Below are 72,089 nucleotides of genomic sequence, written 5' to 3'. Positions count from 1 at the left end.
TGTAATTATATTACATAGATGTTGTATCCGCGAAATCCATTTTCTTCACAATCATTGTATTTATTAACAATTCTTTTATAAGAGAATCCAAAACAGAAAATGGTTGATAATGCTGGCATCGCGTGTTGAACGAATCGCAACTGATGCCTAATGTAACGGATTCATCACATTCAGTCTGCCTTTTACTTATACGGCTATCCTTAATAATATTCGCACGTAAACTATCTATTTTTTACTAGCACTCCGCCCGCGGCTTCGTCCGCTTTGTCAATAACAAATTATTCTAAATTATTCAATAACAAACCTCGAGAGCCCCGTTGCGTTTTAAAAATCTAAGCATATATTTTAGGAACAGTCATACAGTGGAAAGCGACTTTGTTTTATATTTCTGTGCCTGCTATGTAAATCTTTTTCTGTACAATATTCCGATAGATAATATACTAGCAAAGTCAGGGTAGTGGCTACCCTTTCAAGGTTTTTACATGTTAGAGCAATAAACGGCCACATATATCAAATTTCGCATTTACATTATTAGTAAGAGGTACTTTCCTCATGCTACGCTACTACTATAATGCTACGTTGTTCTATATGAAATATTAAAGTATTTTTTAAGAGAGGAAAAGTCGAATTCATGCAAGATTGCAATATCCAATATCCTCTTTTCGTGGTGCTATTTCATAAACTTTTTAGATTTTAATTTATCATTAAAACATCATGGTGTATTTTTATCTTATATATAAAAATGAATCGCAAAATGTGTTGGTAAGCGCATAACTCGAGAACGGCTGAACCGATTTCGATAATTCTTTTTTTATTATATTCCTTGAAGTACGAGGATGGTTCTTAGTATCTTAGGATGGTTCGTAGAGAAAACGTAAACATGTACCACGGGCGAAGCCGGGGCGGACCGCTAGTTCTGTTATATTTTAGTAAATCTTATATTCATTTCCATACTTGGCTCTACAAAAGTAATATATTTTTATACTTGAGTATCCATTACGAAACAACTAGCAGTGACAATATAACAATTCTAGTTTTATGTAAATAAGTGTAAAGCTTTAAAATTTAGGCCTTTGTTGAATATTCATTAGTTCATTTGCTTATAGTAGCAAACATAGCAAGAAATAGTAAGTCACGCGTGAAAATATGCGAATTATAAGCTGGCCTTTACAATACTACACTCGTGTTAGCAATACTTTATTCTGAATTACTGGTAACTCATTTCAATAATAATATTAGGCCGCGTTTCCATCTTAGCGTGGAAATTTCAATAATAAAAACCTCTTTGGACACAATCCATTTAAAAATTAACAAACTATAGTTTATAGAACCTGTTAAAATTTCATAAGGATTTATAGTCCAATGAAATTTCATCATCATCGAATAAAAACAAAACTTTAGTAGATTTTTCTCAACACAAAAATCATAAACACATTTGCATCACATTTACCACATCGATAATTAACCTCTGTATTGTATCTGTAGGTACTTTTCCAATAGTCCTAGCAAATCAGTTAATAAACAAACATTTTATCCATAGAAACATGATACCCTGCAGTGATTAGGCAGCTCTTTGATGTGACTAACAAAGGGAACATAACTTTTCAAGAGGCTAAACCAAACATATCAACGTATTGCCTGCAGCCTGATCGTTGTTATTAAACGCACGACCGTCAGTTGAAGCATTTTTCAAAGAGCTAATTGGCTTCACAATTTAGATGGCACAGTATTTTCATAACTGTATCATTTTGCTGCGTGAAACATTTTCTCGGTATCTACTTATACAGTAGCTTTGAGGTCTTTTTATTTGCGTTAATAGTTTAAATACGAAAGTATTGAACCGCAGGATGTCACTGCCTGTCCGTCGCTATGTATGCTTAATCTTTAAAGCTACGCAACGGATCTTCATGCGGTTTTTGTTTAATAGATAGACTCTAAGGAAGGTTTAAATATATAATTTATTAGGTATTAGACTAGAAAGCTAGTTTGATGTAAAGATAAAAGGAATAATAAAAAAGAATTTATGCGATTATTGTCTCTAAAACAAAGTTTAAAGGGCTGGCAATTGCCATATGAAATGAAAATTTATATTGGTAGCCATTACCCGAAAACGCAGTTGCAAATCGGAAACTAATTGTTGTTTAATTGTTTTTTCTATTGCCATTATATTATAATCTAGAGAATAAATATCGGTCTATCCTCTTAATAGCATATTTTTCTCCTAATAACTTTTAGTTACACTTTGAAAAATCAGCTTTGAGTGGCAGAAAATAAACTCCAATCCTAAATTAATATTATGTTAGGTTTCACGTAGCAGTATTTAGCTTGAATTTCTATAGGTAATATAGCCAACTATGAGGAGAAATAATATTTCTGCGATCATTTCATTGTATTTTCCGTGACTCAAATTATTCAACTATAGAGTACTAGCTTTCCACCCGCAGCTTCGCCCGCGCAGTCAAAGAAACACCCGCATAGTTCCCGTTCCCGTGGGATTTCCGGGATAAAACCTATCCTATTTACCGGGGTAAAAAGTAGCCTATGTCCTTTCTCGGGTATAAAAATATCTCTATACCAAATTTTATGCAAATTGGTTCAGTAGTTAAGGCGTGATTGAGTAACAGACAGACAGACAAAGTTACTTTCGCATTTATAATATTAGTATGGATTAGTTAAATAGTACCTATTAATTCGGAAACCGCATGAAAAATGAATTTGCATTGTATTGAAATTTCGGAATCTCCTTTTGGAATTTCGCAGAATCAATTATCTGTAAGATTTGATTTATCCCCTCATTTCTTGTAACATAACTGAATAATAATACCTAACTTGTAGACCTTTCTACAATAAGTACATGATGTTATATTAGGCTGAAAACCCTGAAATATGGTTAATAACTTATGTACGTATATGAATAAGATTTTTGTTTAATTCGATGGTAATTTTATTTAACCTCCAACTTCATTGAAAGAAATATTTTTCCAATAACAACGGAAATTTAAATTCGCTTTCCAAATCGAAAATATAGTGTTTCTTTTTTATTTTCAATTATTATTAGTACATTACGATTCACACTAACACAGAGTAAATAACTTTCCTCACCAAGGTGACATTATATTTATCAAGAAAGATTTAAATGCATAAATGAAATATGGTAACGCAAATACGGGGGTAACATTGTAACACGAAAGCTTACGTAGCCATTACCGAGTTAGCGATCGAATGTTACGGCTCATTATAGGGCTTGTTACCGGGACCGCATTCAACACAAACAAAGCAATGGCATTCATTAAAAACTATTCTAGCCTATTGTATCGCAATAAGTTGGAGTTATGTATTGAAATTGTTTATCGGAAATTATTAGTTTTGCGGGTGATTTATAAATTCTATTATTATTGTAGAGAGAGAGATCGTTGGATTAAAATTCCACGCTTCGAGGGCGTCGTCCGTCGCAATAATTGAAAGCACCGGAGGCTCTAGCTACTTTATTAGTTCTGTATATATTTATCCCTATGAATTTTATTTCATTAGAATTCGTATTAATACTTAGAGAACATAATTATTTTAGAAACAAACAACATACAACAAAATAGCAGTAAAAGAAAAACAAATTAGCTTTCTGCCGATATATACCTAAATCATATAATCAATACATATCACTTTAATATTTCGCTCATAAATGACTTGTCATTTTGGGTCTAGACCCAAAAACATGAAAACACTAATTAAACAATATATAAATTCAATCTATTGTTTCCAACATTCTTCTGCATTACACCGTTTGTTGGCGTTTGTGCGCTCAAGCATTTACCCTTGATTCGGTCTCGATAACCCCCAAAATGCCTACTCGGTCACTATAACAACCAAATTGGGTCATATAACCGTATAATGTCATTATACAATTAAAAAACGAACTGTAAGACGTTACGTATAGTATAGTAAATAAAATATCTACTTTTGACAAAATTGCTTTTGTAGTCTAGATATAGGGCATAGGCTACATATACATAGGTTAAGACATACTTATAATTTTTTAAAGAATATTTATAAAGCATTCGCCGGGATTCGGCATTCGAACCCGCGTCTTTCGGGCAAAATCAATAAAAAAGTATGCGTAAATATCTATTTCATTCTTTGCCTGACACAGTTTAATCAAGAAATACTATACAAAGAGTGAATGTTAAATTGCATTTCATCTATCAATTTCAATATTTAAGAATAGCATTATAACCTCGTGATTTATACCTAAATTAAAATTGAAACAATTTGAGTAACGAAATGATTTGAAAGGCTTTTAATTACAGGGACAAAAGCAAACCAGTAAACCACGGTTAAACCGTTTCAAATTACATCTTCCGCCTTTACACTGGCCAATTACATTATAAATTACTTTCATAATTTAAGAAATCTAATTAGAAACTATTTCCAATCCGGAATATCGTATCGTACACGCTTTTATTAATTTCACCTGTATCTTTGCATGTAATGTAAGTCGGCAACATAATATATGTAACCGACTCCTTAAGACTCAATTTTGACCCATTTTCAAGGAATCATTTAATCAAGGATCGTTGACATTTAATACAATACAATAATTTTATGACTTGTGTGCTGTTTAGTTCTTTTTTTTAACTTTATTATTTATTGTAATACAAGATATAAACGAGGATTATAACCTTAGCATGTGTCTTATGTATGTCTGATTCTGATATCACAAAAGCTCTTTTTATAAAAAGCATTGACTGTCGATATAGTGCTAGGTGCTCCCCATCTGTGATGAAATGAAAAAACAACAATTTTAACGCCATAATATAGAATTATATGTAATGTTGATGAACATATCGCATAGCTTTTTTAAATAAAAATAAATCCAATCAGAGTCGACCCCCCAATAAATTTTGTAAAAGCCTTCTCTCATTATATTAAAAGCGGTTACCGCACTGGTAAAGACTGTACTAACTAAGCATTCTCTAATTATTTTACGTATTAATGACACGCCCTCACTCCGCGGCCGTTCATACAAACGTAAAAATGCGATAGACCACGCACAAAGAAGGGTTCAGTAGGGGAGACTGGGGAAGAATGTTAAAATTTTATGGTTGTTATTTACGATATTTTGAAAGAAGTTTCATTAACATGATTAATTATATGAAACAATTGGACACCGATCAATACTTTTTTATTATTAATAATAATTAATCTGCGTATGAATGTGCCATACAAGCAAATAAACCGAGTTGTAATGATATAAATACCCAATTGTATGAAGTGGCATGACGTGTTTTGTAAAAATAATATGTTTGTTTTTAAACGTCGTCGTCGTAGTTCTGAGGTAATACAATTAAACATTTATCGATTTCGGGAGACTGCCTTTCATTTTTAAGGGCCGATTTTTCAATGCTTGGATAAAACTTATTCGTCGAATAATGTATAAAACTACCATTTTAAAAACGTATTCTAATTGCCCGTATTTGACAGTTTACGTGACATTTTAATATTATCGTGTAATACTTTATTGAACGGATAAGTTTTATCCAAGCATTGAAAAATCGGCCCTAAATCGATTAAATCTACCCATAATACATCTAATTATACTCATTCATTTAACATATTATTTATTTAACGTTCCATTAAATTATTATTAATTTAAAAGGTAAAAGGAAAGCAACTCTACAATTTAATAAACGCATACCTTTACAACAATTCACTTCTGTTTGTAAATAGCTCTACAACTATTTATTTAATTTCAACGCGCCTTTGATTCAGCATTTACTGCTTATGCTGTAAAAGTTACAAGACCAAGGTTTGATCATCATCACCATTTATAGTAGTTCTTAATATAGTTAAAAAACACGCTTACACTCATGAAATTATTCTATTGTCAAAACACCTTACACTGAAATTATTGGTCCGGTCCATAGTCGTAAATAACAAGACACCGGTCTTTAGACCAAATTACTTGCAAATCTTGGAAAATCTAGATACCCATTATATTATATTGTATCGTCACTTAAGTGTACAAAGTTTGATTAAGGGTCGGTCTGGCATCTACGCTCTTGAAAAAAATCTCTTTTTACGTACCTATATGCAACTACAACGAACAACTGGGACACAGAACTTCACTTTTTATTTATGTACTTCAAAAGCTGTGTCTTCCTTAAAAAATATTCAACATGTTAAGTATCGCAGAATGTACTCTTTTCGTATCTCAGTTACATTTGTGGAGTGCCACTCATAATTATTTTTTGACGTTATTTCACTACACATTTCCTCCACCTAACTGAATACTTTGCTCATATTATTTCCTTTCCGTATAATAGGACAAACAAATAATAAGCTTAAATCTTTCATCCAATCTTTATGCATGCTAAAAACATAGTTGTCTTGTATCGTACCTAATATCTATACTGTAATCAGTAGTTTCTTAAGAATATATGCAACTTCTACGTAAACAGAAGAAACACTAACTGAAACTAAATTAAATCAAAACTATTTATATATTTCTAAAGATTCAAAATCGATCGACGTATCGTCCAGAATCATATCTAGGTACCAACTAGAGATTACATTTATTTTTAACTATCCTTCCGCCCGCGGCTTCACCCGCTTTGTCTAAAAAATCACAAATTATATACTAAAACCTTCCTCTTGAATCACTCTATTAAAAAAAACCGCATCAACATCTCTTGTGTAGTTTTAAAGATTTAAGCATACAAAGGGACACGGAGACAGAGAAAGCGACTTTATTTTATACTATGTAGTGACTAAGTATAATTATGTTATGTTCGATAGAAACGGCCCTTTTGCAAAATTGTAAAGAAAATGAAATAAATCAGCCTGGTTATATAAACTAATTAAAATTGAGTTTATAATCAGTGTTGTATGAAAAATATTTTTTTGCTTTCTACATTGCATTATAGGAATACTTCCAGCGGGATGAAACGGTGGAAAAATTTAACGAATGCTTTAAAATGATAGAGTTGTGTACTATTCACATGTGTGCCATTTATTCGTGTTCACAATGAAATGTAAACTTTATTTCAATGTGGTATGTTTCAAAATGGGTTCTGACGGGAGTCCGGTATCATTGCTATAATACGACACTAGGTAACTACAATAAACCGACGGTATTGCTGATTATCATTGAATGGAAAGCCTTTATTTCATATACCTTTATTTATTTATCAGTTTTAATGTAATAAATTAAAATACAATGAGCACCCACCTATCAATTTCTAAAATTATACGACAATCCTTATAACAATAATTATTAGGCAAATTAGTTTTTAGATTACAATATTTATTAACTGATTTTAAGACTATACAGCGCTGAAAATCAATAAAAAATAGATCAATAACAAAAAATAAATTATCAAAAAAAGCTATTCATATTTATTATATCATTTTAACTTGAACGACAATCATAGACACAAAATAGTAGAGCCTAAATGTTTGACGAAGATCAAAGAATCAAGTGTTACGATCTGATATCGATGTTAATAAGTCAATAAAACGTCGTTGGAGTGGAAGCAATCTCTTTTTATGAGTCCCGGGACGATAACTGCTAGAATTCAGCCCTTGGAGTATCTACCTATACAACATTAACGTCCAGTTATAGACAGATCAAATAAGCTCCTTAAGTGGTCGCCAATAAGATAAAAAATGAGCTATTGTGTTACGATACAGAATTTACAGTTGCTTTTGAAGTATTGACGCAATAGGTGTATTTGTAGTGCATACTTGCAGTCAATTGCTATTGGAAATTAAAATGGTTTATAATAAATAAATAAAATAAATAAATAAATAAATAAAATCTTTATTTGAATTCATACATAAGTTTGACATATTGGATTGGGGTTCAGGCCCCCTTACTAGGTATAACCTGTATTAAGGGGACCTGTTCCTTCCCTAATATTGATCCCAAGTTTGCATGAATTAAAACATAAATTTAAGAAGTTAAGAAAAAGCTAATCCAAAGTCCAAATTAAACAGTGTGTGTATTGATGGGTGTATGAATATGAGTTCGGTTGTGCGTGAATGTGTGTGTGTGTGTGTACGTGTGTGTGTGTGTGTGAGTGTGTGAGTGTAAGTGTGTGTTTGTGTGTGTGTGTGTGTGCGTGAGTATTTGTAATAATGATCTAAATACGTAATATATTTTCAAGACTGTCATAGTCATAATTTTTAAGCCAGGTTAAAACCGTTTTTTTGAATATATTCCTATTGAGAGCTTTGACTTTATGTTTTTCACTTAACATATTGTAAAATCGAGGGGCAAGTCCCTCGAACGACCTTATTGCAAATTTACTTTTAAAAAAGGGAACAGGGCATCTCTCATAACGTGTATTGCCTTTCTGTAAGGTGGGAACAGTTCCTATGTGATATTTTTGTAACAGACACAAAATATACAACTTACGAACACTAAGCTCAGAGAGTCCTTCTTTATATATTTCAACCGAAGGGTGTCTAAATGGCAGTTTAAGCGCGACTTTAATTAAGCATCTTTGTGCTCTTTCGACTGGAAGGAGGTGTGATTTCGCCATACCTCCCCACGTGCAAATACAGTAACGAAGAACGCTTTCACATAAGGCTTTATATGTTAGTATAAGGATGTCCTTGTTAGCTACTGAGTTAAGGTTTTTAAAAATATGTACTAAACGACGAACTTTCGTAGCTAGATAGTTAGCATGAGGTAACCACCTTAGATGGTGATCAATTTGTATACCCAAATATTTGCATTGTTCAACACGTGTTAGGCTTTGGCAATTACAACTGTTACTCTCCAGACTCTGTCTATTGCATGGGTATGTATGAATTCTAATATTGAAGTCACTTTTTGGTAGTGTAATTTTGGTTTTGGCAAAACATATCAGATTCGATTTTTTAGTGTTTAGGGATAAAAGGTTGTCCTCTAGCCATTTTGATACAGCGGTTAGACCAGCTTCGGTCGATTTTTTGACTTCGGGCCATGTCTTGTGGTGGAATAGCAACACCGTGTCGTCTGCGAACATCGTAATATCTGCTTGCGGAATAGACAGATTGCAAAGTGGGTTTATGTAAATAAGAAATAAAATTGGAGCAATAGTACTTCCTTGCGGAATGCCATAACCTGAGTTTAACACCTCACCGCTTAATATATCATCAACCTTTACACACTGGATCTATTAGTCAGATAGCTCTGGAACCAATTTAAAGTTACTCCTCTTACGCCGATATTTTGTTACTTTTGTAATGAGAATGCTGGAAGACACCGTGTCAAATGCTTTCTGGAGATCAAGAAATACACCAAGGCATTTTTTTTATAATACGTTTGACCTATGTTTTACACCCAATGTTTTTAATTGACTGGAACAAGTAACAAAATATTATGAGTATGCAATAAGACTGGTGTAAAATGCCTAGGTATCTACTATATGTAATGTTTTTCAACTTTGCGATATCTGACCGATATATATTATATAACAAACATTGAAATTGTAAATCAGATCTGAATACTCTACTATGTACCTATTGAATATTCCAGCGATAAACTATAAATTGTGATAATATCGGCATTAAAAAAATATAAACCACACTAGCTGTATTCACCCACATGGTCAAAGGAAACTCCTATGGGAATAAAAAAATAAGATATGTCACTCTAGCTTCCATACCATAAAATCACTCCGATGCAACGTAAAAAAAAGAGAGCTTTCTCTTTTAAATAAATTATAATACAACTAAAGTATCAATCGAATTTATAGTCTTGTTCCGCTTTCAGATTTCTGTAGAAACTACGAAAACTTATAGCAAAAGGGCACAAAAGTGGGACTATACGTACACGTTTATACAATACAGTATCCTGTAGGCAGTTGTACGTAATCCACTGAGAAATTTTGGGTTTGATTTAGGTGCCCGATCAATCACCCCATTGATAAACCATTGATAAACTCATAATTGGAAAAGGTATAAATTAGTGCAACTCATATCCCGATATTTATACAAATTATATTCCCGATAGAATCCCCTATATAAATGGATATTTCTTTCAATATACTAAGTTCTTACGATTTTATTATAGCAGAGATGAAAGCAGTATTTAATTAATCAAGTATGGTATAATTTGTCTTCGTCAGGAAGGAAAGAGCTAATTTCCACACATTAGGGACACAAAGGGCCGATCGCCGGATTTTATTGATTACCATCTATTGTTCGCTTTCCAATCCCTAAGCGATACACTTGACGCGTGATTAGTACAACCACTTATAGCGTCCTTTGGATCTTAAGATTTCTTCAGTTTGATATTAAGAAGTAGCTTAACGCGGCTTTGTCTGCCTTAGCGTTGTCGCGCGATAACCATTCCTCCTTCAAACTCATTGCTTTGGAAACAAATAAAGACGGGTAAGGTTGTCTATATTGAAATAAAAAAATATTAAAAAAAATTGGACATTAAAAAAACGGGATTTTTTAAAAATATAACAGCGTATTTTCATATCGTATACAAACTTTTGTAAATATAATAATTTGTAGATATTATAAAACTTTAAAACACAGAAACAACAACAAGAAATTACTTTGCCCTAAAATCTATAATAATTTATACCTGATGCTTATGATCGTTGCTTTTATATCACACGCTTATATTGGTAAAATGGAAAAAGAAGAAAATACGCTATGGCTCTACGAATCACTGTATAAAATACGTGACCTTTGATCAACGATGCTATGTCAACCCACGTTATAGCAATACTCCATAGTCCATCTATATGTGTAAAATAAAAATCTTCAAGTATAATATGTATAGTGTTAGACGTAACTTTTGATTTAATATTTTTGTGGATGAATAGTTGTCAATATAGCTGTCACTGTCACCTGTCAGAACATGCTTAGCTGTCGCATACTATAAATTGCCGCTTTCCTTTGACTCGGCGCGCAATCGTACGGATCGTGCCTAGGGGCTCGGACGTTGTTTATACGACGTTTCACCCAACTACCTTCACTTTGCTAATAGTCGTTGACTTGCTGCGATTTGTTAATCAATTGGGTAGCTGTGTAGAATCGCAGTGCATTCTAGTTACATTTCAAACTAATGTTTGGCCCGGTCTCGCGTGTAATTTCTATCATCAGAATTGGGATAGAATTCAAGCCCACTATTTTTAAATGTGTTTATGTTTACGTAGTTTTGTAACTGGCATTTATGTTTTTTTTTTTCGTGCGTTGTGTAAAGTAAAAGTTTGTTACGTGGATTATTGTAACGGGAATGTAGTCCATCGAAGAAATTGTGTGTGCTATCTGGGCTGCGGTCCAGTGTTTGTAATAAAAACCTCTCAGTTCACAGGTAAATTAGATTCAGGGATGCGAGGGCCCTACGAAGTAGTGAACATCCTGCCTAGTGGTCGATACGAGTTAGAACTCGTTGTGGTGACTACGGAAAGAAGATTCAAGCCGCGGCACAGAATAATATGGTGCCCTGGCGTGGCGAGTGGTGTCCCGAAGCATGTGCCGAATTTTTTTGACGATGAGTGTTATTGGCTCGTAGTGATTCAAATCGCTAGTCGAACCCTGGCGTTGAGGTATTGTCTAGTCGCTGACGTATCGTAGTGATGTATTTCACTAGTCGTACGAGCGTAGATATACCGTCAAGTCGCCGTCTGTATGTCCGTAGTGAGTTGTCTCGCTAGTCGGATTTGAGCGTTGAGGTATTGTCTAGTCGCTGACGTATCGTAGTGATGTATTTCACTAGTCGTACGAGCGTAGATATACCGTCAAGTCGCCGTCTGTATGTCCGTAGTGAGTTGTCTCGCTAGTCGGATTTGAGCGTTGAGGTATTGTCTAGTCGCTGACGTATCGTAGTGATGTATTTCACTAGTCGTACGAGCGTAGATATACCGTCAAGTCGCCGTCTGTATGTCCGTAGTGAGTTGTCTCGCTAGTCGGATTTGAGCGTTGAGGTATTGTCTAGTCGCTGACGTATCGTAGTGATGTATTTCACTAGTCGTACGAGCGTAGATATACCGTCAAGTCGCCGTCTGTATGTCCGTAGTGAGTTGACTCGTTAGTCGAATTTGAGCGTTGAGGTACCTATTGTCTAGTCGCTGTTTTACTAACGAGTGCGTAGAAAGTAACGAGTGCGTGCGTAGTGCGTATGGTCAGTGTGGCCGAGGCAGTGTGTTTTTGAAATCCCGAGATGAACTACCGTTGTATTGTAATACGAAAAAAGGCGTACGAGGACGTACGTTTGTCAGTATGGCCGTGTTAGACGTAACTTTTGATTTAATATTTTTGTGGATGAATAGTTGTCAATATAGCTGTCACTGTCACCTGTCAGAACATGCTTAGCTGTCGCATACTATAAATTGCCGCTTTCCTTTGACTCGGCGCGCAATCGTACGGATCGTGCCTAGGGGCTCGGACGTTGTTTATACGACGTTTCACCCAACTACCTTCACTTTGCTAATAGTCGTTGACTTGCTGCGATTTGTTAATCAATTGGGTAGCTGTGTAGAATCGCAGTGCATTCTAGTTACATTTCAAACTAATGTTTGGCCCGGTCTCGCGTGTAATTTCTATCAATAGAATATAAGTACATATAATATGTATGAATAAAGCTGCTGATTATTAATCATAAAAAGCATAAGCGATCATAAAAAGCGAGAGCGTTAGCGAATAACAACATTATCTAAATCCGAAGCAAACAACCCTCGATATATTCGGTTTATTAGCGCTTAAGTATTGCACCCCAGCTCATTTGAAATAAACACCGGCAATTTAATGGTGCAACATGTAACCTTTATCCTCATATATAACGTGAAATCCCAAGTTTTTATGGTAACTGAAACACAGGAGGGTTAAAATGAACTTTTCATTGCTTTCGACATTATAATGTTCGGTCTCGCAATTTCAAGTTGATAATCCAGGGTCGGTTAATAATCCCAATGTTATCCATACGAATTAACTGGAGCTTACTTTTATTATGTTCTCCACGATTTTTGCCTGCTTTATGAGCTTTGATTGCGAGAAACATTTAATGAGTAAATATGGCTTCCATCGCGCCCATTCCTCTAGTGACTATCGTTATACTGGAGTCAAACTTTGTACTATTTAATAAGTAATACAATTCCTAATGCATGTGTGTACTTACTTAGTTAAAGAATATTATCAATTTTGATATAATTTATTTGTATTATGAGGTCCTTGTTATTAATATAAAATATTTTATTGGAAAATATAAATTGGTTTTCTTTTACGTAATTTATATCTCGACATTTTCGATAATTTAAACTATTCCTTACCTAGAACCGGATTAACATGCAATTCACACGTGAACATATTAAATGATGGTAAATATATGTTTGAAATTATACTCCCCAGTGGGATCAGATCTTAAAGTTTCGAACTTGACAAAACTAATTGAATGATAGTACCTCAGGGGTTACGGTACATGGAAATCACATTCTCATCAAACAACCTCATGCTAGTTAATATATTTTTGAAGTGAAACTTCTTTAGGCGCGTTGAGAGTAAAAATTTCAAGGTCGCGACATGACAATACCGTCACGTCATGGAGTAAGGCGACGATTTTGCTATCTTTGAATCTTGCCAAAGAAGTTTCACTTCTGACACGTGTGCTCACACACGCTCTTTTGTAAACAAAATCACTATGTTGAACCGCAGTTCATTTATATTTAAAATTGTAACACTCGTAATTTCGTTACTATTAATATTACTGGAAATATACAATTTCAGGTTTAATTTATTTAATTTATTCAATATTCTATGCTTTCATTTAACTCATTACGATTTTAAAAGCGTGTTTTAAAAAATATTTAGCTTTTAGATATTATGTTTAATTAATTGGAACACATGATTCTCTCAATTAACTTTAAAACTAAACGTTTATCTTATACTTAGATCTTATATATAAAATTCTCGTGTCACAATGTTAGTCTGCATACTCCTCCGAAACGGGTGGACCGATTCTCATGAAATTTTCTGTGCATATCGGGTAAGTCTGAGAATCGGCCAACATCTATTTTTCATATGTACCACGGGCGAAGCCGGGGCGGACCGCTAATCTTTCTTATATATAAAAATGAATCGCAAAATGTGTTGGTAAGCGCATAACTCGAGAACGGCTGAACCGATTTCGATAATTATTTTTTTATTATATTCCTTGAAGTACGAGGATGGTTTTTATGTAGAGAAAACGTACCACGGGCGAAGCCGGGGCGGACCGCTAGTACGCTATATATATACTTTACTCGTTATTTTTTTTTGTAAGGGTTTCCTTATATTAGTTTACACCAAGTAAGAAGCTTTTCAAAAGCTGTAAATCATAGATAACATTATCCCTTTATCATAACTTTACCCAAATACTTTATGTAAAGTATGTTACTATTAACTGAGCAAATATATATCTCCCTATAATATACATACATATACATACATAACTATATACATACATAACTAACCACATATCTACGAAGAATCTAAAATAATATACGTATAATTTTACATTTTTCGTACCGTCTTAAGCCTATAAATAATGAGTCACAGCGATTCCTTGTATAAATGCATAAACCATCAGGGCCTTGTGTGGTATGCCGCCTGCATACCGGGCAATGTGCCACATGTAACTTTGGAAAATTGTTTTCTTTATACATACTATAGTAGGTATTAGATTTAAACACGTATGAATATATTAGCAAATACGACGAAGTAGCAGAAATGACGTCATAGTTTAGTAGACGTAGTTCATCTTACGGTTCTGCTGATCAAATTAATGTTTTGCAAGTCAATTTTACACCCATATGATATTAATATATTGTTTTATGAATTAACGCAAGATTTTAAGAAATGATGTACGTGATCACGCTCTGTAAAATATTCGAAAATAAATTTATTTTAAAAACTGTTAAAGTTGTGAATATAAAGAGTTGAAAACGTAATTTTTAATAATATTGTTTATCTAGACGTTTCAATCAGTTTAAATGAGACTCAGATGTTACATGACTCATCTGTAAAGGTCGTCTTGTATTCCTATAGTATAACATGTTTTTCAGTATAAATTTATGCTTTACTAGCTGCGCCCCGCGGTTTCACCCGCATGGCTCGGCACCTGTTGGTCTTAGCGTGATGATATTATAGCCTTCCTCGATAAATGAGCGATCCAACACCGAAAGAATTTTTCAAATCGGACCAGTAGTTCTTGAGATTAGCGCGTTCAAACAAACAAACAAGCAAACTCTTCAGCTTTATAATAATAGTATAGATTTCGATCGTTATTAACTCTAAAACCTATAACGCAAACTTTACATTTAATTATACACTTATTAATATGCGTATTCACGTATTAAAATACATTGATTTATGAAGCGTAGATATATTTTAGTAAAAATCAAACTTAAAGCGCGTCACACACAGTGAAGATACTATAATATTTTATCTTAAGATACTGTTATATTTTATATAACAGTATCTTAAGGTATCCGGTATCAGCGTTCTGACCATCCTTTTTCTTTTTGTCATTGCGTACTAAGACCCCTGTAGAACCGCCATCCTGTTACAAATGACCCGAAATTTTGTGGGTCATTTGTAACAGGATACTGTAATATAAAATATTACAGTATCTTAAGATAAAATATTATAGTATCTTCACCGTGTGTGACGCGCTTAATAAATACTTTATATCGAAATCCGGATTTAATATTCCAATATTTTGGAAAGTGTTATACCAATAAACCATTTTACTCATACAAAAATAAATGTTTTCTCCAAATTCCATGTCATGGATTATAAAATGATATAGAATGAAATTATAATAAAATTAAAATAAAATTTGAAAATAAAAAAATGAAAATGAAAATAGTCTACGACTACTAATGAGTTAGAATTGATTCTACGGCCGACATAATAACAAATAATAAATCATAGTTTAGATGAAACATAAAAAACTTGTTTTATTGTAATTTTAAGTATATAAAATAAAATTTCAGTATACATTATAATCTCTAATGGGGTGATAACCTTCATGTGTCCCCGACAAGAGACGGCAAACTTAACATTCGTAGACGAAACATAATTAAAAGCGTATAATATTATATAAGAGCTTTACAAAACACTTGATGAATATTAAACATTGTACAAAGCTAACTGAAAAATAAATACGTAGAGAACATTGGCCAATACAAGAAAACAACAGTTTCTCTATACTTTTAAAACTTTTGCGGTCACCGTTGCATTGTTTCAGTACATTTTCAGTGACTTTGGTGCGGTATTATCGACCTTTCTTTTCCTCGTTTTAAATTGAAATGCATTGACAAAGTGTACACATATGTCTACGATATACTATTATCAAATGCGAAGACATGATTATCTTATTAGGTTCACTATACTACATGTAGTTGTCTTTAAATATCTATATATAAAATCTAAGTACCTACCTATAAAATATTTTGCAATGAAATTTCAACTAATCCAGCCTTTACAACTAAACCAACGTTATAATTTTACAAAATATCGTATTTGATTACATCAACATCCAACAATTTAACCGCTAGCTTATAAATTATTTTTACAGCAAAGAGTATTCTTAGAAACAGGTTCGAACTGTTGCTAATTGAAATGTTTACAGTAATAGAATTTGTTATTAGACTTTGAGAAATTAAACCTCAAAATTTACGAAACTTGTTTGTAAACGAAAGCTTTCTGATGCCAATTATATTTAGGTACTGGCTGTCCGCCCCGGTTTTGCCCGCGTAACGTATATATTATGGTCTACACTCTACCCTATAGTAAAAGTATGAAAAAAAATTGAATTGGTCCAATAGTTCCTGAGATTAGCGCGTTCAAACAAACAAACTCTTCAGCTTTATAGTATTAGTATACAAGAGATCGATATTTATATTGAGATACATGAACTGGCTTCTAATTGTATAAATTTCGATCGGAATTAGTTAACGACATTTGTACAAATTGAATCCCAAAATAACCTTTCGGGAAAACATTTGTGAATAAGGGTGTCGATCTCAATACGCATTTTTAACAATTACCACTTGGTAGTCTTGGTACTCGAATGTTCTCGAATTAACGTAGAAACCGCTTCAATTCATTTCATTTTCATTTTACTGTGTTTTAATTCAATTCATGCTACTACCTGAAAATATTGAGAACGTACAAGAAATTGTTTTAGGAACGTCCATTAACATTATATTATAGTGTAGAAATAAAGAAATTATTTTCTTTACTACTAAATTACAATACATACTATCAATGGCACGAGATTTTCCAAAATCTTTCCACTCCGTCTTGTTGTGTACAATAAAAACAGGTATAAAGACAGAATTCTAAGAATCCTTAGCCCTTTTTCTTACAATTACTTTTAGATTTACCCAGAACGATTGCCTTACGCAAAATATGGTTCCACAATCAACAAGTAGGCCGCACTTAATATAACCACATATAAATCTATGTTCATTACGAGTACAATGCATATTTGAATACAGCTTTGGGTATTTAATTGTGTAATTAACATTTACCAAACTCGTTGTTTAACCAATTTACCGGAAATTTTAAATCACAATTGACAAGTACGGTTCGGTAAACCGTATGTTTGCTCTGCCCACGCAACGTTCAACTTTACCTGTAATTTGTACTGGAGAGGATGTGACATTGCTAGAAAATGATTTTTAAATTCATTGAACGTTTTCATGATTATATCGATTGTTTTGGTTTAACCAAGAAATGTAATGTAATTACATTGCTAGAAAATGATTTTTAAATTCATTGAACGTTTTCATGATTATATCGATTGTTTTGGTTTAAACCAAGAAATGTAAGTACGACAAAATATATCAAAATAAAAATAAAAACCGATTGTCACTCTCACTACTAAGAGGAATTTATTGACACTCGAATAAAAATACAACAAGCCGTTTAGGCTCTAGTCGAGCGTGCCCCACACACATACCTGCCTTCTGTCACAGTCGGGTAAAAAATTGATTAAAACGTATTAACATATGCATTACCTTTGGTTTTATTGTTTAAAGTCTAACTGAGCGTACCTAGAGTAGCTACTGCCGAAGAAACACACACTCTATTTGAGTGCATTCAAAAACACTACGTGATATTAAAGTAAATATGTTTCCTTCTATGTGTTCAGTTCAAATATGAAATACCCTAATATTATAAACGACTTTGCGAGTGACAACTGATGAAAGGATAAGAAACAAAAACAAAACATACATTTACAAAGGATGACACAACAAAGAATGTTAGCCCCTTTTAGGTTAGCCATTTAATACTTATTACAAAATCGCCCTTGAAGGATAATCTCAGTTCCGTATATGATGTAAGTCCAAGGGAATGTTTCACTTTCTATCAATTTAACTATTTATAGCTATACCTTAAAACGTAATAAACAATTTTTGATACAGATCAAGTAATAAACTTTATAATAAATAAAGAAAATCTCAAATATTATAAAAGTTCATGTAAAAAGTTCATGTACTACAAATGTAGAGCAAATCCCTTTTGTTTGTATAATGTTTGTAAACATTTACGGAATGGAGTTACTGAGCTCAAATTTTTTATACAAACAAGTATGTTTAATAATTTCCATTAAAATATGTAGGTAAATAAATTGGAACTGGAACAGAGAGTGACTTTTTCTGCTAAAATTTCAGTAAATACCAAAAAATTTCCACTGCGAAGGTACAATAACATTTTGAAGCGTGGGTGTACCAACGTCCAACATACATAGCTACTTTTATATGATTGATTAAATGAGAACTTTTATATTCGGCTATGCTTTCTTTGTATTGTACCTTTTATGAATTAATAACTAAGAAAACAAACAAATATAATTTCACAAACAAATCCACTGTCGCCCTACATTACAAAAGGTAAATCTTTTCATTCTTTCAATCTGCTGAAATATAACGTTAATTTATTAATCCCATTATTTTATAACTACACCGTCACGTTGAAAGGCATTTAATGAAGTTAAAAAGTACAAAATATATCGACGACCAAAAGAGTACTTGATAATGAACGAAACGTAAATTCAAGTGAAAATTACTCAGTTAATTATTATCAAATAAAGATAAAAGAGGCATCGAAATACAAAGAGAAATTTTCTATTTGAATTCACAAATCATTTGAATGACAAGTTACATTTAAAATGAATAATTTATAGCAATTGTCACATCACTTTGATACGTGAAACCACTTCAAACAATAATGTCAAACCTTACATAGTTGCTTGCTCTCGTGAACGAACATTGAGGATTGTACAATTACAAAACACAATTTAACCACTTATCTAATGAGGTAGCGAATCGATATTAATTTTATTATATTAATGTAGTTGTTTTATGCAAATAAAATAAGTAGAACAAATAAAGTGAACTTGGTCAAATAACAAAAAAATATTTAATTTGTAAAATTGATTAAATGTTTAAATAACACGGTCTAGCCAATGGTACGTCTCCCTTATGAAGTAACATATAACCATATAACCGAGAAGTTCTGGATTCGATACCTTTTACAGACTAATAAAAGAAGCCTAGGTTTGATAGAACAGAAAATCGATGATGGAAACATAATATTATAATAGGCTCATCAGGGATAGACGTGTTTTTTGTGTTCATAAATTTAAAATAATAGTCTCACAGTATAATAGTCCTACATCTCTTGCAATAAGTCTCAAAATAGTGTAAAAGTGCCGATCTGTGTTACGTCATTCTACAATAACTTCAAAATTAAATTCAGTGAATTTCGCGGTGCGCAGCTCCACTTCACCTCACGAGGGAAAGAGACGGACTCTTATTTTTGAAAATATTCCGTCGCAGATTTGAAGCGACGCGACAAAAGTAAGGAATTTGCGTAACCGATATTCTATTTTTAGATTTAAAGCAAATTATATTTAAAAATGGCTTGCAACTGCGGAGCTTGTAATAAAATAATAAAAATTAACCAACACAATATGAAATGTTCTAAATGCTCACATTACTTTCACACAACATGTGCAAATATAACAGATTTTAAGAAGATATCTGAAGAGATTAAATTAAATTGGACCTGTTTTTTATGTCATCCGAAAAATCCGAATAACAATATAACAAATACTCAAACCAATACTCTCCGTGAACCTCTGCCTAGGTCTGCTTCGTCCAGTCCATCTGATACCACAAAGGACGTGTCTATCACTGATATCGTTCACGAAATGAGGCTTATCAGAGAAACCGTCGGTGAAATTAAATCACAAATGCTGTCCCTTACTGACCATATTTCAAAATGGAACCTACGTCTTGATGAGTTCGACACCAAGCTGGAACGTCAAGAAGTACGAATTATTATGTTGGAAAACACCATGGCTGAATATAAAGAGCGTTTGAACTCAAACGCACAAGCCCAACTCCGCAACGAAGTAGAGATTGTAGGCATTCCAGAGACCCCAAATGAGAACCCAGCTCATACATTCCGTATAATAACTCACAAGCTAGGTGTTCCCATCGAAGACTCTGATTTGGATTTCATTACCCGTGCAGGCCCCCCGCGTAAAGAAAATAACTTAAATCAATCATCTCGCCCTTTAATAGCCCGGTTTCTGAGCCGTATTAAACGAGACGAATTTTTGAAAATTGGCAAAATGAAGCAACATTCAATTAACGCATTGGATATGGGACTTAGTGCAACAGGACACAAAAACGTGAATATATACTTCAATGAACGATTAACTCAAGAAAACAGACATTTATTTCGTTCCGCTCGACAACAGACAAAGGTATGTGGTTATAAGTACTGTTGGGTTAAAAACGGCGTCGTTTACATACGCAAACAAGAAGGGAACCCTGCAATCGCCATTAAAAAATACGAGGATCTCAACCAACTACTCAATCCACTTAAATCCGCAACAAACCCTTAAATTCATTACCATAATACCATGTTTTGTTCTAAAATATAAGTTAAACTATAATATATTTTGTCCAGGCACGTTCACAAAATGTAACATAGTGCATTCTTTCCTATTAAGTATTATTCTTCAGTTTAAGTTCACTTTCTATATATTACATTACAAGCTGACTAATTGTATTATAGCTCATATAAATTCTTATATAAATAAGTGTGGTAATACAACATTAGGTCTATATAAAAATATGTTTAAAAATATCATTGTTTCAACTATTGTATTATGTTCAATAATTTTACGTAATAATTGTGTGAAAAAGCCTAAACTTATAATTTTTAAAGCATTTATTCCGTTTTTAATATCTTTGTATTTAATTTTGTTGAAAGTTAATTTAAGCTATTTTTCTATGTTCTTTATTGTCATTTTTAAGTTGATATGTGCCTTTGAGAAGAAAACATTCATTTCGTTTTTAATTTCTTTGTATTTAATTTTTTTGAATGTTAATTTAAGCTGTTTTTCCTTTTTATTTATTGTCATTTTTAAGTTGAAATGTGCTTTTGAGAAGGAAACATTCATTTCGTTTTTAATTTCTTTGTATTTAATTTTGTTGAAAGTTAATTTAAGCTATTTTTCTATGTTCTTTATTGTCATTTTTAAGTTGATGTGTGCCTTTGAGAAGAAAACATTCATTTCGTTTTTAATTTCTTTGTATTTAACTCTGTTAAATGTTAATTTAAGCTATTTTTCCGTGTTATTTATTGTCATTTTTAAGTTGATATGTGCCTTTGAGATGAAAACAAGATGTAAATACACTCAACACCATACACTCCAGCACAAAACACACTCACATACTCACTCACGCGTTCACTCACACACTCACATTTTAACACCAACAACCGCGCGATACAATCGTAATAACACCCAAAAGATCATTTTAAACCATAATAATTTATTCAAGCTCATTATAGGGATGACAAAATATTATTTCAGTAAAATCCAATATGTTATAAATTCATCTTTTCAATATGTCACTAATTAATGTAACTGATGAATTAGATGAATCTATTTCTATTGAATGTCATCCCTACCAGTCTATAGAAGAATATAATAACTTTAGCTTGAAACTTAACGCAAACGGATTTTCGGTATTATCATTAAATATTAGAAGCTTACAACGAAATTTTGATGACTTTGCTTCAAACTTAAGTAGGTTTCATAATAATTTCGATGCTATTATTTTAACTGAATGCTGGTTATGTGAAAATATCATAATTGATAGTTTACCTGGGTACAATTCATTCCGATCTTCAAACCAGATAAATAAATCCGGTGGCGTAGTTATTTTCGTTAAAGATTGCCACAATTCAGTTATCGAACATTCCTCACTTGCAAATGCAGATAGTTTAAAACTAAATATAAATCAAAATATTTCACTAGTTGGAATTTACCGTACCCCCTCCATTCCAGTTAACAATTCTTTCCTTTCTTCGTTAGATACTCTACTCCAAACCTTTAGCAATAAACCCATAGCTGTGGTGGCTGGAGATCTTAATATCGACATTTGCAACCCAACAACTCGGCAATCCATAGATTACTTATGTATCATGTCATCTCACTGTTTACTTCCTACTATTACTAAACCTACACGCGGCGAAACGTGTCTCGATCACATTTTTATCAAGGCGTCTGGAAAAATTTATGGCTCAATATGTCAATCCAGTATTACTGATCACGATATTGTTATAGCTCAAGTTGTGAAGACAAAGCAACTTCAAAAAGAACCTCGATGGCGAATGAAAATTGAAATTGACGCTCTTATAAACACACTTAAATCTATTAACTGGAAGGAAACTGTCTATTCCGCTCAAGTTAATGAGGCATCCTCGTCTTTTTATGAAATATTATCTAAAAGCATAGAAAAGTACTCGGTAAAAGTGGTAATAAGTCGCAAATTCACAAATCTTAAGCCTTGGATCACACCTGGCTTAATTCGTTGCATAAGACATCGAGATAAACTACACAAAGATTCCAAGCTTTTTCCTAACGATCTACTCCGTCAACACATATTTAAAAGATACAGAAACTTCTGCAATAAAGTCCTCCGAAATGTCAAAATACAGTACAATAGTAATCTTATAGAACAAAATAAATCTAACACAAAAATGCTATGGAAAACCATCAAAAATATAAGCCAAACTACAAATCAGTCGAACTCTCCGATCGAACTCCTCAAAATTAATAGTGACGTTAACAGCTCCCTTCACAATTGTAATAAATATTTTACTTCAGTCGGGAAAACTCTATCTGACAAAATCCTCAATAAACTAAACACATCTCAAGAAGCTTTAATAAAATCCTATGAAATAAGTAACTCTGCTTCGCAATCCTTCTTCCTCCCCCCAACCGACGAAACAGAAGTACGTAAAGTTATAATCAGTATGAATAATGATAGCTCTCCTGGTATAGATAATCTCACAGTCCAAACGATAAAAGCCATTCTTCCTGAAATCATCAATCCTCTTACATACATATACAATTTAAGCTTAGAATCGGGAGTGTTTCCAAACTGCTGGAAAACAGCAGTTGTAATACCAATTTATAAAAGTGGAATAAAAAATCACCCGGAAAACTACAGACCTATAGCCTTATTAAGTATTCTCGGAAAAGGTCTGGAAAAAATCGTGAACTACAGACTGACTTCATACCTAGATAAATTTCAACTCATTTCAGACAACCAATTTGGATTCAGAAAAAATAAATCTACTGAACATGCAATTTCTTTGCTTTCCAACACCATTTCTTCACACTTAGAAAACGGAAACTGTTGCATTGGCGTCTTCTTAGACCTAGCTAAAGCATTCGACACAATATCTCTCGGATTACTTGTAAAGAAACTAGAGTCAATTGGTATTAGAGACACTTCATTAAATTGGTTCAGGAGCTATTTAACTGACCGCAGGCAATGTATTAAAATTGACAAAAAGCTTAGCTCCGAACTAAAAATAGAATTCGGCGTTCCTCAGGGAAGCGTTCTCGGTCCAACCCTTTTTATTATTTACATCAATGACATACTAAAACTGTCAATAAAAAACTCCCACTTAATAGCTTACGCTGACGACACTGCCATTATCTTTCATGGTACAAATTGGGAAAACACACACAAGATCGCAGAATCTGGATTATTAACTATTGTAGAAGCTCTCAATAAAAACCTACTCACTTTAAATCTCCAAAAAACTAAATACTTGTCCTTTAAAAAATCTGCACACACCAAACTTTCGCCAACTCAGTCTATCAAAATTCATTCTTGCACTAGCGACAAAATCATCTATCCAACATGCAATTGTAATCATATTGAGGCCACTACCTCTATCAAGTATTTAGGAGTGACTTTAGACAGTAATTTAAACTATAAACAACATATAGCAGAGGTATCATTAAAAACTAGAAAACTCATCTTCATAATGAAGAAACTTCGTAACTGTACCCCTCTTAATATTTTAAGACAAGTATACACATCTCTGTGTCAATCGGTATTAAACTACAGCATCTCGGTCTGGGGATGTGCCGCCAAATCTCACATTCTGCAGTTGGAGAGAGCGCAACGTGCACTGATCAAAGTGACGCTAAAAAAACCTTATAGATTCCCTACTAACGAACTATATCGGGAGTTTAATGTACTACGTGTTCGTCAATTATACATATTATCAGCAGTCTGCCTAACCCATAAATCTGTAGCTTCGCGCCCCGATTACAAAGAACTAACAAGAAAAAGAACTTTCCGAATCCCACTCCCTGCATACAATTCAAAAATAGCCAGACGAAGCCCATCATATTCACTCATTCACACCTACAACAATGTCTGTAAGGCAAAATCACTGAAGAATTACACCACGCATAAATGTAAGAAAATAATTAAAACCTGGCTCCATGAATTGACGTACAGCGACACCGAAGATCTGGTCTAAAATGTACAATTAACTTATTGATCTCACTCACGTATCCGCCCAGAATCACAAATACTTTCTCACACAAACTTACTCACCCGCTTACATAACACTCACGTATCCGCACAGAATCACATCACTCACTCACGTATCCGCACAGAATCACAAATACTCTCACACCCAAACTTACTCACTCGCATACATAATACATTTACACACACACACAAATACACACACACACATAGTAATCCACTTAGACACATATCGCCAAATTTACTTATCTTTTATATTTTAAATTTTATTATAGTTAAGGTATAACTCGACATATCTAGAAACCTGTACACCGTTTTGATACCCAAGATACAGGCAACAGCCTAGTTTGGGTCTCCTGTAATGATGAAATGTTTAAATTTTTTTGGTAAATAAAGATTTTATTTTTATTTTTATTTATTTTTTTTTTTATAATATGAATCTGCTCTCAGGTAAGGCAGTTTCCATGTATTGTGACAATTGAAAAGCGCTACTAAAAGACTCTAGTTGAAAAAAGAAGTTTTTGAGCTTAAGTTTCAATGTACACTGGACTTGATATTAGCAAATAGTATATTAAAATATTGACTTATATTTTTTTTTTGTTTTTTAGGTACTAACGAAACAACTGGTAATGATTTCTTATGTAGATATTTAGTTTGGATAAAATGTAGAGATATTCAACGTTACTCAGTTTGACTCAATTTCAAGAACCCAAGTCTTGTATTCGTGGTTTTTAGATACTTATCTTGAGTAAAGCATACGTGTGCTATTTTGCCAACAACAATGTTTTTGAAATTTTTTAAGTCTGTGAGGCAAATTAAAAAAAAATGGATAGGAAGGTTAATAAAATAATAGACGTCATTTGTTGCTGCAAATTCTTTATTTTTCGATAGCCACAATGGTCCGCATACAAATCAATTGACAGGTTTTCTAAAACACTACCTTTCAGTACAATGAAATAAATATTTGCATCGAACAAAGATCTCTCAATATATACAAGTTTAACTAGGTCTAAATGCTAAAAAAAACTAAATAATAATCTATACTTTAACATATAACAACAAATTGTATCAAAATAATATTTAAAGCTGTTCCAAACATTAACAAACGTGAAAAGCAATCATTTGACGCTTACACAGGTGTCCCACTATTGGTATACTAAGCGCGAAGTAACTTGTAGTTTTGCATACACTTATCACGAAAAAAATACTTAAACAACAAAATAACGTCAAAAATTTTTTGCTAAATTTTTCGTGAAAATCCATGTTTTCTTCTCTAGTTTCGCGCAGCATGAGCATTTTGTCTATAAAAACATAACCGTAAACGATAGCTCACGCTGGTGATGCTGGTGGCAAAGTTGGGCGGGTTGCTCGTTATGGGTATACATACACATAGAGATTTAAGAATTCATCTATTTGAAAAAAAATTCGTCTGGAATTTTATAAGTATTTTTTACGAACTCAGCGTATGCAAAACTATAACCCCCTTTGAGCTTAGTATACCAACAGTGGGACACCCTGTATAATATCATAAAACAATAGCTGTATATAATACCTATACTATATTATATCTTGTTATGTACAGTCGATAAATCCTATTACAATGTAGTATCTTATTTCAAGCGCTAATTTCCTACATTTATCATACATACACGTTTCTTTTCAGTCTCTATTAATACTTTCTTTATATTTCTCATAATATAATTTCCTAAAGTGTAAGTCAATAACGTTATAACTAAACTTATACAAGAAGATATGTTATTATTTTATCAATTGCGCCTTGCCAGTCTACAAAGTTCACAGTATATAATTTATACATAAAATAAATGCATTTAACACTAATAAATAGTTGTTTCTAAGATTATATATAAGCCTTTGTACATTATTCAATACACAATCTTCTAATGAACTGAAGATAATAAGTCAATATTGATGAAACATACTCGTTGCAGGCTTTTAAGCATTTATATTTCCGTTTAAATTAATCCATATTAATATTATAAATGCGAAAGTAACTCTGTCTGTCTGTCTGTCTGTTACTCAATCACGCCCTAACTACTGAACCAATATGCATGAAATTTGGTATAGAGATATTTTGATACCCGAGAAAGGACATAGGATAGGTTTTATCCCGGAAATCCTCCGGGAACGGGAACTATGCGGGTTTTTCTTTGACTGCGCGGGCGAAGCCGCGGGTGGAAAGCTAGTTGGAAATATAACTTTTATTAGAAGGTTACCTTTCGTATGTATCTGTGATTAGTAGGATAAACACATTTTGTGTAATACTTTCTTTAGATAATACAATTAAATTTTAGTGGATCAAGATATTTTAATAATGCCAATATAAATTGGCCTCAATACCAGTTTTTATAAAGTACGACAGCGACTAAGAAGTTGGTAAATCATATTATAGGTAAATTCCTCTTGATCTTTTGATAATATTTCAAATACGTAAAAAATAAACATATACGAAGAGATACTTATTTGAACCTCTTATTTGAAAACGACTGAAGTTGTTCAAAACAGTTGAAATATTACTTGTTAACTAAACAGAACACGCATTATATAATCCAAATTCTTAACCAAAATATACAATTTCGCCTTCAATTTTATAACACAAAACATACTGTATAATTATTTCATATTTGTACTCAATCCTTGTAAAATCAAATACATGTGTTCATTAAAAACAACAACAACCACAAGATTAAAAAAATAAATACGCAAATATCAAAAAACCGAGCCAAGATTGTTTCAATGAGACTGCTCCGTTACCTTGTAACCTGAAATCTGAAAAACATCCTAATTAATATTCCTTATAAAAGCTTTTCAATACATTTTTACCTTATAAATTTTAAGCCCGAAGGTAAGTGGAATATCCGAAAAATTGCTAAGGTCTCTTGTTGAATAGCTTGTAATAATTTTTAGCGCCCGTTGTTAATTAGCAAAAATGTAATAGCGCTAATTACTAAAGAGCAATACACTTTTATTTTAATGAAAATATAATATACCTTGAGTTCCAAACGGCGTACTTTCCGATGACTTGTCCATCATTATATTAAGCCTTTGAATAACTTGAAAGAGAAAAAAATTACAAGATTATTATAAAATAAAGGTGAAGCGAAAGGAAATTTATACACAAGTTTCGACCTAGAACCTTCTTTTAAAGACGTACTTAGTACACAGTACTTTTATACAGTTTCATAACATAATAAATATTTATACGTCAATAGCTTTGAATAAGTATATATTTCGATATTAGAATATTGGAAATCTAAAGGAAAATTTGTCCATGAAAAAATCCTTTCATGTGATGTGAGGGCTGCCAAATGACAATAATCTTAATTTGATAGAGGTAAAGGAGACAAGATCGTGACAGAATCCAAGACTACCTACTTGTTTTTTTTTTTTTGTTTAAGTTTAATCGATAGAAACTCCAAAAATTAACTAAACTATGTTTTTTAATTCTATAATTTACTAAATGGAATAAACCCTTTTAGAATTTAATATTTATTTCCTTCGTAATATTTATTTCCTTTGACTATTTCCTTACAGTAATTTTGAATTCTGGTTACATAAATCAGGACTATAATATATGAGAGGAAAAAAATGGAGATTAGAGTATACAAAGTAATCTCTATAATATGTACCAGTTACTACTTAAACATTTACTGCTTTAAATCAACACAAAATTAACGACAAAATCGCATTAAGCACTGGGAAGGTCAAGTTTCTATAAGATTTGATTACCCACAGATATAAGGTAAATAAAATCTCGTAAAAAGGAAAACTAACTTACCATTTTTATTTTCCAACGCGGCGGGAGGCATCGCTGCGAAGTAAAATAATATCTTTAGCGTCTTAATATAAAAAGATTAGCACAGCTTGCTTGTTAGGAAAAGCTTTGTTGGCTTGCGTTGGAACTCGCATTTCTATGTTTATAATAAAAAAATAACTCAATATAATTAGTTTAATCCATGATAATGATATCAACACAGAATTGTAGTTTGATATTTTCAAGTATTTTTACAGGACAATGGTGATGTTATGTATGAGTTCTAATTAAGATTTGGAGCTATACCAAGATATTCAGTAGAGGACCGATATTTATTTTGTGGAGATGATCTAGGACTGTTATTATGAGAATGTAGGATATTTTACGAGGCACCTGCCTCAAAACCTTAAAGCTATAATCATACACTACTTTGAATTTAATTTAAAAACAAATATAGATGACATTGAAGGATAGTTAGAAAAATATGTAAGTTATTTTTAAAATTGTGCTATAATTATAGAATGACAACTATTTATAAATCTATGAAATTTAAAGTTCAGAAGCCAGATTAGTGGATGAGTATTAGTAGTTTGAACTATCGTCCTCCTACGTGAACAGCCTAAATAGTAAACATACCACATAAATTACCAACTTATAAAATTATGTCGCCGTAATACTGTAAAAAGCGTTAGATTAAAACACAATTTTTCAACAATTTGCCATCTCCCAAGATAGTTTATTTATCTAACAATCTTTACAATTTAGCGATGACATAATCACCGTACAATTGTTATTGTATATTTATTTAATGAATGTACATAAATAAATATAAACACATACAAATTATAGTTTATTTAATTATACATACGATATAATTTGATGGTGCCTTCAGTGTCACCCAGCGCGTTTTTGGAAACACACCTATAGGCGCCATAGTCGGAATTCTTTATTCTTCTTAAAGGCAGTCTAAGTACTGAACGGTAGGTACCAGCTATCCTTTGTGGCTCTAAGCTTCCACCTACAATAAGAATCATGAAATAAATAAAAAAAAACGTCCGCGAACTGTGGTTTTAAACCCAATTACCGACATATTGCACGCCTCATAAGCGAAGCGTTGAGGTGGGTACTACTGTCACTTCGCGCAAAACATCTGATTTTTCAAACTTAAAATGTCTTTATGTATCATACATTGCACTTGTAAGATAATACATACACACACATATTAAGAAAAAACACTATTTTTAACATTCATGATATTTTTGATGTCATTTTTGTTATTTAAACTAGCTAAAAAACAGTTTAAAAAAGTTCTGTCTTGGACGTCCGTGTGTCTGTATGTGCGGAGGATTTTCTTGTTAACACGATAGCGACCGAAATACTTTACTAATCGAGTCTTTTTTTTTCTCTTACGCTTGAGTATGCTCAGGAATAGAACCCTTTCATTTTTCAGGGTCTGATTCGATGTGGTTTAATTGTTATTAAATAAACAAAAATAATAATTTATAAATAATTATTAAAAAAAAATTATGAGGCGTGCACTTTTGGATTTTCCAAATTATTTTAAAAATTCAAACCCCACAAAAAATATTACAGCGCGTGATTTGTTTTCAGATTAAATTACTATCCCCAACTTTCATATTATAAAGGATGTGATAAAAAAGTAAAAATAAATAATTTTTAAATTTCAAGGCTGTTAATTTTATTAACCACTAAGTTTTTCGATTTATCACCATTTACCATCATTTCATATACCTACTTAAATTATTAGCAACTAGCGGTCCGCCCCGGCTTCGCCCGTGGTACATATTTCGCAATATAGGCTACCTGCCTATGTTCTTTCTCAGGGTCTAAAGATTGCCTGTGCCAAATTTCATCAAAATCGGTCCAATAGTTTATGCGTGAAAACCATACATACATACATACATACATACATACAAACCTTTCCTCTTTATATGTAATATTAAGTATAGATAAGTTAATCAATTTCCATACAATTCAGTAAACAGACGAGCATTAATAATTATCAACTGACTAGGTACATCAATTGGTCAGTTATGTAGAACCATTACATTTCTATTACGATCCTGTTTAATCTAATAGTCGCATATAATTAAATACAATACAATACAATTAAATGCAATAACAACACGTAAGGGCTGTTAAATAGTTTCTATTTACTATATCAATTTGTATTTGATTGAACTGGATTTGTTGCTGTTTTATTGTCTTCACAAATATTGAAATCTATTTTTAATATTTTTCTGTGTTTAATTATACCTTGTATGTAGATATTATATATTTAAAAATTAAAGACTTTTTAGGTAAATAAATTGTAGTGAAAATGAGTCTCCGCGTGACCACGCTTGCTGTAAAGTTCCAAATAATTGAATTTTGACACAACTTTCCACGAAACAATCGTCAAAATCCCACCCATCCGTAAGGGAAAGGAATTTTTCCAAAGGATAATACATAACTTCAATACATTATGACGTCATATAATCAAAAATTAAAAGTAAAGCGACCCAGTTTCAGTGTGTGCCCGCATCCCGTCGTATGCATTATCTTGATATGCATTTCAGTATTATGCTGGATTAATACTAGGGGTATACCTTTGAATGCTATAACTATTTCACTATGATATGCGTAGAAGAATAAAATTTTATGGAAAACAGAAATCCTTACGAACAATATACGGCACCTATGAACGCCGAGTCCATATTTTTCGTGATAATTATATAACTGCAAAAGTAAGACTATTATTTAGTATCGTCTAATAAACAAAAATATTAATTGCTGAATAATTGTAATGAAAATTAATACAAAAATAATTTGAATCTACTCTTGTTTACTTTAAGCCCCTATGGCGATCATTATTACATGAATGGTTGTTTAGATGAATTGCTGTAAATCCATACTTAATATTATAAATGCGAAAGTAACTCTGTCTGTCTGTCTGTTACTCAATCACGCCTTAACTACTGAACCAATTTGCGTGAAATTTGGTATAGAGATATTTTGATACCTGAGAAAGGACATAGGATAGGTTTTATCCCGGAAATCCTACGGGAACGGGTTTTTCTTTGAAAACGCGGGCGAAGCCGCGGGCGGAAAGCTAGTACGTTATAATATAAGATGTCTACCTATAATAATATTTTCATACATAACAGGTCAACACAATAGTTGCAATTGAAATTACAAATATTTCAATAGCATGTGGAGGAAGGAAGGTGGAATTACTTCATCGATAAAGGGAGGATCCTCTACCAGTCCACTCGACTGGCCAGCCGGTAAGGCCCCAATGGATGATGTCGTTGTATATATAATATGCTCTGTAGCGAAAATATTTCGCTTGCGCGATTCAGAGCGAAGTGTCACTACAAGCAAATATTTGTAGGACCACCACCCAATTCTAAGAATTATATTTTAAGTGCTATCTTACCTATAGGAACAATTTCACCATCCTCCCGGCTCCAGTAGCTGACTGGCTTGGGATACGCCTCCGTCTCACACTCCAGCACTAAGTCTGTACCCAGCGCTGCGCCAACCAGCTGATTCTTTATCGTTATCACCGGTGGAACTAGATAATCGAAGGAATTTATTATTACTGAGACTAGAACTAATAATGCATTAATAAATATAATAAAATCTAAGAATAAAACCTACTAAATTTGCTCATTTGACTTTATGGAATTTATTGAACCAGATTATATCAATAGACAACTTAAAAAATTGGTTGTCTGTAAAGTCGGTTTACTGACGATAGTTGAACGTGACAACGTCCGATTGTGCATCTTTGTCGCTCGTTTCGCGCTCTCGCTTGCACTGCAAGCCTTACTTGGAACGCCTCAGAGCGAGGTAACGCCGCATGAGTCATGTTTTTTCGTGCGTGCAGCCGGCTCTATCGAATTATAAGACGTTGTCACGTCAAAAGCTTATTGTACTACTATTAACTAAACAGTAAAAAGTAAGCAAAAAATATGAGGTAATATTGTTATATGCCAGATTCTTTAATACAAGTCATAGTAACTCTACCGCTATTACATTCATGACCCCTAACTCAATAGGCAAAACATAATATGTACCTCTCTTTAGTACTTCTTAGTAAAAAAAATTGAAATTTCCATTGCAGATTTACACGAATCATAACGATTATTCAATTCTCTTGATACTTTACTACCATAAAATGTTCCTTACATTCAACGATGAGCATAATCCTCTTGCTCACGGTAGGCGGGACTCCATTCGAGGCGATGCACAAATACGGCCCCGCGTGCTGCCTCGTGACTCTAGTAATATTTAATACGGGACCCTCCAGTGACGTCACTGCAATCACAATACAGCCTTCAAACTTACGTTACATTTTACAATTCTATTAACAGAAAACTTGACGGTATGGCATTGAAATGTGCATTTTTTAGGCATTAGGTACATCCATTTATAAAATATATGAAAATAGAAATAGTAATGTAATTAATAAAATTAAATCCAAAACAATGATTAAAATTTGTGACGAATTGTATTAATTTGGCATAACAAACTTTTAATCCTTAATCATTAATTTATTATAATTCTAACCTTGTTTTTTTCATAAAAACCATTACAGCCTACAAAGAACATGTATTATACCAAAAACAAAGCTAAATTCATCAGCGACTAACAATCACTCGTAAAAGAACTCAATTCTAAAATCTACCGTCAAATTCGTCAAACGATTATCGCCCACATTACCTTGTGACCCGTTGGACAAAGGGATCGGTTTCGTGTGCTCCCTTCGCCACGTGATCTGCGGGTCAGGGGAGCCGGTGGCAGCGCAAGTAAGGCTGACTGGCGACCCTTCCCGAACGGTTTGGTCGGTGCTAGTCCCTCGGTCCAGAATGTCCGGTGGTACTGGTAGAAATGTTATAGATGTACAAACAGATGAACAGAAAAAAAATGTTGGCTCCTATTATTCTGAATTCCTAACATACTAATAAAATTTAATTTAATTTACAGCTTGTTTCATACAATATGTATTATTCGTAATATTACATATAAAATGTATTCCGTACTTGTATCTATTATGAATGGAGATGATCGAAATTGCAAAAACATTTAACATAATTTTCACAACTCTATCGAAACTTATCTACAAAACAAGCATTCGCTTAATTAAACCAACCAAATGAAAAAAGACTATCAAATGTATACGAACCAAAAAGTTTAATTAAAATAAAACAAATATTTGCTTTAAATCATTATGTAAACAAGCGTCACTACCCCATACCATATAATGAGACCTACTTCAACACGTCTGCGTAAGTTACATGTGTGCTATTGTTTTATTGTTAATTATCCTTCACACAATCAAGGTTCTGTTACTACAAGAATTCTTATTGCTAATTGGACCTTAATTGGTTAAAAAGTTTATTGCTAATTACAACATTTTTATTAGGAACGTGCTCACGACTTAGATGACATTTAAGTTGCTACTTTTACAAAATAAAGTAGGAAAGGACAAATTTGTTTCCTTAACATTCGCTAAATACCTTTAAAGACCCATCTAATGGAAAGCCATTGCAATTAACAAACATTATATATAGCAACATTAGCATTTTATTTCAACTTACATCGACTACAATTATCTTTATCAACACGCATTTCCTAGCCTCTCCTGTATATTTGTATGAAACCGAATTCTTTAAATAGGGTTATTTAGAACCACTTTAAACGTACAGTTTCAATTCAAACTATGTACACTTATCAAGGATCGGTGACAATGCAAAAATTTCAAGAGATTATCATATCAAAGTTTGTTTTCAGACAACGGTTACCAATCCCTACCATATGATCAAACTTACCAACAATATCCAAATATCCAAGCTGACTCTTCATAGGGTCCGTATTTATCTGGCACATATACCACCCTCTATCCGTCTCGCGTAGTTCTCGTATATGCAGGAACCACGTTCGATGATCACTGTGGGTCACTCCGACACGCCGACTTCGGGATATCACGTGTGTGTGTATGGTCAGTATTGTTTGTGTGTCTACACGAAGCCAGGCAACCTGTGGAGAATTTTGTATGAAGATAACGCTGTCATGACGATATAAAGAAGATACATAAATTAGACGTTTTGGGAATTGTGTATGTAGATTAATTCGTAGTCAATACGAATTTTGTAAAGAGAAAGTCTTTCTCTTCGTTTGTACCAAATAAGCAACAACCCTTCATGCACATTGTAGTAAGAAATACTGTCATCGCTAGATAGCTCCTATAAGTAGAGCAGAGTTTCAGTTTCATAAATATGGCATAAACTATCCTTTTTAATGCTAAATATTTACCAGGTTTATACAGAATCATTTTACACATACGATCTCTTAAGAAACGTAGAGATTTTATTCATTATATTCACTATATAATTGACCAGCCTAGCACTGTCATTTTTAATAGAATGGAAAAGCGTTTAATTCAAATCGGGTATCAAAATATCTCCATATCAAATTTCATGCAAATTGGTTCAGTAGTTTAGGCGTGATTGAGTAACAGACAGACAGAGTTACTTTCGCATTTATAATATTAGTATGGATTAAAGGTAATATATATTAATAAGGGCAAAATAATAAATAAAATTGAGACCTTCATTTATATTAGTCATGAAAAAGCGTACAAAGCTATCTCCCGGCCTTGACTTTCTGCATATCGCATTATTCTTGAAACGTCAGGCTGATTAAACGCAAAATAAATCATGTAAGTTGAAACTGTAACCTTATTTTTATTATTTACCTACGTTTATAAAAATGACCGTTTTAACACAGTAAGTAGGTTAAGTGTGCAGACATTTATTCAATAAAAATAATTGATTACTCTCCTATATTAATAAATCTGATTGTAATCGTGTTTTTATATAAAAGTAACGTACTGATTTTATAGAAATTTGGTTTGCAGGTTGTTAAAGACAACTATTAATTATTTATTAAAAGAACATAGCAAGTAATCAATAGTAGTAGAAGAGGAATGTAGAGAATATATCATGAAATAAATTTTAGTCAATTGTTAAAAAATATTAATTATAGTTGATGACAAACGATATTTGTTGGATATTACGCTTTAATTCTTCCATAATTCATGAACCGTAACATCCTAACTTCTCAATTATATGTATAACTCTAGCTTTCCGCCCACGACTTTACCCGCGTTTTCAAAGAACCCGCATAGTTCCCGTTCCCGTGTCCTAAAACCTATCCTATATTAATCCTAGTTCAATGTAACAGGTATTTGTATATTATATTATATTTGCATATATAATTTACTATGTGGATATAAATTGTGATTGTAAATAAATAAAAAATGAAAATAACGTCTCTGGACAATATTCCAGAGGTGGCGCGAACACCCTGTGATGGCGGGTGCCTTTAAAAAAAAAACAGGTACTTGCATGAAATAGTAACAAACATACCTACACACACATTCACATACATCCATCTTCACAAACTTTCGCATTTATAATTTTGTAGGAAGGATAGGATAGGACTTATTAGCTCCCAAATATCAAGATAAATCAGTGACTATAGTAACACGATGCTTTAGCTTTGCAATCTTTCCAAAGTTAACAACTGCTCAAGTTTCAAGTAGTTTATATGCACATAATCTGTATACTTTAGCGTTCAACACGTTGTTTAAAACCTCGGCACGAGTGATTCCGGAGGGTGTAGTTAGAATACTTTAAGATGCAGAATCTTAAGTGCTTTTATTGGACAAAGATGCAGCTTTATACTTACTGTTTCCTTTATACTGTTCACGATTTTTCGTAATTTTATATTTTGATTTATGAATGTATTCATTGTTATTATAAATTACTGTTTGTGCAATTAATTTATGAAAGCAATGTCTATTTACCCTAGCGAAACTGGTTAATTAAGTCTTGTTATGTATTATACGCATATTATATACGCATACTTATGTTGTATATAATACAATGTACCTATACTTGTTTATTTGTGTATATGTTACTTATTACTTCGACAAGTTTATACAAATCTTCAAAGAGAAGATTAAAATGTCCACAATAAAAAAGTGCAAAAACAGTAAAACGTATCAACAATAATTTCTATGTACACAATAACATTAATTTGATAAAGAAACAATGTTTTATGCAGCGTAAATGAAACTAAAATTCAGCTGTACGTAAAATTCGATAAACTGCTTTAATATTTTCAAATGAAATATTTAACTATAATTTAAAGAATTTTATTTCGTTACATTTTACAGCGAGCGTGAATGCCAAGAATAAAAGAAATTTTAATGTTTATAACTTAAAATTTTGTTAAATTAATTATTAGGGAAAATTCTTTAATGTCACGTCGTTTATGTAAATAATAAGACTTAAAGCATACCAACTTTTGGAAAAAAATTAGATACCTATGTAGGTATATCTTAAAGCGTCGCAGTCTATATCTATTCTTAAAATTACTGCTTATAAGTGTGTCTAAAATACTTACCTATTTCTAAAACAAAATTTTATTTACGTTACTTTTAATTGAGAAGCAACTTATTTGCTTTAGTAATAAATAATAATAGTGATTCGGATGGCCCTCTTGGTCCTCTACCTCCCAGCTTTCGTTCATCACTACTTTTTGGGACACCCTGTATCTAATTTAATAAGTGTCCAGGAACTCTTGGCTGTATAGCCCGCGCTCTTAGCAAAAACCCCAGAAAATGAGAGAAATAAAACAAACAAAGAAATAATAATAAATTAAACGTAACCACATAAATAAAACAATGCACATGTCGGCTTCAGGCAGAAATAATTTTAATTCAATTCTTATTCATTGAATTGAGCAATATTTTAAATAGCGTGTGTTTCATATACTTAAATAAGTTCAACTATTTTTTTTTTGCCAAGAAAAACTAACATGTGGGTCATCTAATTAAGTAATCACCATAACACACATAAACACTGGCAATATTAGAAATACGAAATTTATAAATAAAGATTTTTTTTTATTTGACCAATACATGATCAAACTGACAAATTATAATATGAAAATTCATTAAATTGACTTTAACAAATAAAGAACACATATTGATAATAATAAAAGGGAGTGAAAAATATAAAAGAAAAAATAAATAAAAACCATAAATTCTTTTGAGATTGTAAAATGCAGTTTTCTTCAGCTTTAGAGACCTAATAACGTTATTCTCAGAAACTAGCTTTTATAGAAAATGGAAAAGATGCACACTTGACAACCAAAGGTAAAAATGACTGTGCTTTGTATTTCTAGCTTTTCCGTAAATCGTAAGTATTATAAAGAGTCTCCGTAATGTCTATTATCTATGCAACACATGAGCCTTACCTTTACCTAAGCTTTTTGAGGAATGTTACCATCAAATATCTAATAATATATGAAATATTTGGCAAATTTTCATTTCGCAAACAATGCGCATACTGACCATATTTGTGTAACATGTACGAATGTAACACTAGCTAATTTTAATGTCTGTTAAATTATTTTAGTATTCATCAGAATGCCAACTGCATTCATGGTAATATTAATGTGCATAACACATTTTTGTCAGTAGAATAATAATAGAATACGTTTCGGTTTTATGTTACATGAGTTATTAAACATATTTGATAATTTAGGCTACATTAGGTAAGCCTGATACTCTTCGTTGACTATCGATAATTATAGATCTTAAGAAAAGAAGAATGTTAATAATTTTTAGCCATAAATGCCCACATCAACATTACTACGCGAGACTGCTAGCTATGTGGGTCTTATTTAATTAACAGAGATTACAGCTTGCATTGATAGATTTATTTTTAAATTCGGGTTCTACGGGAAAATACGTATTTATTAACAATATATTAAATTTTATGTACAAACGTCTTATTCTAATTTTTTCCTACAAAAATCAGCAGATTAACAACAAAAGGCTGCTTACAATTATTTAACTGCATATCATCGAATCCAAATTTTATCATTAACGTAATTTAACCAGCATACATTATCTGTGAAAGCTACACGTTTTAAATCAAATAAGCGAGAATTCAATTATTTGTCATAAATATTCACATTTAATGGTTACAAACAAGTTAAATATTAAAACAAATTAATCAAATAAGCCAGTGCCATGTATATAATTATAATGCTTAAGTAACCAAAAAAGTAAGCAGTCATAGGATTGTCTATAGAATTGAAAACTTAGTACTATTTAAATTCTGAACTCTATAACATTTTTCCCCATCAGAAAGTGTTCAACTAAAGAAGCTTTTACTTCCAAACTACTTTGACTACCACATAGCAACTATCGTGGGGGTTTTCAGCCTAAACCAGTAGAAAGCTGACGATGTTTGACAAACATATTATGTAATTACCCTGTTAGGCAATCTAAAGCTTAAACGCATCTCACAAACAGTTTTCACTACCAACATTCTAACAGCGCATCTCGTGGCATCTCCAAAATACAAACAGTTACCAACATTCAGCAAATTGAAAACGGAATGCGATAGTTGAATTTGTAATGCTATAGATATGCCAGTCACAGTCTACCGGGAACAATACAAAGAATAATAGTACCTTGTACGTGGAGAGGTTATGCACGCTGCACGCTAAGATCGCCTCGCGACCCAGCGGTGCAGTCACGTTTTCTATCGGTCCGCTGAAACCAGGCTCGTCTGCAACAAATGTTCAAATATAGACCATTTTAAAGAGTACTGAACAGTTCTGCTTAGGAGCAAACGTCGTTGTGCATTGGAATTCTAAGCAGAAGCTAAAGAGTCTGTCGGATAATGATGCATGTTATTCAAGATTATCAATAATCATAGTCTTGTTGTAATTGATTATAAATAACTAGCTGTGCTCTGTGGTTTTACCCGCAGTGCTCCGCTCCTGTTGGTCTTAGCGTGATGATATATATAGCCTGCCTCGATAAATGAGCTATCTAACACCGAAAGAATTTTTCAAATCGGACCAGTACAAATCCCGAGATAAGCGCGTTCAAACAAACAAACAAACTCTTCAGCTTTACAATATTAAGTATATATTCAAAGACTTGTTATAAACAATATTTGTTACTTCTCTTATGTAAAACTACTGTTGAGATTTAGTTGGATTTATAAAATAAACATTTTTCTTATTTATAAAATAAAATGGAGAGATTTAAATAACCTTATATTAGAAAACATCAATAAGCCATAAATTCCAAACTGTATTGATTACAAACTTTAATATAATAAACAGAGAAGTAACAACAACAATTAAACTCAACCCCATCTTTGTTGTTATAACATAATTTTGAAAAAACAAATTCTGATTATGTTTAGGTTAAATAATAAATATACACTGTAAGCTAATATTATCGTTATAACATATTTAGTATTCATTTGTTTTAAATATAAAATACACAACTACATAGGTACTACTCATCCTATTTAGTTCAAATAAATCAGTCCATAAACATCAATTGATTTTTTTTATTTATTAAAATAATTAGCACCCAAATCTATACCTACAACACAATTTACAGTTTTCAAATTTTTGGCTCAATATTTCAAATTCCTTTCATTTATATAAGTGTGTTCTAAATCTGGCAAAAAATTGTATCCTAGGTTTGTATAAAACATATTTACAAAATATTTCAAATATCAACATACTATTTTTCCTAAGCAGTGATATATCAAGCCATGTATGTGGGTTTCAGACCATAATATACGAGATTGAAGTTTCCTAACTACAAAAGTTAGGGGTTAGGAAACCACTGAGTCCTAAGCGCTCTAAAAATGTATTGAAATCCATTCAAATCGATAAATTCATCGTATATTCTGTGTATCCCTAAAATATCTACATAATAAATACATAACGCCAGATCGCAAACTTAACTTTTGCCCTTTCTATGATTAATAAACATTCGCAATTTAATATTAAATAAGGATTCAGTTTCCCTTCCCACGGCATAAATAAATAGATATAATGAAAGGTTATTGAAAGGTCATGGAAATTAATAAATAAGAACTAACATAACATTTATTTACGGAATAATTCTCTACAAAGTAGAAATCACAAATATTTCTAACTACTACTAAACACCGATACCGAATAAAAATTAATATTAAAAACATAAATGAAGCTTTGATACCTCGTTTCATGTTAACCAGAATATTTGAAATAATAAATAACATGCTCTTGTCGGTACTTAACATCTATTGCATTTCAACAACAACAATTATTTATATAATAACGAAATAGAAATCGCAGCCATAATATTACAAATAACTTCCGATAAATTCCTGCTGTCAAAAATACATTCGCTTCCAAGAATTTGTATCAAATTAATGTAATTAAATTTATTTTTACTAAAATTCATTTGTTTTGTGTACGATCGTGTTCAGTGATATTTTATTTTTATTTGCTATTGTTTTGTTGATTTATGAAACTATAGCGTTTTGTTGGGCAAGTAAATTTAAAAGCTTTTTAATTATTAATTTATTTTAATATTTTTTAAAAAATATTTACCGTTTCTACTTAGTAGATATCATGGCTCTATGTATATACCCTCCACTTTACTCCCACATTTACATACTTCAAGATCAAAATCAGTCCAACCATTCTTGAGTTTGGGCGATACAAACGAACAGCATTTTTTATACGTACAGATTCAATCATTTTCTATAAATCGATATGACATCTGTGGCTATATCTGTCAAATGCAGGTTTGAGTAAAGAGAATATACCTAGATATTTTTTACTTCCGACTCTCTTCCGACTATATTCTGATTGTTTCAAAGTCTTTTCACGTATAATGAGAAAAATAAAATATATTATGTTTTTAAAATAATTTTTCATAGCATCATTACCGTTGGTTTTATAACATTTACTTAATGCTTTCATTCGAAATTTCTATAAACTACCGAAAGAAATGAAAATATAATTACATAACATTACAACAAATAATTTCATAACATTACCATGACGATGACGCAGAATTAAGCGCAGAACCCATAACCTACCAAAAACATACAAATCTTTGCCGTAGGAAAATAACAGTTGAAAACTGTTGGATTTGAAGTCGTTATTATTGAAGTAAAACTTCTTTAGGCGCGACTAGGGAGTAACTCAGATTTTTTTTCTGACGGAAGTAACGCTTACTGAAGTCTGTGTAGTTTCCGCCATTTAAAAATAATAATTCTGATTGGTTGTAAGTATATGTCATATACTACACGCTTCTTGACTTATACGCCAGCTAGTGGCAAATATCATAATCAATTACAGTGCCACAAACTTATCTGACCCGGTGGCAAAAACTGGAACTACGTGCCGCCATTTTGAAATGTCACATTTTCACAGACTTTTCATACGGAATATTTTGTTTATATAAAAGAAAGCGACATCAGTGACACTGTCACCGGGTCAGATAAGTTTGTGGCACTATAGGATTATTTATTTTCAAATTTTCAAACGGATCAATTGTGAATAGCAAAGTGAATAAAAAATTCAACAGTTTTAAAAACATTATTTTAAATTGCAAAATTTTTTGAAAATCTCTAAATATACTTGTTTATTTATTACTTTTAAAATAAGTAAATTAAAAATAAAAATAAACATGTTGCGGATTATAATCAATCTATTTTAAATATTGCTGAAGACAAAGTAGTATCCATAGCAACAGATATGTATATAGGTTGTCATTCAGTTGAACAAGAAGCATATGTACGCCAACAATTTCATAAAATGTCAGTTATTGATACAGGAGGATCGCCTTATGAAATCATATTAGTTCTTAACAAATTTTACATTATTACAACCAATATTGATGTATCTGATGGCTTAGCCAACGGTTGTGTTGGAAAGTTAGTGTATATTGAACGTGATGACAGTGATAACATCATACGCTTATGGCTTGAGTTTACTGGTAAGATAGGAGAGAAAATTAGGAAAAAAGCTGCCCATCATATTCAAACTCTAAACATTAGTAGAACAGCAGTCCCAATTTTACGAAGATCGTCATCTGTACCAATGAATAGAAATAAGACAATATTTGCAAAGAGAAATCACTTTCCATTAGTATATGCTTGTGCGCTTACAATACATAAGTCTCAAGGTGGTACTTTTGATCAAATCGTTTATGAATACAATAAAAGTCACAGTCAGCAGCTGTTATATCTGTGCCTCCAGTGAATAAGGGAGTAAGACGAGTTATTCCCTTTGGTTTTTATTGCACCATTGGATTCAGCTCGTCAAAATACACAACATATCAAAAGGTCATATCTCTAGCTGCGTCCTAACCCATTTTTTCGAATGACCCAAACGGTATAAGTAGGGTGTGATTAACGGTATAAGTTACCTTATCCATCATTTTAAGCAATCGCAAAGGAACTATTCGTCTCGAGTCAAAAGTACCCACGAACACAAAGACGTATGTGTAGTTATACTTTTTGAATAAAGACTTAATTCATTTTGTTCCATCAGTCCTAACACTATTTTTGGTATAAACGCATTTGTGTCATTTTTCTAACATGAGCATAAAGGAACAACTCTTTTAGTGTCATTGGTTCAAGTGACGACATGAGACAGTTTGGCATTAATGGCGTGTTGCTATGGGTCTATTAATTGAATACTGCACGGAAACAACACACACTATTCCTTATTATTTTTAAATCGTTTTTTCAATAAATCTGTAACAACAAATCTTTATATATTTTTTTAAAAAGGTATTTATCAGTTAACTTGGGATACTAATATATTTCTATGGAAATTAACTATTTTTTGCAATAGATATTAAAAATACAGTTAACTAACACATTAAGTGCATTTAATGATATTATACTCTTTGTTTATATACAGAACGATAATTGAATCATCTAAAAAAAGCCAACAAAAATATTAAACTTATATTTTCTTCTTTTAATTGGGTAAGTTATTAAAAAATAACTCGTTTTTAATCTTTTTTATAAAAAAATATCTAACTACAATAATCAAGACAATAATACTATAGTCTATAATAGTCGCATAAAAAAAAAGTATTTATAACCAGTCTTGACAATTATGAATATTGTTTTCTCCGCATATAGCGTTTTAGCCACTGTTCTTTGATAATTTGCCTTTTTTATAGGAAAAAAATCCGCAATATCGATACTTCTTTGGCCCTGCATTTTCGTAAACATTTTATGGATACTCTGGTACCACATATTTTGAAAAAATTGGGCTATTGTCACGTAAAGTCTCTTCAAAGTGCGTGCCACAAGTCGTATTTGCATCCAAGGCACCTTCAAATCTGTGCTTAATTTTTTCATAAAATCTTTTCGTCTCATTGTATTTTCTTTATTTATCTACATTATTTTGATATTATATGATATAGAAATTGTTAAAATTCTATATCATGCCGTAAAATATCGCCACTGACCACCTATAACTTTTCCTGTATTAACTGAACATACAGGAATATGGTTTTCGGGCTTCTCTTATCTCTTTATAGTGCTTGTTTCCTCAATGTATACCACCATGACATTGTGGCGTTGCCACTTTTATTATCTATATTTTATTATCTGTGGCGTTCCGAAACGGAACGCACTTGATCGAATTTTAAATTGATTCGACGATTCATTTTCACTAGGAAAATATATAGTTAATAAGCAAAACGCAATACGCAGTTGATACGTATTTAATACTAATACTCAATGATTGTCTCCTGCTAACCTGTACAGACTAGACTCATTGTGGTGACTGGTGAAACATTGTATAGCATTAACAACATAGTACTGTAGGTATTATTGAAAGATCGATTAAAGGTTTATTTTCCAATCTACGACTTTACTTATACATGGGCTTTACATGGGTAACAAAACCCCATAACATATTCGGTTTTACTCCGGACAACCACCTTCACTTCAGTCACCCAATCCCTTTGCTTGAAGTCCAAATCCAGCGGAGGACAATAATCGTCATTTACTTGAAGGTTTTTCGTCCTAGTATAAAAGTTGTCTGGATTCCATTTTATACTCAATCTATAGTATAATACTATAGATATCACGTGAAACGTGACTTGGAAAAAAATTATTCAAATAAATCACAAAATAAAAATTTGAAACAATTTTAAAAGTTACGAAAAGCCCAATTATACGTCAAAATGACGCACAACATCCTCTTTACAACCAAATGGCGGAATTTACCTGGACGAGCCAACTATGTACTGCTAGGTCTCGACGGCTAATAAGTTGGTTCTGGATTTTGCAGCGATTCGATGGTAAATATAGAAGAGTTCATACGTCAAATTTACGTAGATTGGACTTCTAGGGTTAAATGCATAAATACCTAAATGTTGTTTTGTTTTTATTATCTAATAACGATAAAAAACCCGTTGATTTCATTCGTTTTTCAAGCTACGTGCATAGTTTTTCCACCAAAATGCCTCAATTGAGTCATAAAGTACACAAATTTCAAGCATAATAAGTCACATCATTTCTATAAAACCAAAACTGGCAATAATATAAGTCGTGTTGTGCGGATATGAACATAGTGCATAAGGGCATAAGTCGTTATATTGCAAAGAGTAAAAAAAAAATTATGTGAATACATTGAGTTATTCCATGAAGTACTCGTTCATAAGGCCACAACTACAAAAAAACACGAAAAAAGTATATTTATGGGGTTGTTGCAATATGTGTTCATATGTAAAAATATAGTCTAACATCATATCTTACACATACAAGCTTAAAATTTTGAATTAATAAAGATTTAGTATTGATATATAGTTTTTTGTCTCTCCTGAAAAGTGCTGTTTTTGAGTTATTCCCTTATTCACTGGAGGCACAGATATGTAGCATTATCACGAGTAACTGATATAAATGGATTGTTCATTGACTCAAACACCGATGACAACAAATTTTATCATGGAAGAAAGCGTCCAGGGGGAATAGTTGATTTACAGTGTGAATTGTAAAGACTTTCAAATTCTCGCCTAATAACACAACAGGAAGAATTATATAACCTTATAAATGAGAGTAACATTACACTATTTTCCTTCAACTGCCAAAGTTTACGTGCTCATGTTTCTGATCTGAATGATAAAGTATTAAAAAGGTCCACATTGCTGTTATTTTCCGAAACTTGGATGAAAAATGACGAACAAATTCTTATTGAAAATTTTTATTGCGTTACCCAATAAAACGACCCAACTCAACTGCTGGTGGAGTAGCTGTATATCATTCATCTACAGATACACTGAACAATGTAACACCAATTCAAAATATTTCACCAACTATATTATCACAAATTTCAGATGAGGTTTCACAAATTGGTGACATCGCCTTGGTTCGATGTGTTAATACGAATGACCAACCTGTGATTATCGTTGTTATTTATATTTCTACAAATACTAGCCTGACAAATATCATAAAATTTATTCATCAGCAATTACTTCACTTCACAATTGAAGGTTCTCGACTTTTAAATAGTAATTATCATGAATTACCGATGATTCTAACTGGAGATTTTAATGTTAATTTTCGCTCTCAGGAATCTCAGCCGTTAATTGATTTTTTAGAAGAAAAATTTGATTTATCTATGAATACTTCTCGACTTCATTCAACAACGCGTTTCGGTACAACGATAGATGCTGTATTTTCAAGAAAAGTAGCAAATTTAGAGAGTAAAATTTATGTTTCACATTATAGTTACCACAAACCTATAATTTCGTACGTAAGAAATTATGATGACATTCAATTACCTGTTTCGAATGAATAATATTAATATAACATTTAAATAATCTTTGTAAAGCACATGAATAATAAATATAATTAAATTATAATATAATATTTATTTATTTAAGTTAATATTTAATCATTTCAGTGATATATGTCGTCAACGCCAAAGAAGTTTTACTTCAATCGCGCGTAAAGGTTACACGCACACACTTTTTCATCTGAGTATGTATACCTAAACCAAATCCTCGCAAAAAAGGTGTATTCCCTTCTTTATAAACGTAATTATCATTATAATATGTTCGTATAAAATAACGAAGCTTTCCACTTGTACCGCGGCTCCATAAACTCTCAAAAATATTAAATGCAAATAAACTCTGTATCACTACGCTTTTGTCAAACCGCACTCGTGGTCATACAACTGCCTGTGGTTTACGCTGCGTTTCAATTACGAAATCATGAAGTACTTTGAACGTATAGTATTAACTATTAATATTTAATTACAACATTTACATTATTTTTTATGTTTATAATTATTTATGGCTTTTCTTTTATCATTTTGGTTACATCAATTTTTATGTAGAATTATAAATAATTGAATAAATTGGTATTGTATATTTATGTTATTATATATTTATGTTAGTGTGATACTAAGTTCACTGGATCATCTAGTGCCAGACAAAATTACATTCGTGGAATAAAAAATCCTGTGATTATTCCAACCAGGGTCGAAAGATCTCAAAAATATCAAAGGTGTCAAAATAATCAAATAACATTCAGTTGTTCTTTTATATAAAATTTCTAATTGTATTAAATACTAAACACACATAAATAGCGTGTTTAATAAATAGGTATTAAATAAATAAATAGGTATTATAGGATCAATTTATTATTGTATTTAAATTTATCATAAGCTTGCTTTTTCAGGTGTACGTTCGAGTCTTTTACAATGTGTTAAGGCATAATAAATAATTTTGGGTACATAATTATAGCATGTTGACAATATAACAAACCGATTTTGTCATAGATATGTTAGGAGATTGTATGAAATATTTACATGAGTTTCGTTTTCAGAAAATACATTTCTTTTGGTTATAGAAATAATATTTTATGAAATTGGTTATCGGGACATTTTATTAATAAACGATTTATGATATTAAGTACATGAGATAAAGACCTTTTAAGAAAATATCCTTAAAAGGCTGACAGGAATGTTTTGATTGAAACGGTAACTGGTATCATTTATAACATTATATTTACATTTGTGTATTATAAAACTCATGTAGATTTTTCTTCTTACAAATATGTTAAAGCGTGGTTGTATTACGTAATTAAATACTGATATAATACTTTTTAGACATCTTGACTCGACCAAAGTCGGTACAAGAATGACTCGCAACTCTGCCCACCAGAGACTAAAGAGCAGTAACAGCCCTTTTGTGATTTTTCGTTTTATTAGTGATTCTGAAAGCGGGTTTCTTAAGCTTTCTATTGAATTAACTTACTTATTTCTAAGACTATAAGAATGGTTTTTATTTAACAGTTTTCACTTACTGCAAACGAAAAAAATTAACAATTTGGCGTGATTTCCCAACTAAAATACAGTATAAATTATACTGCAGATTAAATTTTAAGGCTTCATAACTAAAATGCAGTAAGCAATATAATTTTACAGTTCTTTAGATAGTTTTATATATCTGGAAAAAAATTAAAAAAAAAATTAATACGCAGTAAAATTTACCGCCATACAAGCTATTTTTACTGCAAATTAAGAAAATACAATTTATTGTCACGAACTCCCAACTAAAATGCAGTAAAATCAAAGCTTGTCGCATTTTAGTTGTGAATACTTAACATTCTTTTATCATTATAAACTGACTAACACGCAGTAAAATACAGCATTACTGCAGATTAGTTTGGATAGCATAATGACACAGATATGATTATTCCTAGCTAAAGTGCAGTTAATGTTTTAAATACTGCAACTGTGAACTAGCTATTTTTCTTACTGCACTAGTAAATTGAACACTTTTTTCTTAAAAAACTAACTAAAATGCAGTATTTTTTTGACCTTACTGCATGTTAGTTGGGTTTCTTGACAAAATAACTGATCCAAACGCAGTAATAGGGCTTTTTGCTGCATTTTACTAAGTTTAAAATGGTATTTTTTACAAAAAAGGCTATGCAGTAATAGGCACCAAAAAGAATAAATGGCCATAATAAATTCAGTTATTAAGATATATTTTTTTTATTGCTTTAACGTGTGAACCTATGCCTTTACAACCTTTCTGCATTCAAATTTTTTTGCTTATCATTCTGTTGATTTTTTAAAATCAATTCTTAACTTTAAATGCGTTTTACTCGAAATCGTGATTTTGCTGTTACTGCACTTTAGTGTATGGTGGGCAGAACTGCAGACAACCGTTATTTATAAGACGATTATTCGAGTGCCGTGACTGTGTGAGTCAGCGCAGGTGTTATTTGTGTTGTTTTGATCGTTATTTTGAATATGACATGTAATATTATTATTATTTGATAATTAAATGATTATTAATACTTTTATCCATTTGATTATTATTAAAATAATTAATAAAGTTCATCAATTGATTTACTTTTAAAATATAATTTTATCTTTAAATTAAACGCGCTAACACGGCCATTCTGAAAAAAGCTCGTGCTCTGAGCGGTAATTCAAAACTCGAATTAATATCAATGATATAAATTGACATTCAGACTTGTTTTAAGTATAATATTCAAATTATTTGTTTCTTTGTCCAGTTGTCAGGCTAAACCACTGTCTGGATCCATACTGACAAGTGACAATCAGGTTATTATTATTTTCCGCCCAGTTGTAAGACTAAGTCACAGAAAACCCGTACAGACAAGTGGCATTCAATTCTATTATTATCTGCCCAGTTGCCAGCCTAAGTCACAGAAGACCCGAACAGACAAGTGGCATTCGATTGTATTATTATCTGCCCAGTTGTCAGACTAAGTCACAGAAAACCCGTACAGACAAGTGGCATTCGATTGTATTATTATCTGCCCAGTTGTCAGACTAAGTCCTAGAAGACCCGTACAGACAAGTGGCAGTCGGTTACCATAATTAGTTTCCATTACCGCTAACACGGTCATCTAAATTTGGCTTTGGTACTGTACATATTCTTTTATCATTACATCGAGGGTAGGCGTGAAAAAGGCAACAGTTACAAATTTCGATCTGATAATTCTTTTATGTTTAAAAATATTTAAAAGCTATATTTCCACCTAATTCTATGGAATTCTGATTAATTACACCTACCAGCACTAAATTATTTAATTTGTCTCCTTTAACCACGCATAAATTTTAAAATTTCACATCAACTCTCTCTCACTATGGATTCACTTAAAGAAACTATGGCACAGATGACAGAAAACTTCAATACAAGGATGGAGGAGTTTCAAAAGGAATTGCAGAACAACACTTCTCCTGCTACCACAAACATATCCGCGGATTTTGAACTCTTCAGAAAGTTTGTTGTTTCATCGCTTAAAAACATCCAAGCCGAAATTGAACTACTTTACAAGCTTCATGACCTCCAGGAAACTCGTTCTCGACGTAAAATGCTCCTGATCCATGGTGTTGATGAAGATAAGAAGGAAGACACTCATGCATTAGTTTTGAAAACTTTATCCGACAAGCTGCCGGCCATAAAAATCTCTGCTGATTCCATCAGCCGTGTTCATAGAATGGGACGAGCTGAAGTCAACGGTTCAAACTCCAAGCCCCGTCCTATATTAGTTAAATTCAGTGATGTGCAAATAAAAGATAGCATTTGGTTCAAAAAATCTAACTTAAAAAACTCTGGCATTACACTTTCTGAATTTTTAACTAAGAGTCGCCATGAAACTTTCATAGCAGCTCGTAAGAGATTCGGCATAAACAAGTGTTGGACACGGGACGGGAACATTTTTATTATTGGACAGAGTGGTGATAAGTTTCGTGTAACCTCCTTAAATGAGTTGGACTTGATTCCGTGCACAACTTCGGGCGCAACGCAGGTGATTCCTAATGAACAATCTATTAATGATCCCAAAACTTCTAAATGTGTAGTAGCGTCCAGGTCACGAAGGCTAGTTAAACAAACTAAGTAACATATGTAAGTTTTGCTCATATCATATCCCTCTGTCATGTGATTTTAGTCCTTGTCACAATTGCTAACAATTAGTTTTCGTACTTCTTGCTTTTTTGTTCATGCTAAAACCTTGTTACCCACTTATAAGTAAACAAAATGTTAATTTACCAACTTTAAATTTTAATATTATTGTCATTATTGATTACTGAATAGATCACATTTGGTTTGTGTCAATGTCATGTCAATCACTGTCAAGTGTCAGATGTCATTAATTGTCAAAGCGTTTCGGATAATCATACACATTTTAAATGCGTTCATTTATGTACTCAATTTATTGCTGGGGTGTAGTTAAAATAAGTTACTTAAATTTTACATTGAGCACAATATAAAATTATTGTATCTCAATTAATATTTCATTTATTACATTATTATCATTTTATTTAAATTTGAAAATATTTATTCATCTATTTTAACTTGTATTATTTATATTTTATTTTTTATTAGTATTTTTTTTTTTATTCTTATTAGTATCATACTTATATTTATTTTATATAATCTATATAATTATTTTTTATACATATATATAGTAGGTATATTGTATTTATATATAATATTTTCTTATACACTTATAGCATAGAATATAATATTATCTTGCAAATCAATATGTTGAACGATAGCACATCTAGTAATGTTAATTATCTGTCATTCTCCTCTGAAGATCTTGGTAGTGAGGACAGCTTCCACAGTACTTCCTCCTTTACTCCTCTAAACAATCTCCTATCAAACTGTTTCTCTAATGATTCCAAAATATTTAATGCGGTTCATATCAATGCGCAAAGTGTCCCAGCACATTTTCCTGATTTGTTAGCAACTTTCGATTCCGTCAACATGCACGCTTTACTTATATCCGAGTCTTGGCTCAAACCTTGTCTTCCTTCCTCCTGCTATTCCCTTCCTGGTTATAACCTGATACGAAATGATCGGATCGGCAAGGCTGGTGGCGGTGTCGCGATTTATTTAAGGTCCCATCTCACTTACAAAATTATTAGCCTCTCCGCCCAGCCTCCACCCTCCGATGCTGCCGAACATCTCATCATTGAAGTTACCCTACGCCACACCAAGCTCCTGCTTGGTGTGTTCTATAGCCCCTCCCTTTCCGTTAACTACTTTCACTCCTTTGAATCCATCCTTGATCAACTAATTCCTATTTATGAACACTCCCTAATTATGGGTGACTTCAACACCTGCATCGTCAAAAACGATTCCCGAGCCAAGACTCTTACAACTATTATTGAGTCAGCGAATCTACACCTTCTTCCTCTTAATCCAACTCATACTTTACCTAACTGCACTCCTTCACTTCTTGACCTCATTATTGTCTCCTCTCCTAACCTTGTCCTTCAGCATGGTCAATATGCTGCCAATGCCTTTTCCCATCATGACCTCATCTACATCTCCTATAATATCCGTCCTCCTAAACACAAACCCAAGATCTCCTTGCGACGCAACTTTGCCGGAATGGATGTTGATCGCTTGTGTTGCGATGCTCAAGATATTGACTGGTCTATCATTTATTCTCAGGACAATGTTGATTCTATGGTTGAACTATTCTCATCACTTGTTACCGATCTGTACGATAAGCATGCGCCACTTAGGCCGGTAAAACTAAAACACCTTCCAGCGCCTTGGTTAACGGATGATCTGAAATCTCTTTTGCAACAGAAGTCTAAAGCCAAAACCAAACTCAAACTGAAATGTAACGACGCGAACAGGGAGAAGTACACTAAGATTCGGAATCGTTGTAATACATGTTGTAGAGATGCACAAAGACGCCACATTCACTCGTCGGTCGAGAACGGCGACCCTGCTAAAGTTTGGAAGTTCTTAAAAACCTTAGGAGTTGGCTGTAAAGATCCCAAAGCTGATTTTAAAAATTTTAATATTGAATTACTCAACCAATTTTTTGCTGGAACTCCTCACTTTGATAACACTACTAAAGTTATGACTATTAACACTCTTTCTTCTATTCCAACTCCAAATTTTCCTCCGTTCTGTCTGAATCAATTTACTAGCAGTGATGTTAAGAAGAATATCATGTCTTTGTCATCTAATGCTGTTGGGAGCGATTGCATTAGTCGTAGCATGATCCTACCTATCCTCGACATAGTCGTTCCTGTCATTACCCACATTTTAAACCATTCCATTTCCACGGGTACCTTCCCCACGGCCTGGAAAAAGGCTAATATTATTCCTCTCCCAAAAAAACCTAATCCTTCTTCTTTTTCCGATTTCCGACCTATCTCCATTTTGCCATTCCTGTCCAAAGTCCTTGAAAAGTTAGTACATAATCAATTAAACATATTCCTTAATAAGAACAACTTATTGAATCCTCTCCAGTCCGGCTTTCGTCCTGGTCATGGTACGACTACTGCTCTCACTAAAGTCACTGATGACATTAGATTTGGCATGGACAACAAGCAGCTCACATTGCTTACGTTACTGGATTTTAGTAACGCCTTCAATTCCGTTGACTTCGATGTCCTTGTGAGTCTGCTTCGTTCACTTAACATATCTCCAACTAGTATTGATTGGTTTCATAGTTATCTAGGTGGACGCCGGCAAAGGATTCACAGCGATGATGTCACCTCGTCATGGTGTGATATTCAAGCTGGTGTTCCTCAAGGTGGCGTTTTGTCTCCACTCCTTTTCACTATTTTCATTAATTCTATCTCGAAATCCTTATCTTCTCTCTACCACATGTATGCCGACGATGTCCAAATCTATACCCAGTCAACTCTTGCTGAGTTGCCGAACGCTATTCAAACAATGAATAATGACTTGAACTCTGTTGTTGAGTGGAGCAACCAGTTCGGATTGAAAGTCAATCCACTAAAAACGCAAGTCATCATTGTTGGTAGCCCATCGCTAATCGCGAAGGTTGACTGGGTTTCGCTTCCTTCAGTTAATTTGTGCGGCACTCAACTCCCCTACAGTAAAATCGTCAAGGATCTCGGCATATACATTGACCAAACATTGTCTTGGGATCCTCAACTGAAAGAAGTGAGCAGGAAGCTGTTTGCCTCCGCTGGTGCTTTGCGACGACTGCGTAATCTACTACCCATTCCGACAAAGTTAGCGCTTGCTCATTCCCTTCTCCTGTCCCACCTTGACTATGCTGATTCATCTTACCTTGACCTTTCTGAAGCCCAGTTGGATAGGCTTGAAAGACTCCAAAACTTCTGCATCCGATTTATCTTTGGTTTGAGAAAATTTGATCACGTCTCCGACTTCCGTAAGAGACTGAAATGGCTCCCTATCCGACTGAGGCGAAACTCCCATATCCTTCATCTTCTGTACTGTGTGTTGTTTGATCCAAAAGCTCCAAGCTATCTTCGAGAGAAATTCAAATACTTGAGCTCGAGTAATCTACGCTCCTCTACTAACCTTTTACTTCTGATTCCGGCTCACAAAACAAAATTCTTTCACAATTCGTTTGCAGTTCGTGCGGTTCAATTATGGAACTCTCTCCCCACAAAGGTCAGATGTGCTCAAAATTTGAATGCTTTTAAATTTTTATTAAAAAATTATTATCTATCTCTTGTGTAATTTTGTATAGCTGTCGTATTTACGTTTATTTTTATTCTATTTTTCTGATTCCTTCTTTTCTGCATAGTTTCTAATATTTATCATGTATATATGTGTGCTATGGATATATATTTGTTTATGTATTTATGTATTTATTGTATGTATTGTAATATGTAAGTGTATGTATAACTATGTATTATATGTATTATCGTATTTATGTATTTATTTATTTCATTATTTTTATGTATTTTATATTACTATTAGTAAGTAGTTAGCTTTGTATATGTTTATTTTATACATTTTACAATGTGTTACTGTTAGTATTGCCTTATTTTTGCTCACCCACATCATATTGTTAAATTTCCTCTGATTGTTGGGTTGCCTGGTAGATATCGCTACCTAGCGATAAGGCCGCCCTTTGCTGTTTCTGTAGTATTGTCTTTGTTATATGTATTTTTGTATTTTCAATGCAATAAAGTATAATAAATAAATAAATAAATAAATACATAGGACACAATAGTAGTCTAGCAATTGCTTGTACTTTTCGCTTCATAGCAATCATTGTCGAGTATTATTGTGATTTACATAGGATTCGATAGCTCAACGAGTTTTTCCAGCTGCGAACAGCGGCTTCTGTATCTCATCTGTTTCTCAACTCTCAAGTGATTGCCATAAGTCCTGGAACATAATTAAAAGTTAAAACACAAATTATATCCGGCTTGGCCATAGTAAAACATTAACACAATAACGTCCTCGTATGTTCATTTGAAATGAGTACGGTAATTTATCTCGTGATGTCAAAACACAATGTATTATAACACAAACATAACCGCTCGGCCAAACTGACCTTATAGAACACCATCACACCCACATGATGAACTCAAACTCAAATATTGATTTATTCAACTGGAATTCGCTTAGAAGCGTTTTTCAATCGTCAAAATACAGAAAAATAATAATTTACCACCACAATAGCTTACACTGGGCGCCATCGAAGGCACCACATTGGATCCAAATTCCATGGGATCAAAAACTTATTATTTGCGACATAAGCACGTCGTTCGCTTACCACAATTAAGGCTCAAATGTCCTGGACAACCGCCCGGATTGCACATCACATTATAATATTGATGAACTACATTACCGTTACAATATTCCACACCACAAACATTTACTTCACACAACGCACAAGAAAACACACATTGTGCGAGTTCCTTCATCCTTGTTTACTTGAAGTCAATTCAATCCAATTTTTTCGAAGGTTGAAATCCACAGTCGCATACTGTCATGATGGTGACAGTGACAGTTGCACACTGTCACGTAGTATGATGGAAGAATTTGTGCCAGCCTGTCAGGATTCCGAGTAAGGGCTGGTTCATCTTCTACTTCTGATGTTAAAGCGTGGTTGTATTACGTAATTAAATACTGATATAATACTTTTTAGACATCTTGACTCGACCAAAGTCGGTACAAGAATGACTCGCAACTGCAGACAACCGTTATTTATAAGACGATTATTCGAGTGCCGTGACTGTGTGAGTCAGCGCAGGTGTTATTTGTGTTGTTTTGATCGTTATTTTGAATATGACATGTAATATTATTATTATTTGATAATTAAATGATTATTAATACTTTTATCCATTTGATTATTATTAAAATAATTAATAAAGTTCATCAATTGATTTACTTTTAAAATATAATTTTATCTTTAAATTAAACGCGCTAACAAATATATCTTTAAAGTCGAATATTTGCATGTTTCTACCTCGATCATTCATTGAGCTCATGTTATTGCATCTTTTATCCAAGAACATATTTCCAATGGTATTAAAGCATGTATTCTTTATCGAAATAACACTATATACAACCGCCCTTTGTGATTTTATTTAATGTAAATTGTACCTTTATGTACTTGTTTTCATGCACAATAAAGTATTGTATTGTATCGTATTGTATTGTATTAGCCTGTTGTGTCCCAATGCTGGGCAAAGGCCTCCTCAAAGCGCTTCCATGAATCACGATCTTGTGCTATTGTAGACCAGTCTCTATTAAATTGGTCCAGTTCATCCCGCCATCTTTTAAAGGGTTAAATAAATATAAATAAATGAAACAAAGGTAGCGTAGCAACAACTTCACGCATAATCGTACGTTTATAAATATGGCTTAATACAAAATTGCCTATTACGCCGCAATGAAAACATAATTCACATCTTCGCAAGTTAATCCAACACCGAAACACCCTGTATTGTAAAACGGTAAACATTTACGTATCCAATATTTTCCTGAAGCGAGAATCGGAATATTGAAATGTAGGTTAATACGAACTAAACGTAATCGTGCGTTAAATCGTCATTTCGGTATTTGTTAAGATTTTCAAACTGTTTCAATGTTTGGTTTAGAATCTGTTGTGGTTTGATGGAAGTTTACTAGACATTTAGATAGCCTAGGCTATTTAGGGACGAAAAAGGTATTTAGTATTATTGTATATTTTGAATTTAATATTTAATTTTTTATAGCATTTGTAGCTTTATAAATATCTCATTCTTATCTAAAAATCAATTAAAAAAATAAGCAGTTATTGTATTTTGTGCACCGGAATTTGATTGATTGTTGAAGTAACTCTGGCTATAAATAGAAAAATATTTAATTACAAAGTGTATTTCGTATTTAAATATGAATCACATAACACTTTATCATCTTACTCGTATATAACCAGAATGTAATACTAGGATTTGTTAAATTAGATTTTGCATACATATTACAAATTAACGCAGCTTCATAACGCCGTGTCATAACACAAACAAATCGCACCTCATAATTAATTGTCCATTACTTAACTAACAAAATAGAACTTGAAAAATTACAGTTTTGACCAAATATTATTGATCCGTCTATTTTAGTTGAAGTACGTTAATGAAGACAGGCCGTTAGGTTCTAACCGTGGTTTATGCCGTTGAAAGTTCCGGTGTTGTCGCTGACAAATTGCGAGCCACCGTCGTGAAGCCTGACATCACTTAATTGACTACCTTTTTAGCAAAATAACATAAATATAGGTGCGATGTTCGTGCTTTTAATTATATAATATTTTCCTTATAATCTGTATGATTTTGAACTGTGAAAGAAAACATCGTGAGGTAACCGACATGTCGAAGAATCAAAAGTTCGTCGACATGTGACATCTGTCACATGTCAATGAATAATGACTTGAACTCTGTTGTTGAGTGGAGCAACCAGTTCGGATTGAAAGTCAATCCACTAAAAACGCAAGTCATCATTGTTGGTAGCCCATCGCTAATCGCGAAGGTTGACTGGGTTTCGCTTCCTTCAGTTAATTTGTGCGGCACTCAACTCCCCTACAGTAAAATCGTCAAGGATCTCGGCATATACATTGACCAAACATTGTCTTGGGATCCTCAACTGAAAGAAGTGAGCAGGAAGCTGTTTGCCTCCGCTGGTGCTTTGCGACGACTGCGTAATCTACTACCCATTCCGACAAAGTTAGCGCTTGCTCATTCCCTTCTCCTGTCCCACCTTGACTATGCTGATTCATCTTACCTTGACCTTTCTGAAGCCCAGTTGGATAGGCTTGAAAGACTCCAAAACTTCTGCATCCGATTTATCTTTGGTTTGAGAAAATTTGATCACGTCTCCGACTTCCGTAAGAGACTGAAATGGCTCCCTATCCGACTGAGGCGAAACTCCCATATCCTTCATCTTCTGTACTGTGTGTTGTTTGATCCAAAAGCTCCAAGCTATCTTCGAGAGAAATTCAAATACTTGAGCTCGAGTAATCTACGCTCCTCTACTAACCTTTTACTTCTGATTCCGGCTCACAAAACAAAATTCTTTCACAATTCGTTTGCAGTTCGTGCGGTTCAATTATGGAACTCTCTCCCCACAAAGGTCAGATGTGCTCAAAATTTGAATGCTTTTAAATTTTTATTAAAAAATTATTATCTATCTCTTGTGTAATTTTGTATAGCTGTCGTATTTACGTTTATTTTTATTCTATTTTTCTGATTCCTTCTTTTCTGCATAGTTTCTAATATTTATCATGTATATATGTGTGCTATGGATATATATTTGTTTATGTATTTATGTATTTATTGTATGTATTGTAATATGTAAGTGTATGTATAACTATGTATTATATGTATTATCGTATTTATGTATTTATTTATTTCATTATTTTTATGTATTTTATATTACTATTAGTAAGTAGTTAGCTTTGTATATGTTTATTTTATACATTTTACAATGTGTTACTGTTAGTATTGCCTTATTTTTGCTCACCCACATCATATTGTTAAATTTCCTCTGATTGTTGGGTTGCCTGGTAGATATCGCTACCTAGCGATAAGGCCGCCCTTTGCTGTTTCTGTAGTATTGTCTTTGTTATATGTATTTTTGTATTTTCAATGCAATAAAGTATAATAAATAAATAAATAAATAAATACATAGGACACAATAGTAGTCTAGCAATTGCTTGTACTTTTCGCTTCATAGCAATCATTGTCGAGTATTATTGTGATTTACATAGGATTCGATAGCTCAACGAGTTTTTCCAGCTGCGAACAGCGGCTTCTGTATCTCATCTGTTTCTCAACTCTCAAGTGATTGCCATAAGTCCTGGAACATAATTAAAAGTTAAAACACAAATTATATCCGGCTTGGCCATAGTAAAACATTAACACAATAACGTCCTCGTATGTTCATTTGAAATGAGTACGGTAATTTATCTCGTGATGTCAAAACACAATGTATTATAACACAAACATAACCGCTCGGCCAAACTGACCTTATAGAACACCATCACACCCACATGATGAACTCAAACTCAAATATTGATTTATTCAACTGGAATTCGCTTAGAAGCGTTTTTCAATCGTCAAAATACAGAAAAATAATAATTTACCACCACAATAGCTTACACTGGGCGCCATCGAAGGCACCACATTGGATCCAAATTCCATGGGATCAAAAACTTATTATTTGCGACATAAGCACGTCGTTCGCTTACCACAATTAAGGCTCAAATGTCCTGGACAACCGCCCGGATTGCACATCACATTATAATATTGATGAACTACATTACCGTTACAATATTCCACACCACAAACATTTACTTCACACAACGCACAAGAAAACACACATTGTGCGAGTTCCTTCATCCTTGTTTACTTGAAGTCAATTCAATCCAATTTTTTCGAAGGTTGAAATCCACAGTCGCATACTGTCATGATGGTGACAGTGACAGTTGCACACTGTCACGTAGTATGATGGAAGAATTTGTGCCAGCCTGTCAGGATTCCGAGTAAGGGCTGGTTCATCTTCTACTTCTGATGTTAAAGCGTGGTTGTATTACGTAATTAAATACTGATATAATACTTTTTAGACATCTTGACTCGACCAAAGTCGGTACAAGAATGACTCGCAACTGCAGACAACCGTTATTTATAAGACGATTATTCGAGTGCCGTGACTGTGTGAGTCAGCGCAGGTGTTATTTGTGTTGTTTTGATCGTTATTTTGAATATGACATGTAATATTATTATTATTTGATAATTAAATGATTATTAATACTTTTATCCATTTGATTATTATTAAAATAATTAATAAAGTTCATCAATTGATTTACTTTTAAAATATAATTTTATCTTTAAATTAAACGCGCTAACAAATATATCTTTAAAGTCGAATATTTGCATGTTTCTACCTCGATCATTCATTGAGCTCATGTTATTGCATCTTTTATCCAAGAACATATTTCCAATGGTATTAAAGCATGTATTCTTTATCGAAATAACACTATATACAACCGCCCTTTGTGATTTTATTTAATGTAAATTGTACCTTTATGTACTTGTTTTCATGCACAATAAAGTATTGTATTGTATCGTATTGTATTGTATTAGCCTGTTGTGTCCCAATGCTGGGCAAAGGCCTCCTCAAAGCGCTTCCATGAATCACGATCTTGTGCTATTGTAGACCAGTCTCTATTAAATTGGTCCAGTTCATCCCGCCATCTTTTAAAGGGTTAAATAAATATAAATAAATGAAACAAAGGTAGCGTAGCAACAACTTCACGCATAATCGTACGTTTATAAATATGGCTTAATACAAAATTGCCTATTACGCCGCAATGAAAACATAATTCACATCTTCGCAAGTTAATCCAACACCGAAACACCCTGTATTGTAAAACGGTAAACATTTACGTATCCAATATTTTCCTGAAGCGAGAATCGGAATATTGAAATGTAGGTTAATACGAACTAAACGTAATCGTGCGTTAAATCGTCATTTCGGTATTTGTTAAGATTTTCAAACTGTTTCAATGTTTGGTTTAGAATCTGTTGTGGTTTGATGGAAGTTTACTAGACATTTAGATAGCCTAGGCTATTTAGGGACGAAAAAGGTATTTAGTATTATTGTATATTTTGAATTTAATATTTAATTTTTTATAGCATTTGTAGCTTTATAAATATCTCATTCTTATCTAAAAATCAATTAAAAAAATAAGCAGTTATTGTATTTTGTGCACCGGAATTTGATTGATTGTTGAAGTAACTCTGGCTATAAATAGAAAAATATTTAATTACAAAGTGTATTTCGTATTTAAATATGAATCACATAACACTTTATCATCTTACTCGTATATAACCAGAATGTAATACTAGGATTTGTTAAATTAGATTTTGCATACATATTACAAATTAACGCAGCTTCATAACGCCGTGTCATAACACAAACAAATCGCACCTCATAATTAATTGTCCATTACTTAACTAACAAAATAGAACTTGAAAAATTACAGTTTTGACCAAATATTATTGATCCGTCTATTTTAGTTGAAGTACGTTAATGAAGACAGGCCGTTAGGTTCTAACCGTGGTTTATGCCGTTGAAAGTTCCGGTGTTGTCGCTGACAAATTGCGAGCCACCGTCGTGAAGCCTGACATCACTTAATTGACTACCTTTTTAGCAAAATAACATAAATATAGGTGCGATGTTCGTGCTTTTAATTATATAATATTTTCCTTATAATCTGTATGATTTTGAACTGTGAAAGAAAACATCGTGAGGTAACCGACATGTCGAAGAATCAAAAGTTCGTCGACATGTGACATCTGTCTAACCGCACTTGGTCAGCGTGGTGGATTATGGCCTGATACTTTACGGGAAGCCCGTGTCCCAGCAGTGGGAGCATTATGGGCTGATTATAATGATCATATATAGATCTAATCTTTAATACTGAACATGTTAACGTTAAGATGTCTTTCCTGCGCCCGATCTCATTCTGTTCGTATTGGTTATCCATCTCAAAGGACTATTGGAGTAACGGCCATGCGTCCCAGTGGACTGCAACAGAATTAACTTATTCATGTGCATATTTGTTTACACTTTACTGTAATTGTACAGTTACAAAAGAAATTATTCGCCAGGTCAAAAAAATACAAACATACATTTTTATCAAATCTCTTTAATGAACACTTACTTACTAATCTTCTTAATAGCAAGTTTTCATTATAACAGTCATTATCATACTGTTGATTTAATCGAACGTCACGCTAAAAATAGAAATCTAAAATGTGTGAAATTCATAACGTGCTCGTTTCTTTCTGCGGGACACCTTGAATGGTATAACTCGTCAAGGTGTGAGTGAAACAATCCGCAGTTTTTGTACGGAGTTTCCATATTTTTCTGTGTGATTTTAAAAGCTTAAAAGGTTCCTGTAAGTTGAAAAATACGTGTATGAATAATAAATAGTCTTGTAATAGAAAGAATAAATAGTCTGTAGGTTTTTTAACCTTAGAGCATTAATGTTTATTACTAATGCGTTGTGATACATTATTTTGTGTTATTTTATTTAAACATCCAAATCCAGCTTATTTTCTATTTAATGAAATATGCCTAGTATTCTAGAATAATAGGGTGAGAGGAGGAAAATTACCAAATAATTATACATATATTTAAGTGTTGTTATAATCTTTTCTATAAAAACAAAATTTATTACAGGCAAACTTAGTCAACCACAACACTATTGATGGTTATTAGAGGAATATCAAACCAATTTATCACAAATATACGTATAATGGATGCCAATTATAATGGTTTGTCTTAATTGGGTCAATGTTTAAAACCATGAGGCTCCGGGTAACTATTGTATCAATACCTTTGTTATTAATTAAACGAATACCTGAGATACAATCATTTTATTTAACATAAGGCCTTGTAACCGCAACACACCTTTACTATTGGTCCGGGAGCCAGCAGCAGATTTTATGACCAAGTTCCTCTCAAGCGGTAATTAGTAAAATGCATCAAAGTATAGTATTATGAAGCCTCGTGAACGTCAGCTGGAGCTCGGTTGGGGGGAAGAGCGGTTGTAGCCTCCCGTATCAGCTGACGGTTTTTCCACCAAGATACAGCCAGCTGACATATATATTTATCCACAGTTACATATAAGCTATCATCAGGTAAATTTTTGTTTGAGAGGAAATAACGGAAAATAAATTTTTCTTTAAATTTAACTTTCATGTTCGAGACACCAGCTGACGTATAATACACCATGTTGTAACCAGCTGACTGTTTTTTTTTCGTTGAGATATTGGGTTAGCTACAATTTGACAAATTTTTAGCTGAGAGGAAATGAATGAATGAATGTATTTTTTTTCCTAGGTGCGTGGGAGGCTACAACCGCTCACCCCCCCAACCGAGCGCCAGCTGACGTTCACGAGGCTTTATAATACTATACTCTCATGCGTCTGACGAATTATCTCTTGAGAGGAAATAGTTAACCAAATTTGCACCTGGCTCCCTAACCATATTAAAAATCCCAAAAAAGCAATTTATTATTCTCATTTCTGAGAGTTTTTCACAAAATTATACAAAACATTTCCAAAATATTCTAGAAATGTTCTCACCACGGAACATTATTCTGTCATTCATCATCAATATTCCATCCAATGATTTAAATTCCGTAAACAAACCGTCAAACCGAAACCATTTGCGTCAACTGTTTACAGATTATTGCATTATCAGTACTGAATATTACCAACAACAGCTTATATGAGACACTAGCTGCGCCCCGCGGTTTCACCCCGTGGCACCACTCCTGTTGGTCTAAGCGTGATGATATATAGCCCTCCTCGATAAATGGGCTATAACATCGAAAGAATTTTTCAAATCGGACCAGTAGCGCGTTCTGAGATTAGCGCGTTCAAACAAACAGACTCTTCAGCTTTACAATATTAGTATAGATATAGCTGCATATATTTTACGTTTCGAAGTTCCCTCAAATAGATATTTGTGTTTATTCTACGACTTCCAGAGATACTGTTTATTTTACTTTGCATTTGCGTTTCAAACTTGAAAAGCACCAACTATTTTCAGGTATTACGGCCACTGGGAATAATATTTGAATATATTATATCTACTGGTGTGAAAAATGAGCTTTATAAATAAACTTTCAAGTTAAATAATTTATATACTTTGGTGATAGAAATTTACATTACTTTGTGTACGAAACAATATGACCCGCAAGAAAATGTGTTATAATAATTATCTATGGCGCTGCTTCTGCGGCCAATTTAGCAAAGACAGTCAAAAGAAGCATGCATACATTTGGCATCACTTTGGCATGAATTACCTAATCCATACCAGAAGTTAGTACCATTTCCATAGACTAAAATAGCATATTAATGCTATTATGATAAGCATCCGTTTCCTTTTCTATATACCCTCTCTTTATTCCTTTAACACAGACCCTTTTCAAAAAGTCTGCAATACATTTTCCGAGCTCATAATTTCAAAATTCTACCGACAGTGATAAATACCACATGATTTACTTAATTATTAACCCAATCTGGCATAAAAAAGTTCAACGCAAGTTGCTAAGACCAGTAATTTTACCATCATGTTAAATATAGCACATTTCCTTATAATTTCCCCTCATTGTCACGTTTTATACTTATAAAATTCATGACTCTAACAAGAGTTGTATAAAGATTTTATGTTAGGTACAAGACTTTTGACCGCCTCTTTGGTACAGTGGTTGACGCGTGAGCGTAGAACCGAGGGGCCTGAGTTCGATTCCCGGTGGAGACGAAGAAAAAAAATGTCTCGGTCTGGCAGGACACAGAAGGCTAACCTACATGTCCTTAAAGAAAAACGATCAGTGAAACAGATGTATGCATAATGCGTCTGCAGCCTACCCCACCTGGGGACATGGGACTTCACTATAGGTACAAGAGGGTACGAGTAATAACATATTATTATTATTGCTATACCTTTATAATCTACAAATTAAAGTACACCATGTTAACAATGTTTCATTAATGTCATAAAAGTAACATATACTCTTATGATAAAGTTCGACTGGACTTTTGTCACTTTGAACTCAATGTTTAAAATATCAGGGGAAAACTTTTTCAATCAAATTTACGTAAATGTCTCTGTATATAAAATAACATAAGAAGTATCACAAAAACAAATTATCAAGTGGTATCTTCTAATATAAATTAATCAATTCTATTAATAATTATAACTTGACAGCTAATTTTAAACATTCTTCCCTAATCCTTCCTACATAATATTATAAAAGCGAAAGTTTGTGAGGATGGATGTATGTGTATGTATATATGTTTGTTACTCTTTCACACACATATAGAGAATAACTTGGATTAACATATAGGATAGGTTATATCCAGGAAATCCCACGGGAACGGGAACTATGCGGGTTTTTCTTTGAAAACGCGGGCGAAGCCGCGGGCGGAGAGCGAGTATACCTATACAACGATAAATCTATATAATATATTTCGTAATATCGACAAAAACATAATACGATGAGTAAATATTTAAGTCAAACATTCAACCCAGCCAAAATGTTCGCTTTAATAAATTTATTTACATATCCGCTAAAAATCTAAATTTGTAAATAAATAAAACTCACGTAGCAAACACGGAAAGACCAATGTTTTAAAACCATACCTATCCGTTTATTATAAAAGCATACTTTGTTTCAATTAAAAAGCTTTGCGACAGACCCTTATCAACACGACCAAGAAGAGGAATTGAATCGTAAGATGAAATATAGAATTAGCTTTTTATTAAGCTATTGCATAGCTTCTATCGCGGGCCTCGAGCGCGGGGACCGAATCGAGAAATTCCGTAACGAAAAAACCTCACGCTCCCCACTCCGACGGACACGGAGGTGTGGCTTGAAGGCATGCTATGCAATAGCTTCACCGCGGCAGTCCCCGAGTGCCACACGTCTTTTTTTTTAACATTATGCATGTGCTACATAATATGTAGCGTAGTCAATTTACTTAGAACTGCGTAGCAAAACTGTGAAAGAAAACATCGTGAGGTAACCGACATGTCGAAGAATCAAAAGTTCGTCGACATGTGACATCTGTCTAACCGCACTTGGTCAGCGTGGTGGATTATGGCCTGATACTTTACGGGAAGCCCGTGTCCCAGCAGTGGGAGCATTATGGGCTGATTATAATGATCATATATAGATCTAATCTTTAATACTGAACATGTTAACGTTAAGATGTCTTTCCTGCGCCCGATCTCATTCTGTTCGTATTGGTTATCCATCTCAAAGGACTATTGGAGTAACGGCCATGCGTCCCAGTGGACTGCAACAGAATTAACTTATTCATGTGCATATTTGTTTACACTTTACTGTAATTGTACAGTTACAAAAGAAATTATTCGCCAGGTCAAAAAAATACAAACATACATTTTTATCAAATCTCTTTAATGAACACTTACTTACTAATCTTCTTAATAGCAAGTTTTCATTATAACAGTCATTATCATACTGTTGATTTAATCGAACGTCACGCTAAAAATAGAAATCTAAAATGTGTGAAATTCATAACGTGCTCGTTTCTTTCTGCGGGACACCTTGAATGGTATAACTCGTCAAGGTGTGAGTGAAACAATCCGCAGTTTTTGTACGGAGTTTCCATGGGGACATGGGACTTCACTATAGGTACAAGAGGGTACGAGTAATAACATATTATTATTATTGCTATACCTTTATAATCTACAAATTAAAGTACACTATGTTAACAATGTTTCATTAATGTCATAAAAGTAACATATACTCTTATGATAAAGTTCGACTGGACTTTTGTCACTTTGAACTCAATGTTTAAAATATCAGGGGAAAACTTTTTCAATCAAATTTACGTAAATGTCTCTGTATATAAAATAACATAAGAAGTATCACAAAAACAAATTATCAAGTGGTATCTTCTAATATAAATTAATCAATTCTATTAATAATTATAACTTGACAGCTAATTTTAAACATTCTTCCCTAATCCTTCCTACATAATATTATAAAAGCGAAAGTTTGTGAGGATGGATGTATGTGTATGTATATATGTTTGTTACTCTTTCACACACATATAGAGAATAACTTGGATTAACATATAGGATAGGTTATATCCAGGAAATCCCACGGGAACGGGAACTATGCGGGTTTTTCTTTGAAAACGCGGGCGAAGCCGCGGGCGGAGAGCGAGTATACCTATACAACGATAAATCTATATAATATATTTCGTAATATCGACAAAAACATAATACGATGAGTAAATATTTAAGTCAAACATTCAACCCAGCCAAAATGTTCGCTTTAATAAATTTATTTACATATCCGCTAAAAATCTAAATTTGTAAATAAATAAAACTCACGTAGCAAACACGGAAAGACCAATGTTTTAAAACCATACCTATCCGTTTATTATAAAAGCATACTTTGTTTCAATTAAAAAGCTTTGCGACAGACCCTTATCAACACGACCAAGAAGAGGAATTGAATCGTAAGATGAAATATAGAATTAGCTTTTTATTAAGCTATTGCATAGCTTCTATCGCGGGCCTCGAGCGCGGGGACCGAATCGAGAAATTCCGTAACGAAAAAACCTCACGCTCCCCACTCCGACGGACACGGAGGTGTGGCTTGAAGGCATGCTATGCAATAGCTTCACCGCGGCAGTCCCCGAGTGCCACACGTCTTTTTTTTTAACATTATGCATGTGCTACATAATATGTAGCGTAGTCAATTTACTTAGAACTGCGTAGCAAAACTGTAGCGCTACGCATTGTTATAATACGGAAATTTGAAGGAGCATATTTTTATTTAAAATTGATCAAACATCTTTTACTGATTATTTTTTACGTATAATGAAACTTAAACCACAAATTATTATTATTGTCAGATTTTTTTTCTTTCATCCTTCGACTAAAATAAAAGAGTGTTTGCTAATGCGTCACAAAAGTGTATTCGTTCTGTTTTATATTTATATTCTAATTATAAAAAAACTTCATAATTATTCAATATTTCCATTCTTTTAAACAAACTTTCGCCGATATTATATTTTCCTATAAATATTCATAGTAAATTATCCATTAATGACAGAATAATTAATGAATTTAGTCGGACCAATTCGTCTTTGCAGAAACTGCTATTTTAACACTTTATATGTGCATATTTAATGTCACGTTTTTATTCCAATACTAAGTTTAATCTAGCGCGTTTATAATTAGGTCTAATATTTAGTTTTTACCTTGAGGCTAAATGTAAGCAGCTTAACAACTATCGATCAATTTTATATCTTAATCGTATGTTAATCCCAACGTGCGCGGCTAGCACTGTCAAAATAACTTTTATGTAACCAAAAATTTATACTTTATCTAACCTACTATATAAGTTATATTATAAAAGATAAATTTATTTTAATAAGCATAGAGATTTAAATTTTTTTACAATAATCTAATAATCTAAATAATATTATAAAGCTGAAGCGTTTGTTTGTTTGAACGCGCTAATCTCGGGAACTACTGGTCCGATTTGAAAAATTATTTGGTGTTAGATAGCCCATTTATCGAGAAAGGTTATATAAGCTGCAGCGCACAGCTAGTATAATAATAAAAATAATTTGGAAAATCCAAAAGTGCACGCCTCATAATTTTTTTTAATAAATATTTATTAATTATTATTTTTGTTTATTTAATAACAATTAAACCACATCGAATCAGACCCTGAAAAATGAAAGGGTTCTATTCCTGAGCATACTCAAGCGTAAGAGAAAAAAAAAGACTCGATTAGTAAAGTATTTCGGTCGCTATCGTGTTAACAAGAAAAAGGATCCGCACATACAGACACACGGACGTCCAAGACAGAACTTTTTTAAACTGTTTTTTAACTAGTTTAAATAACAAAAATGACATCAAAAATATCATGAACGTTAAAAATAGTGTTTTTTCTTAATATGTGTGTGTATGTATTATCTAACAAGTGCAATGTATGATACATAAAGACATTTTAAGTTTGAAAAATCAGATGTTTTGCGCGAAGTGACAGTAGTACCCACCTCAACGCTTCGCTTATGAGGCGTGCAATATAATAGAAATACCAAAAATATAGTGTTAAATATCAGCTCAAACTCCAGAATGCAGTCTGTGGCGCACAGTTCAAAAGTTACCAGGGAATTTCATGGAAGTATTGAAGTACTTCTCATCACAAAATTCTCAAAACTTTACGGTAAAGTATGTTTTTTGTGCGAACTTTTTATATGTTATACTGTAAGCGAACCACTAGCTTCATTATGGTTTCTCAGTGAGAAATAAACTTGGTAATTTTCGTTCTTATAATTCGGAATTAAATTCTTATAAAACAAGGAATTTGCGCGATCAAGTGGTAGAAAGAGAAGCCTTATAGTTATCATTCGTCCCTACATCACAAACATTTTATTGGAACTAGCTACTAATGGGATTTATTAAGAAAATTCCATGGAATACACGGTTCATGAGCTACAGGAATAAATCGTAGGGAAATAAACAGTGGAATTACAATTGACTCCCACATGTATAATACCAATACAATTGATATTATACATGTGGGAGTTCTTTGGCATCATTATTATGATATTTATACATATTATATTAAATTTAAATGTGATATTGTCATGATTTTAAAAGAGCGACTTCGGAGTTTCTTGCATGTTCTTCTTTCCGATTCAGTGGTAAATAGTTAAACTATGCCATTCAAAAGTGCTTCTATAAAAGGTCAAATTGAATAAATAAATGTTTGAGTTTTAAAGTTTTGATAATAAGCCTAATCAGACTTGATTAAACAGCTTATTCATTACATGGCGACGTTTAAATAACGGCCTGAATTATATCCAGCCGCATCATTTAAACAACTGACTGACTGAAACTTAGGAAATGACAAGGGATAAAATGGAAATTAATTCAATAGAAAATTGGACAGTGCAATCAAATGAAACGACACAGATATAAGGTAGTAAAGAGATTGAATGCAAATGATGATCCATATAGTTCGTAATAATTTTGAATACTTTTAAGCTTGTGCTAGACAGGTTTGGCGTGACTTGTTGTTACCTAAAGTATTAGATAGTAAGGTGCAAAAGCTCACGATTCATTTCTATTTAACTCTTAAAAGTCTTAATAATGTAACAAAGATAAAAGAAATGTTTAATACAATTTACATTTTTCAAAAGCACAATTAAAAAAGTTTAAAGAAGACTACTTTTGCGAAATTTGCTTAATTTGTATGCCCTTGTTAGTCCTTACCCTTAGTCTTTAAAATTTCCTTTATTATTTATTCTATTTAAAAGTTGATGAGTTAAATAAACATAAAGTGGCCGACATTGCTTGTTTAAGCAACAATAATTGGTTAAATAGAGAAAATTCTTTAAAATGTTTATTTGCTTTTCTAGAGTAGAATACATAAACCTATAAATGTTTTGCAACTGTGTACAAAAAATGTTAACAAAAAGGTTTTTCTTGTATATTAATGAGTTAGAGTTTCAATTAAAGGAATAACAAGGAAAAGAACCTTCAAACTACGTCCTTACATCTACTTCCATAAAAAACTGACAATAAGTAGAAATTTCCAAAATTACTTTGCTAAATCTTCATAAGTAAACAAAGCTCTACTTTTTAAGTAACGGTAGAGCTTTTACGAGCTCGTAAATGTAGAGTCAAATTCTTTGAATGATTGTTTGATGTAAGAGCATTCAAAGTTGGATGAAATTATATTTAGATACGACCCATGAATGTTTTAAAGTTAGTTTTACAATACACTAACCTAGATCAATTCCAAATAGCACTAAAGTTTTATAGAACTATTTGGGATCTTTGTTATTTCAAAAGGACTCGTGTTTTGTTGACAACCCTTTTAAAAAGATTTTAAAAAGATACATTAACCTTAGTACTTCATTCAAATAAATAATATACATCGAATACAAAACGTAAATAGTAACAAATAAAATGAGGACTTTGAAGACACAAAATGATGTTGATATAAGAGTTGTTGATGAAAGAATATCCTTAGAAGAATATATAAACATACAAAAAACTTGAAAAATACTTACGTGCAGTAGCATCCGTGGTCCTGGCGAACAGCCAATCCAAAATCATCAGCGCCAGTAATATCTTCCTTATTTTTCGAACTCGTAAATAACATAGAACGTGCATTTTTACACTTTCTCTAACCACCAGTATGAGGTAATCTAAATAACTTTACTGTTCTCTAATAACCTACAATTCCCCCACAGAAAGCTATAAAAATATATTTAACATCGCGCACACATTATTGTGTAGCTCGACGTCGAATCAAAACAAGATTAAGAAAGCGATACCTGCAACTACCTAGATGCGAAAACATTTTTACAAACAAAACACATTATAAACGCTCTTATGATAAAACGAACACGCAAGGAAGTGATTAAGGGAGCGGTCAACTCCTGGCCTACGATACACGTGGTTCCGTGAAAAGTTTATCGGCGTGTTTTCACAAAGGAGTACACGACCACCTCCGACAAAGGCTCGATGCGAACTGAATAAGGGTGCACAAGCGAGGACTGCACCGGCGCGGGAAAGCACCTCCCCTTAACTAAAGCCCTCTCTTTCATTAGAGCTATTCAAACACGGCTTAACAATACCTTTTTATGAACTTGCAACCAAAAGGTGTAACTTTGATAAATATTAAATTTATTCGAACTGAAAGGCCATCTCGTTAGTGAAGAGCATGTTTTATCGATAACGTGTGGTAGGATAAAAATGTTTCGTTTTTTATTACTATTCTACGTGCAGATTTTTGTTTTAATTTATTCATTAGATAGTTATTTTAAAATACATTAATAAAGGAAAGAAATAGAGATTCATCCTTTTCATTTTATCAATAATATTTTATTACCAGAAACAGGATATATGTATTGTTGAAAAAATCCCAATATTCTAATGCAATATACGAAAAGCATCAAACTCAAACAATGCTATATCAATCAAAAATAGGTAGTAACTAAGCAATATTATGTTTCGACGAATTTGTGTATTAAATTCCTTCTATAATAAATCGGCATAACTTCCAATATCATGTTCCACACATGTACATGCATTTAATGTGTAAGTGTGTTACAAAGACAGGATTTTAAAAGGCTTCGCTCTGTTATTTGTTTGCGGCTGACACTGATACTCGCACGTGGACGAAATGATCCTTCCTTTAAAAATTCTCCATTGGAAGCCATGTAAATACTTCGTAAGTAAAAGGGGTTATATTGTGCCGTTCTTGAAGTATATTTTCGCGTTTAATGAATATTTATAAACATTATTTATGACTAAGAACTAAGTTTATTGATTCATTGATGGGTTTTTTTACTAATTTTAGTATTTTTACTCTGTTTATTTTAAAACTGTATGAGGCCGTACGGCACTATCTACGTAGTGTTATAAGTATTCATTGATTTGTAACGCAGAACCTTCGTTGAAATCCTAAGTAAACAAGTCCAATATGAAGATCAAACTATACATTTGGTGGTGCCTAATCAAGTTCCAATTAACGGTAATACTTTACAACCTTTAATTTTAAATTTAATTAGCCCTTAGCATGTGTATTGCAGTTTGTTTTCAAAGAAAATAAAAACGGAAGTCATAATGTGGCCGCAACATGATTTAAAAGTTTATAAAATAATAGGGGGCTTTTGTAGACAGTCAGAAAATGCTCTTGATTCCTTAGAATTGGACA

At 32.7% G+C, this 72,089-nt stretch overlaps 1 protein-coding gene across 1 annotated transcript; it reads right to left on the bottom strand.

The window, feature by feature from the left end:
* Positions 1 to 26,233: 26,233 nt before the first annotated feature.
* LOC149905016 (opioid-binding protein/cell adhesion molecule homolog) lies at positions 26,234 to 71,191 on the bottom strand. The gene is made up of 10 exons (XM_090106632.1): positions 70,438 to 71,191; positions 39,199 to 39,296; positions 34,476 to 34,683; positions 33,367 to 33,525; positions 32,833 to 32,961; positions 32,078 to 32,215; positions 29,507 to 29,656; positions 28,663 to 28,695; positions 27,875 to 27,937; positions 26,234 to 27,653 (listed from the first exon to the last, which is right to left on the bottom strand). Exons 1-10 carry the CDS (start codon positions 70,538 to 70,540, stop codon positions 27,571 to 27,573), a joined length of 1,164 nt encoding a protein of 387 aa, XP_089962758.1. The 5' UTR covers positions 70,541 to 71,191; the 3' UTR covers positions 26,234 to 27,570.
* Positions 71,192 to 72,089: the final 898 nt, after the last annotated feature.

The sequence above is a fragment of the Colias eurytheme genome, chromosome 10, assembly GCF_061535395.1.
Source record: "Colias eurytheme isolate Ceu_HAF_F1 chromosome 10, ilColEury1 Martin Lab GWU primary, whole genome shotgun sequence".
Classification (NCBI taxonomy): Eukaryota; Metazoa; Arthropoda; class Insecta; order Lepidoptera; family Pieridae; genus Colias; species Colias eurytheme.
The sequence above is the reverse complement of the archived record's forward strand: the minus strand, read 5'-3'. Positions and strand labels throughout refer to the sequence as shown.

What these genes read in the sequence shown, in the direction of transcription:
- LOC149905016 (XM_090106632.1), bottom strand. Translation starts at nt 70,540, where the DNA reads ATGCACGTTCTATGTTATTTACGAGTTCGAAAAATAAGGAAGATATTA. An exon ending in TGGTGAAATTGTTCCTATAG is followed by an intron (nt 29,657 to 32,077) that starts GTAAGATAGCAC and finishes TTCTTATTGTAG; the next exon opens with GTGGAAGCTTAGAGCCACAA. An exon ending in AGGCACCATCAAATTATATC is followed by an intron (nt 28,696 to 29,506) that starts GTATGTATAATT and finishes TTTACTTCGCAG; the next exon opens with CGATGCCTCCCGCCGCGTTG.